The sequence below is a fragment of the Acomys minous genome (assembly GCF_964271855.1).
Source record: "Acomys minous genome assembly, chromosome: 18".
In the NCBI taxonomy this organism is placed as follows: Eukaryota; Metazoa; Chordata; class Mammalia; order Rodentia; family Muridae; genus Acomys; species Acomys minous.
The window spans coordinates 3446964-3518316 of NC_140501.1; the positions used below are offsets into that span (position 1 = coordinate 3446964).

General features: G+C 47.6%; 1 protein-coding gene across 3 annotated transcripts; it reads right to left on the reverse strand.

Moving 5' to 3' along the window:
* Positions 1–7354: 7354 nt before the first annotated feature.
* Positions 7355–56799, reverse strand: IPO5 (importin 5). 3 transcript variants are annotated; one of them, XM_084766959.1, is made up of 28 exons: positions 56726–56799; positions 56278–56357; positions 47257–47362; positions 45099–45192; positions 38433–38513; positions 35751–35943; positions 33605–33707; positions 32813–32909; positions 32343–32447; positions 29391–29513; positions 29188–29308; positions 26934–27021; positions 24998–25104; positions 21184–21308; positions 21010–21099; positions 20759–20932; positions 18998–19216; positions 18007–18090; positions 15885–16017; positions 15682–15803; positions 15058–15154; positions 13741–13913; positions 12801–12968; positions 12024–12146; positions 10701–10920; positions 9924–10152; positions 8440–8581; positions 7355–8037 (listed from the first exon to the last, which is right to left on the reverse strand). In XM_084766959.1, exons 4-28 carry the CDS (start codon positions 45186–45188, stop codon positions 7951–7953), a joined length of 3294 nt encoding a protein of 1097 aa, XP_084623085.1. In that variant the 5' UTR covers positions 45189–45192; positions 47257–47362; positions 56278–56357; positions 56726–56799; the 3' UTR covers positions 7355–7950. The 3 variants fall into 3 exon arrangements, with proteins under 3 accessions (XP_084623085.1, XP_084623086.1, XP_084623087.1); XM_084766960.1 differs by having other exon boundaries at positions 47257–47359; positions 56726–56793; XM_084766961.1 differs by lacking the exons at positions 47257–47362; positions 56278–56357; positions 56726–56799 and having other exon boundaries at positions 45099–45313.
* Positions 56800–71353: the final 14554 nt, after the last annotated feature.

Here is a 71353-nt window from a genome sequence, read left to right on the forward strand (position 1 = left end):
AGCTGGAGTTACAGGCAGCCGTGAGCTACCTGACACAGGTGCTGGGAACTGAACTGAGTGCAACGTTAGCTCCTAACTGCTGCGCTATCTCTGCAGCCCTTCGTGTGGGCCTGTTTGTTCCCAAACCAGTTAAAGCAGTGATGCTCCACTACTGCCCTCTCAAGGTTTTCAACGCTCTTTTCCACCAATACAAATTGAAAAAACCAGCCGGGTGTTGGTGGCACACACCTTTAATCCCAGCCCTTGGGAGGCAGAAGCAAGCAGATCTCTACAAAGTGAGTCCAGGACAGCCAAGGCTACACAGAGAAACCCTGTCTCAGAAAAACAAAACAAAACAAAACAAAACCAAAACCAAAAATCCCAACCCCCCTCCACCCCCCAAAAAAAAAGAAGGAAAAAGAAAAAAACTCAAACAGCATCTTAAAAACACACCTAGGCAGCTCCTAGTGTAGGCAATTGTTTTAACTTCAGCAACATTACCTTCTGTGTGCTTGCCGTACGGGTGGTTGCTTCCATCACAGAAGACCACTGGGAGTGGGGCTGGAGAGATGGCTCTGTGGTTAAGAATGCTTGCTGTTTCTCGGAGAACCTGAGTTCCCAGTATCCACATTTCCATGCAAGGCAGCTCCACACCTGACGCCCTCTTCTGGCCTCTGTAAGCACTACACTCACATGTACAAACCCCTATACATAACTGGGGAAAAAAACAACCCAAACAAACTGAGGACTTTTGAATCCTTAGTTAAAAACATTTTGCGGAAAAGAACAAAAATCTTTCCTGAGGCATAATTCTCTTGCCTCATATGCACCACCATGCCCAGTTTATATTGGCAAGTTAAAAAAAATATTTATTATGTATACAGTGCTCTGCCTGCATGTGTGCTTGCAGGTCTTATTATAGATGGCTGTGAGCCACCATATGGTTGTTGGGAATTGAACTCAGGACCTCTGGAAGAGCAGCCAGTGCTCTTAACCTCTGAGCCATCTCTCCAGCTCCTCATATGTGAACTGTAAAAGTCTTCTTCTGTTGGCTGTGGCTGGTCATGTATCAGCTTCGATTCTAAAGTACTTCAGAAAGAGAAATTATACATTAGGAACGTCACTACTCTTGCAAAGGACCTGGATCCATCCTCGGCACTCACACTGGGCAGTTCATAGTGGCTTCCAGCTCCAGGGGCTCTGATGACCTCTGTGGGTCTTGAATTTGCGTACACACACATACTCCCTGGCCCATCCATACACATAATTAAAAAATAAAAATATACTCACAATCAAGAAAAAGAAAGAAAGAAAAAAAAGAGTATGCCAGGTGGTGGTGGTGAACGCCTGTAATCCCAGCACTCGGGAAGCAGAGGCAGGTGGATTGCTGTGAGTTCGAGGCCAACCTGGTCTGCAAAGTGAGTCCAGGACAGTACAGAGAAACCCATGCCTCAAAAAACCAAAAAGAAAAAAAAGAGTAACAATATAAATGAAAAGTCCCATTATTTGCTCTTGTGGACTGTAGTTTACCCTTGCTCATTCAAATGCTGATTTTTCTACCCCACTATCTGGTTTCAATCCGGACATTACACGGTCATGTTTATCCTAAGTATCTCCTGTCTCAAGTTGGTATAAACATTCCACCAAGTGTTCTCTGTGTTGCCAATAAAAGCTAAGTAGCCAGTGCTGAGCATGGGACATCCTGGTCCATCGAGGGGAGGAGAAAGAGAGGAAGCAGAAGATGGAGCCACAGGGATACCAGGAAACACCAGGAGAAATGAACCAGACCTAGGACATGAGTAAAAACAAAGTGTAATGTGGGAAATCTGCATGGGAAGAAGCTATACTAGCGTGGAGGTTTAGGATGGAGTCATTACTGCCCAGCACTGTGCTCTAGGCTAACTAAATAGATGCCGGTCTCTCTGTGTGCTTATTTAGGTAAATAGCTGGTTAGGGAGTAACCGCTGCTTTACTAAAAATATAAATCAATATTAAATGCTAGTAATCATTCTATGATTATCTTACTATACTTACCACCAATCTCTCTACTAAATCTGTTGGGATGTAACTGACTAGATACTGTATATTTTTCAGACAAAGACTCCTTCCTGTTTGCTCCCTGGAAAAGGGGTGAAACATTTTGCCTGCAAGGTTGCTGTGAGAACTCAAGTGAGGTGAGGAGTGTGGAACGCCGGGGAACCAGCCATGCCTGTCATCCCAGCACTGGGGACTTGAGGCAGGAGGGCCAGCCTCGGCTACATAGTGACTTTGATGCCAGCCTCGGCTACATGATACTGTTTCAAGACTTGAGCAAATGATCCAAGTGTAAAAAGGCAGCCTGGGGGATGAGTGAGGCTGCCCTGAGCTCCCCGATGCTGTGGTTCTGGGGGACTGAACTCGGGGTCCCTGTGTGCTGAGGAAGGGAACATCCTAAACCCTTCTTTCTTCTCTGACCCTTTACCTCCCCACTAGCCGGGCTGGCAGTTTGTTAGCTTTGTCCATCTGTACAGTGCTTGCTTTACCCCTAGAACTGTACATGTTTTAAAAAGTCAACCCAGGTATTTACTTCGTGTTTACGTTTAAGCTACAGTGTAACTGCAATCCTTTTTGGAGCAGTGCGGTGCTGATACAGGTACACACTATGGTGACCTAATCTGGGCAGCTAGTTTTCCATCATGCCTTGCATGCTTTGTATTAGTTACTGTGGAAGGAGGCTGTGGTGGTTTGGATGAGGATTAGTCACCAGGGGTGGAGCTGATGAGAATAATTAAACCATTAGGAGGTGCGGCCCTGTTGAAGGTGGGCTCTGGTGAGGTTTCAGAAGCCCACACCAGTGCCTGAGGATCAGGGCGTGAAGCTCTCAGCTGCGGCCCCAGCACCATGCCTGCCTGCCTCCATGCTCCCCGCCAGGATGACAACGGCAAAGGCCTCTGAAGCTGTAAACCCTCAAAGTCAAAGGCTTCCCTTTATAAAGGCCGCCTTGCTCATGTGTCTCTTCATGGCAATAAAACTTTATTGATAGAGGCTCATGGTGTTTGCTGTCAAACCTGACAACCTGGGTTTGCTTCCGTGCTCCCAGTGGGTGGAGGGCCCCACAAGCTGTCCTCTGATATCTACAGCCACACCACTGCGTATGCGCTCAGATTTGAGCATACACAATATATGTGATAGAAAATGGGTGAGCTGATACGTGGGCTCAGCCCAGAGCCCACACACTCCTCTTCCTTATGGTGATGTCTGTAAGACAGGTATGTTGGACTATTACAAGCTTCCTGCAAGGACACCTCAGAGGCCCACAGTGGGCCAATCCAGGCTGGGTTAAGTACAGGGGTGCCTGCAGCTCACAGCGGGTCCCTGCCTGAGTCCTCAATGTCTGGATGGATACCTATCAAGAAAGCCAATTTCATTCCAAGGAGTTGCAAATGTGTCTGTTTGGATCAAATCTGAATGGTTTTCCAGAAACATAATCTGAGGAAATAAGCTGGAAATGAGTGAACTTTTCAGTCCATGTCCACCAATTCTCCAGTGTAGATGGAACACATGGCCTCCCACCGTGCTATATTCCAGTCCATTGTGTAGCTCAGGATGTGGATGGCATCTGGAGATGATTCATGGGGAGCTGCCCCCTAGGACATAGGTGTTATCTGCCCCAACATAGGCACACAGGCTGGATAATCCAATTATCACCAACACTCTGCCACACACGTCAGAAAACTTTTGGAGGCCTTAGAGGAGGCAACTATGCACTGCCATCGTTCCGGCCCCACAGAAGGCAGTATGGATGCGGTGTGTGCTGCTAAAGCAAGCAGGTCCAGGCAGTCTTGGGGAGAGCAGAGCACCCCTGGGTGTGGAGTTCCTCCATCTCAGTCTGAGGTATGGACTTTGGTTGAGACAGCCAGGACCCATCTGTCACCTCTTGCTTTGTACTCCCTTCAGCAGGGACTTCTGTGCAAAGACAGCTGGGCACTTCCCACGGACTGGACGGACACACTGTCTCCCCGGCTTCTGGAGTCTACGTCCCCCGTGATGCAGAAGGCAGGGAGCAGATACCGTCTGTCTGTCATACATGTCCAGGGCCCCCCACTACTGTGGTCCGGGCAAGCCACTGCTCCCTACAGAGCACCTCCCCGTGGTGCTCTCCACTTTCTGGCTAGTTCATCTTCACTGACTTCTTCAAACATCCACAGCAATGCAGGCTCCTGGCTTTTGCAATATTGTCCTATGAGAAACGGTGCGTGGGCGCTATGCTGACGGCCTGTAATTTTAAAGATAGAACCCTTTCCCTCCAATGAACACAGGACCTCATGTGTAGTGCAAGTTTAAACAGGCTTTTATTTTAGTCCCAGGTATATGGGGCTGCTTTAGTCTGTCCACACTATTAACTATAACTGTTGCATGCTCTGGCAGGAGTGATATTGGGCAGCTGCAGTTTAATTCCGAGGACTCTTTGAGAGAGTATAAATCCTAGAGCTGGGGGTGGGGCTCTGAGAAAGGAGGCTGCTGCTCCTGGTTGCTGCTGATGCAGTTTAAGCTGCAGATATGGAGCTGGAGAGAGAGAGATGGCTCAGCAGTTAAGAGTACTGGTTGCTCTTCCAGGTCTTGAGTTCAATTCCCAGCAACCACACGGTGGCTCACAACCATCTATAATATGATCTGATGCCCTCTTCTGGCCTGCAGGTGTACATGCAGATAAAGCACTCATCTCATAAAAACAGCAACAAAAAGACACCCTCCCCCCAAAAACCAAACCAAACCAAACAAACAAAAAACAAAACAAAAAAACCAAAAACCAAAAACACAACCCAGGAGATATCCTGAAACAAAGATTGGACTTGCCCCAAATAACCCAGCGAGCCTAACCGGTACCTTCTTTCTCCTCCCCAGTGTTGGGGGCTGGAAGGTATTGGGATCGGTAAGGGTTGCAAGGGAGGTAGGGCATAAGGAAGCAGGATATTAAAGTGTGCCTACACACTTGTGTGCCTGCCAGGCAGGCACCTTACACTGAGCTGGGCAGCAGGAGTCACAACTGAAACTTTCACTTGTGCCATGTGCTGCTTGGAAACTGCCTTCTTCCCTTCACTGAAGACTGGACTTGGCGCCTCACACTTGCTAGATCACTGTAGCACCAGTCTTAACTTTTCTTCCTGAGACAGGGTTTCTCTACGGAGCCCTGGATGGCCTCAAACTCAGAGATCAGCCTGCCTCTGCCTCCTGAGTGCCAGGATTAAGGACGTGCGCCATTGCACACAGCTAGTCTTCCATCTTTTCTGAGAGGATCTCTCATAGCCTGGGGACTGCAGCATGCCAGACAAGCACTGAACCAGCTGAGCCACTGCTCTTGCTGTAGTTTTAGGGGCTGGCAAGATGGCTCAGTGGGTAAAGGCGCTTGCTACCAAGTCTGACAGCCTGAGCTTGACTCCCTCCTGGGACTAACAATGCAAGGAGAGAACAACTCTATCAAATTGTCCTCTGACCTCAAAACAGCACTACAAAGAGTGCACATTAATAATGTACTAAAGTAATAACTAAAAAACAAAACAACATTCTAGTAGTGGCTTGAGGGACAGCTCAGTGGTTAATAGCATGTACTGGAGTTCAGTTCCAAGCACCCACACGGTAGCTCAGAACATCCACAACTGCAGGTCTGGGAGCTCTGATGCCCTCTTCTGGCCACCTCAGGCAGTGCACACAGGTGGCATCCAGACATACACTGAGGCTAACTGTCATGTCCACAACAAGCAAACAAATCCCCTGAAGATGAAGAGGAAATTGATACAGCAATAATCTAGGCAGATGGGGAAGGGCTAATTGAGGGCCCTAATTGAGTAGCCACATTTAGTTGGCTACTTACCCTTTTGAATTGCCTATTTGTACTTTTAAACGGGAAACCTTTGAAGACAAGGAAATAATGACAAAATGCTTAGAGCTGGGAACCCAGTCGCACCAAGAGTATTTATTTACTTATGGGTACTTAGTATTAAAAAATACTCAGGGGAAAAAAATTAAAAGAGAAAACAAAAAAAAACTAAACCAAAAACCACCTCAGAACTGAGTTAGGCAGTGTGAACTATTATAAAAATACCAGGAAAGATGGAGCCAAATAGCTTTCTTTCTCCAGAAACTTCAAATTCATAAAGTATGCCCCTCACTATAGCACAAAAGGGAAAAGTGCTCATTTTCATCTTGCACAGACAGAATGAGGTATTCCAAGTGTCTCCTGCGACCTTTAGCTGGCTGTGTCTCAGGTTGTGAGCAGACAGAGTGGCCTCTGGCAGCACCCGCCTTTCCCCACCAACTCAACGCCAATTCCTCTGCTCACCAGCACACTGCTCCAGATCCCACTAGTGACCCACGGGAGGCCCTTGTCCTCAGCAGAGCATGCACAGTTCTGCACAAACCCCAGCATCTAGCCACACGACACTTCAGCTTGGCAGGGCCATGTTTGTCACGCTTCTTTTCTGCCCATCGCTCCATGAACTGAGCAGCAGCCACAACCTGCTCAGCCTGGAGCAGAGGGTCATTGGTGCCAGCTCTTCCTCTCCAGGAACAGACTGCCAAGCTTGTCCAAACATCAGTACACCCCTTTTCTAAGAGGCCCAAGGCATCTGCTCAAAGCACTGACCACTGCTCAAGTGACTCAGCATATTTTGTCAGACCCTGAAGCATCCAGCCTAAGCATGTGGTGGCTAGAGGCTCAGCGCATATCCAAGGACATACGCTAACCAGTGAGCCATCTACATAGAATCTTGTTTAACCTCTAGCTCATTCCAATTTTTATTTAATGAAGTAATGCAAATCATTTAAAGAAAGAAATGTTTAATTTTAAATTCTGATTTATGCATAAAACTCATTTTTGTATCACAGTTAAATTTAGTACAAACTATGAAAACATTAACACTGAGGTTCCAACAAAAATCCATTAAGATCTCATAGAAAATTACTTAGGGAAACAACAGCTAGTCAGTTACTGCTCTGGGGTTAATACACAGAGGGAAAAAATGCACATATTTTACTGAAATTTTCAGTAATTAATTTTAGCCATAATACTTCTAAAATTAAAAAAAATTCAAACAATGTGTGTGGCTCTAAATGTGATTACAATGTGCAATGAATTAAAAAAAAAAACTAACCAGAACAATCTGATTTTTCAAAAGCTGGTTGAATTTGCAAACCTTAAGAATGCCAGTTGTGAACAGAATGGTTGTGTCATAGATGAGCTTAAATTAACTCCAAGATGGCAAATGCACACTTCCACGGCTGCACTGCAGAAGAAAACATTCTTAGCCAGAATGATCACCTTAAAAACAGCAGCTCCCTCTTACTCGGAAGCAGGGAAGGAACCAGACAGACGGCACTGAAGCTTTACACAGCCTCCTTGTTTTCAATGCTGTTTATTGAGGAGTGACCGAGACTACTGCCAGACATGCCAAGGACACTTCACATTCAAGGGCCGGAAGAGGAAGAGCCTCCACACGGAGCCACTGCATATGCCTTTTGGGGAAAAACCAAAGTGACACCAAGTGACAGCCTCATGTTTCTTGTTTGTCCTAAGTTGTTCGCAGCTGGTTGGCTGGGTAAAGGCGTCTTTCTACCCCACAGCCTCTCACTCCCATATACAGAAGGAACACTAGGTAGTCTCCCAGTCTGCTTAGCACGCATCTACGCGGATGAACTCATCTGAAAGCCGCTCTGCTGTGTTTCTGGAGGGCAACTGAGGAGAGCTTGCTCCTCCTTTCCCCTCACGTGGATGGCACAGCAATAGAAAAACACTCTGCAGTGCCACCATGGGGCGTATGGGACTTCCTCGCAGGTGTGGCGAGATCCACGCAGTCCACTCTCCACACAGCTCCAGGAAAATGGGCCTACACACAACACTACAGCTCTCTCTTGCTCAAAAACAAAACAAAGAAACCTAAACAAAAGGGTAAACGTTTATTTGGAGTTAGTTTTCTGGCAGGCGGTGCTAAGGCTTCAGGCTGAGTTCAGGAGCTCCTGTATGGCCGCCTGCTGCTCCGGACTGAGCTGTGCTATGCACTCAGCCCACAATCCTCCAGAAGTCTGTGGAATGGACACATGTAGACTCAGTGATGGCTTCATGCACTTGGTAAGCAGCACACACACTAACAGACGGGCACAATGCACACAGAAACTCCAAGGCTTAATGAGAATTATTTCTTCAAAGGTATTTCATTCATAGACAACTACCAGAAGTCCACTAAGATGTCTGTAGTGTTTCTGTTCTGACAACTAATCATTAAACTGCATCTTTCTCGTTTATCTATTTGGAAAATAATCATGTATATGCCGAGGAGCAACAGGAGGACTTAACTTGCTCAACGGGAAGATTATATTAACGACCCATTTTGACGCTTGCTAATGTAGACTAAGGGTATCAGAGGCCCACCACCAAACATCTGGAAAATTCACCTTTGCTTTTCTAGCTCGGCCAGACCAGCTTACCTGTACTTGGCGAACCACGTTGGCCAGGCGTTTGGCACAGGGGTCTTCATGTTTGATGGCCTCGTGCATCTCTCCTTCCGCAATTATAATGAATATTTTGGGTAGATTGGTATTGTTTGGGCCAAGAACAATTGGATGGTTACTGAAAAAAGGAAAACAAGAAACCACCTTTGTAAGTGAAATCTGAGAGGAATCCCCCACGGCCACACTTCCCGGTGTTGTACAAGGCAATCACGTGCTCTTAAAGACCAAATGTCCTTTTGGCTCAGTAAGAAGAAAGCCGGCTGGTTTTTCTCAGTAGGTCTGCAGCTTCTTCCTGTGTAACTCAGGAAAAACGCACTTGGCTCAGTGCTCACAATTTTTTTTTTAGGACTAAATAAGTAAGTGCTTTGTATCAAACAATCTACATCTTGTCAAAACCAACCAACCAACCAACAAAACAAGTCCCAAGAGAGTCTTGTCTTAAATCTGTAAACCCAGCAAACAGGAGGCTGGACGAGGAGGGCCAAGTTTAAGGCCAGCTTGGGAACTTAGTGAGACCCTGTCTCTAAAAAAAACAATGAGGGTTCAGGTATACAGGACTTGCCCAACATACTGAGACCCTCGTTCTCTGGTCATTAGTCCAACGTAACAACCCACAACATTACCACGAATCATGTTTGGTACAGCAAACAGTTCCCAAGGGTAGTGTGTGTGTTTCAAGAGTCAAGTAGGGATAAACTTTCGGCAGGCTTAACGGGAAGAAACAGAATAGGGATGAGTGGAAGGCACTTCCAGGGGGAGCTCAGGTAGCCTGAGGACGCCTGCGTCAGATGTGCGCAAGGACAGTGTAGTCTGAGGTGGCTGTCACATCCCTCACAGCCCAGTGGGTCATGAACACACACATTACTTATGAACAAGAACCAAACAGGCACGAAGAAATATGCTAAAAAACAACACAACACAACAAAAAACCAGAACAAAACCCACGAGTTCTGCTGGACATGAACAAATACACACAGCAATTAACAGCTGAAGAGCCAAGACAGCATCATAGCTAAATGGCTGTGTGTTGGGGAAGAAAGCCACCAGAGCACTGCTTTGATCCTGAAGTTTCTAAAGCCACCATGTTGCTATAGCTCAAATACCCACAGCAAAAGACTGACGACAGCACAGCACAGGGCCAGACCCCAACTGCTGAGGGTGCACCCTTCGTGCTGGTGTTAGCCCTCTTCCCTTCACACAGGGCCTTGCTATGCTGGCAAGGATGTTCTTGGACTTCGCCTTGGCCTCCCTTCCCCAGTGCTGAGGTTCTATGTGGCTTCCCCAGACTTGACGGGCAGGAAATGTGGTGGGCAGCAGGGCAGGGGACGATGACTTCCTTCAGACAGTACTTTGGTCTCTAAGCAAGGGCTGAGCATGACCTCCTCCCCCTGGTCAGGGCTGGGTTCACCCTCACAGCTTTTCCGTTGCAGAGGGGGAGGCGGCTGCCTGTGCGCCCGTACCTTTCGATCAGGTCGCACAGATAGCTGAAGGTCTGCACAGCCTCCTCTTTGTCCTCATGGAGCGGGAGCCAGGACAGCCAGTGCGGCAGGACTTCTTCAACGTTTACACAGTCGGGCTTGAACTTCATAATCTTCCCCACTGCTGAGATGCAGTTCTCAGTGGCGTTGACATTTTCTTTGGTCTTAGAATCTGCAGACTGAATAACTCTTACAAGCAGTGGGAGGGCTTCTAAAATACACAAGCACAAATGGGGCAGCTAAGCTTCAGGCTGATGCAGATCGTCAAGGCTTCCATCTTTAGTGGCGCAGTTACTAATGGCTGACGTGTAGGGAGGGCTGCACCCTCGGCCTCACTGTGGGAATCAGGCGCAGCTGAGAGCCCCCCTCCTATACTTGAGGGCATCATGCTTTAGCACCTGCCCATTGCCCCCCAGCTGTTCTTGGGTTTTGTTTGTTTTTGGAGACAGGGTTTCTCTGTGCAGCCCTGGCTGTCCTGGACTCGCTCTGTAGACCAGGCTAAGCTGAAACTCAAGAGATCCACCTGCCTCTGCCTCCCGAGGGCTGGGATTAAAGGCGAGCGCCACCACGCCCGGCTTTCCTCACTCCACTTCCGCTCCCACAATACAGTCTGTGCAATAGATGGGGAAGGGAGAGTAAGATTAAGAAGGAATTACAGAAACAAGAAGGGCGGGGTGGGTGGAGAATGAAGCAGAAACGGGAACAGCACGCTCACTGGAGCCTGGAGGAAGGTGCCCAGAGCACAACAAGCACGTGTACCTGTACAGAAAGGGCGGTAACTCTCTCCACCATACTGTGCCATGACGCCGAGCCCATATGCCGCAGCTTGCCTGACTTCCGGGCTGTTGTCACACACATACTGGAGCATGGGCCTTAAGAAATATTCTGCATACTTAAATGACGCTGGACTACAGTGTTCTATGACATCATCGAAGATACACAATCCCCACTGTCTGTCTGGCCATGGTCTATGTGGACACTGTAAAAATAGAGCCTTTTTAAGTATTGAGTACTGGTACAAAAAGTATCAACAACTCATTATGGAGCATCTGCTTGTAGCATGTACCCGACACAGGAAACTGAAACATAGCAACAGCAACACTGGAAGGAATACATACACTTCAGTAACTTCACAATAAAAGAACTGTGTGATTTGTTACAGAATCCCGTGCAGTGTGCTGGCAAGGCAGCAATGTCCATGCATTTGCTTTCTAAGGGGAAAAAAAAGGGTAGAAGATGTAGCCAAGTGCACAGTGCTGTGCCTGCGATGCCAGCTACCCAGGAGGTTAAGACAAGATCCACTAAGTCCAGGAGCTTAGCAGCACCTGGCCCTGGTGGGCAAACACCACCGAGCACAAACGGTGCGGTGCGCCTCAGGTTATCAGGTGACCTATAATACCACAACCCCCAAAGACCAGCTCATTTCAAAAGACGTATGCTACAGATGTCAAGTTCTCCTCCAAGACGAGGGGCTGTGTCCTGACAGGGCGCGTGCACTAGAACCGAAGCACGGACAAGCCCCTCAGATGCGGGCTGGGACTGGTGGTAAGGCCCGCCTTAGGGTGAGGCAAAACGGTTCCAGTTCCACAGCAGCTTGGGCTGCTCAGCAAGACTGCATCTTGAAAGGAAGAAGAGAGTGGTGTGGTTTGCGGTGGGTAGCAAAAGAAAGAAAAGAGGGGCTGGTGACAGCTCCATAGCAGCGCTTGCCTAATACTTGCAGAGCCCCATATTCTGTGCAACTGTAGTTGTTAATGCACAAAAAAGCTGTGCGTGTGTGGGAGCACACATGATAAATCTACTTGTGTTTACACTGTTAACCTCTAACTGTTCCATATATAATGTTTTTAAGGTCTTTAAAAACCAAGTAGATAGGCTTATTAGCTGAAGACCACAACTGCAGGCTGTACTCAGCAATGACCACTGCTTCTACTTATTGAGGGCATAGAAAACATACAGGGCTATGCACTAAGCTGCATAGTTTAAAACGCACGGTGAAAATTCCAACACTGAGGCCCATCTTAAACCACAAGTGTACGACACTATTTGCAGCAATGAGAAAGCTTGTAGGTGGTTAACACTTACGATCAGGTTGACAATTAGTGGAAGCAGCTGTTCAAACCACGGCAACACCTTTTCTTTGTAGCTACTGAATATCGAGTGTAAAATATCTGACACTTTAGTCAGTATATAAACATCATTATCATCCTAAAACAGAAGCACAACACACACCCACATGGGTTAAAGACTATCCTCTTGAGTATTCGCAGTAACATGTAGGAGACTACTAAAAACTGGGAGGCTGGAGCAAATCTGAGGTCTGACAGTTGACCTCGGCCATGGAGGAGGGGCGATGGCAAGAGCTGACTGAAGCTGCCTGGAAACTACTTTCAGCAGGATGCTTCTTTACACTAGAGTGGGGCGGGGGGACATGGAGAGCGTGGTCATGCAGGCCTAAACACAGGAGACGTACGGACTCACTAGAGAGGCCACATAGCGTGCACAGATGCTGGCTCTGCCTGTAGTTTGAACCTGTGCCCCAAGGCACTTGGAAGGCTGAGTAAAGAGCATCCTAAGTTCAAGTCCAGTCTAGACAACACACTGAAAAACTGTAAAGTAAAAACCTTTCCAAATAAAGAGGGCTAGAGGTATCAGGGCAAGGACAGAAGCCCCAGGACAGAATGCTTGTCTGCGAGGCCCCAGGCCTTAGGGTTGACAGTTACTCTAAACAAGCACTGGATGTGGGCAAACACCACTGAGCACTAATGGTGCGGTGGGCATCGGGCTATCAGGTGACCTGTAGTACCACAACCCCCTCAGATGCAAACGCCATGTAAGCGACTCCTGAAGGCGGTGAGCTACCTCGTCCTGCAGCGACTCCTCCACCTGCTCATCATAGTCTTCGTCCTGTCTTTTAACCTGCCGCAGCTCCTGGTTCTTGAAGTGCTCCTCCAGCTTGGCTTTCAGGGTCCCCCCAAGCTCCTCGAAGTGCTCGTTGTTGAGGCAGCCGTCCCCCATCACCTCAGTGCACTGAGGGAACAGACGCGCCAGGTTTGAGGAACGTGAACACAGCTCACAAGTGTGCACTTTTAGTTTACATTTGAGGGATTTCACCAAGGCGATGTCTCTCAGGCTTATTTTACGTATGCCTCAGGTGGAGAATTCAAAGCCAGAACTGCCACTGACCACCCCCTACCATATCCGTCTATTTCCGATAGCAAATAAGAGGTGTAAACTGTGAGTGGGGGACTTAGGAAACAACAGGAGAGGAGTAGACATAAATGGTGCAATATCTGCAGTTAAGATTACTAGTTCCAGCCAAGCGTGGTGGCGCACACCTGTAATCCCAGCACTCGGGAGGCAGAGGCAGGTGGATCTCTATGAGTTCGAGGACAGCCTGGTCTACAAAGCGAGTCCAGGACAGCCAGGACTACCTAGGGTAAGCCTGTCTCGGGCAAAGAAAGGATTACTAGTTCTACAAAAGGCGCCTAGAGGCTTTCTGCTGTGACCCTAGGAATGCACACTAAGTGCCTCACGCAGTTGAAGGCCCAGCTTTGCCACCGAGACTGAGGACCCTATAACCACCCACATGAAGCAGTCCCTCCAGTATAATCTATTTCTCAAACGCTGACTTCTCAACCAACAAAGATGATGATTCAGAACAATTATTCCAACATTCTCCGTGAAAAATGGCTACACAACATCAGCAAACCCTACAACTCCGCATCCTAATTCATTCAGCAGAGAACTGAACAAACATGTCTTACAAAGCAGGAGGGAACTCCTCAGAGAAAACATTCACCTTTGCAAAGGAGTGCATGATCTCCGAGAGGACGTCGGAATCAGGCTCCGTGCCAATAGCCTTGATGAGAGCATCACACATGAAGTGCCACATCTGTGTGAGGTACTCGGGACCCCGGACTCTCGCACACTCCAGCAGAAGAGGCATGGACTCTGCGGCCGCCACTCGGACCCGTTTTGTCGTTAAGGAAATGCACCCAGGAAGCTATGGTGAAGCCCAGCATTATGCTTACATGCCAAGCAACAGTGCTGGCAGGAGAGCGGGGCAGCCCTGCTCCTCTAAGATTCGTGCTTGTGTTAAATGTAAGGTGGGCACAACCCAGCAAGGGCTTCCTGTCACAGCAGCCTGTCAGGTGACAGAGTGAAGGGCCTCTCACTGCACCAGACTCTGTGGGACTTGCTGGTTTCCAATGCGAACTAGTGGGCTCTTCCCTGTCTACTATCACTTATAAAGTAACTTCCTTTAAATAGTAATTTCAGAAGTGAGGGGCTGGAGAGGGCTCACCTTTTAAAAGAGTAATTGTTGCTTTTGCAGAGGACCAGGATTCAGTTCCCCTAAATCCACATGGTTTGTAATTACCCTTAACTCCCGTTCCAGGGGGTGTGACGTTCCCCTCTGAGCTCCATGGCACCAGCAGACATGTACACATGCATTACTCAGGCAAAGCATTCATATGCATAAAGTAAAACTTCAAATGTAAAAAAATAAGTCAAATGGGAGTTCTGGGGGCTGGCTCAGTGGTTTGATTTCCAGCACTCACATGGTGGGGCTCAACCCCCTGTAACTCCAGCTCCAAGGGACCGCGTGCCTTGTGGTGTCCTCTAGGTAATGCACACACGTACTGCACAGATGCAGAACTGGGCAAGGCATCCATACACATAAGAGGGTAATTCTAGCTCCTCCTCTGGCATCACCAAGGCACGCTGCTGGAGAACTAACTGCCTGCTGTCTGAGGAACACCACTGAGCTTTCAGGCTGGTCTTCTTTAACCGACTTTATCAAACTAAATGTGTGAAGAGTCAAACGCCCACAGGCAGTGACCACACCTATCGGGCTTGAGGATTAAGTGTGCACTGAGATTTACCAAGCTGTCCCCAGAGGCGTGGCCACTTTAGGAGCCGTGAGGAATGGCAGGTGCCAGCGGCACGAGCAAGCACTGTCCATGTGAGGGCAGAGAGCTGACGACCCGTGGTATCAGTCTCCTTCCCACGCCTGTGGTATAAGGTAAAGCAATGAAGGCACACGCAGCCAGCACACAGCCAAGCTAGAGCAAACGAACAGCAACAGTGAGGTGCAATTGAGGTTGTTGAAGGATATCGTCATGGAAATAAAACTTCAGCAGAGGGACCATCAGTTTGACAACCTGCTCAGTGTACTCCACAAAACCTTCCTTTAATTCCTTAGCATAGCAAACCTGAAAGAGAAGAAATCGAGGTCCATGTTATAGGGTTTCAGAAAGACTAAGTGACTCTGTGACCCTATCTGTTCTACACCCTGAATCAGAGTAGTTAGCATACTTTTGTTCATGTCTCAAAAGACAGTCTTAGCCATCTACTATAGGTTTGTCCGGAACAGACAAATCCACAAAAACCCTTCACCCTTGAGCCCCATACTCCAAACCCTCTGTAAAGTGTATATAACAGCGACTGGTACAGATGGCTCTGGGTGAAGAAGCACTTGCTGTGCAAGGCTAACCACCTAAGGCCCAGCGCGGACCACGGCAGGAGGAGATGACCCATCTCTAAGGCTGTCCTCTGACCTTCAGTTGTGCACCAGGACCTTGTGAGCGCCTGCACTCTCACACACAGAATAAGCAAAGGAGAAAATCTACAGGTGCAAAGGTCTAGAGTAATTTTTATAAGATTATTAAAAAGACTTATGAACAATTAAGTAACTCTCACTAGAGGATCTATACAGACATAGTGAGATGCAGCACCATACCAACATCTGGCAAGCAGTTGACTTTTCTTCCAGTCCAGCAGTTTTAATACCAAAACTTTGCTGATCTCCGAGGTTCACAAACTCCCAGCCATCATCGTCACTCATATTCTCCATGTCCTGGGCTAGTCACAGGAAAGAGGACAAAGGTGTAAGAAAGCTAAGCTGAGAGCCGCCGCCCGCAGTGTCCCAGTGAAGACACTTACTGTCTAGCAGGGCTACTTCAGGCTTAATTGAGGCAGTCTTCATCAGTGGCCCCATAACCACCGGGAGGTACTGCTGGAATTCCTTCCCAAGGATCTTACACATTCTAGCCCACGCAGAGATCATGTAAGAAATCTGGGGAAGAGATCGAAAACAGCTGTAAGGCAACGGGGAACTAAGAGATACAGAGCCAACAGATTCATGGACAAGGTAGTGAATTTCCCAACGTCACACACTCCAAGTGTTCCTGGTCATCCTCAGGCTCCTGGTACAACACCCACAAATACTACTGAGCCCTCCCTCCCATCTCAGCACCGACACACAAGGCAGTGTGTTTCCTTGTCGCTTCTCCGTGCTTCTTTCTGGCTGGCCCCTCCCTTCTTGAGGCCAGCTGCCTGTACCATCTACTATCAGTGTACCATTTCCATTTGTCATGCCATTTTTCTGCAAAATTCCATTTCTCACAGCCAAGTAAACTCTGGTTTTGCACATGTACTGTGCCTTCCCTATGAAGGTGTGTGTCGCTGGACGGCTGGGCGGGTCCGGTTTTCTTGCTATTGTGAGTAGCAGCGTGGTAAACATGGCCGTATGAATTACCTGTGGTGGGATGTGGGGTCCTACGAGCAGCACAGCAATACAGCAGCACCATGTTTATTTTTATTTTTTATTTTTTGAGACAGTTCTCACTGTAGAGCCTTGGCTGACTTGCAACCCTTTATGTAAACGAGCCTGGCCTCTGCTTCCAAAAAGCTGGGATTAAAGTTGTCTGGCATGATAGACTGTAGTTTTAGGTTGTTTTTTTTTTTTTTTGAGACAGGGTTTCTGTGCAGCCTTGGCTGTCATGGCCTCATTTTGTAGAGCAGGTTGGCCTTGAACTCAGTGATCCACCTGCCTCTGCCTCCCTGAGGGCTGGGATTAAAGGCATGCACCACCACGCCTGGCTTCAGATTTTTAGAACCCTCCTCATGGGCTACAGCATTTAACACCCCCCAAAGCACAGAGAATGAGGGCTCTTCATTGCTAACACCCTCCCCTCTAAGTCAATGTACTCTAGCATGCAGTCACATGTCTGCTTGATAATAGCCATTCTGCTGGGGCGGGGGGCGCAGCGCACAGGGAAGGACACAAAATGAAATATCAAAGTAGTTTTAATTTGTATAGAAAACCCATTCGTCCTATAATTGCTCGGTGGCTGGCTTCTATGTGCCAAGCACTGTGTATCTGCGAACATGAAGGCAGCCTGTGGTGCTTTACACCGCCCTTCAGTGAATAGCCAGCTTCCCGACTCGCAGCTGTTTGTGTTCAAGCCTTTTGCTGTCTACACAAAAATAAGTGGGTATTTATTTACACACTTCCACATTGTGAAGAAAGGAAAATAACAAGAAACAAACAAACAAACCAACCCGAGGATATTCTGCCTTTGGACAATGGTGCTTTCCTATTTAAGCCTGAGAAAGAGTCACAGGAGGCATGTGTAAGGTTGGAAGTTCGTCCAGTAATTATTCAGTGCCTAGTGAGGTGTTAGCATTGCAAACCCCACTGAGAAACACATCCAGACAGGCATGTGAGCACACAGATGTTCCTTCTGAGGCTCATGGAAGGGGCTGCGGGGAGAGTGTCCGCACATGCACCGGGACCTCTGAGCCTGCTGGGTTCCTGTGCTTCTTCTAACAAGGGGGGCAACGTCACGGCAAAGGGCTAAGAGCCACTCAACTGATATACTACCTTTGAGAAAGACCTGAGCCCTGCATACTCAGAAAAGGCCTACAGCACAACTTTGAACAGCTCTGCTCCAGAAACCAAGCAGAGCTCACAAAAGTAACAAACCCGAGACCAGAGGAAGCAGGAACAACCAACAGTGCACTGACTGAGAAAGCACAGTTGACAGCCCATGTCATGTCTTTGGAACCAGGGGTTAAATTAAAAGCATCTCCTGAAAGCTGTGACTCATGAAAACTAACATCTAGGCTGGCTCATGGGTTAGGAGCATTTGCTGTTCATGGTGGCTCACAACCATTTATAGACACACACAAGGCGCACACAAATCCACGCAGGCAAACACATAAAGCAAAATAAGCAAAGCCTCAATAAGCACTGCATAGGCTCGTGCTGCATGCTGCTCACCTGAGGGTCATCATCTTCCATGTCGTTGAAGTCTGTCTGGGTCTTCAACAACAGCTGCATCACATCTGATGCATCCTGCATGAACTACAACATGCAGGAAAGACGTCTCATTAATGCATAGAGAAGCACGTGCTCTTGCTACCCAGCTTTGCTTCTTCTCAATAATAAAACACTGCAAAACAAGACCCATCACCCCCCAAAACCCAAGCCACTGAACTAATCTTGTATCCAGGCCCAGCAAGATGGATCAGCAGGTAAAGGAGTTTGATGGAAAGAGAACTGACTCCTGAAAGTTGTTATCTGACCTTAACATGCATGCTGATGTGTGGCACTCCTCACCCTCCCAATAAATAAAAACACAACAACAACCATATCTTCCTTTTTTGAGTCACAGTCACATAGACAGAATTCAGAAATCTTGTCTGCATTGTATAACTAGCACAATGCTCTAAGAAAACACGCTTCCAGCTGAAGGTAAAAAGAAACAAGACATTTCTAATAGTGTAAAATTTAGTTTACAGCTAATGTACTTCAAGAAGTAAAATTTAATTGGAATATAAAGAAAATTTTAGATTGCTTCATAGAAGTCACTACATAAAGATTTTGTGGTCAGTCTCCATGGTAATCAACCAGGCAGTGTCTCAAAGCTGGGTCAAAGCTAGACATGAAGTCTCTCTCTCTCTCTGTCACTGCCGCCCCTCCCCCCCTTTGGTTAGGCTCAGGGTCCTTAGAAAACAATCCATAAGGTAACAACAATATTTTAGCCTGGCAAATTGGGAGGCAGAGGCAGGACCTCTGCGTTCAAGGCCAGACTGTCTACAGAGTGAGTTCCAGGACAACCAGGGCTACATAGAGACCCCGTCTTGAAAAATCAAAAACCAAACTAACAAAAACCAAATGCTCCCCAGCATTAGAGAGCCAGTTACCAGACCGAAAGCCTCCCCCAGCAGCCCATGGGCCTGTCGGCAGGGAGGCGGCTGCAGCCTCTGACCTTGTCCTTGCCGACGGCCAGGCCAATGAGGCTGATGCACTCGATGGTCTTCCCCCGCAGCAGCCTCAGCTCCTTCTGCACTGCGTTCTCGACAATGTGCTTCAGCGACGGCATGAACAAATCATAGTAGGGGACAAATTTTTCTTCTGCAGTATCTGCAACTGATGCAATGGATGTCACAACTTGTTCCAAAACTAACTTGGTGCCTTTCTGAATCAGCTGGAAGACATGAAAGAAACCATCTCAACAACCACTGGAAGTTCTCGCCCCTCCTTCCCTTACAGTTCCTACCACTTGTTTCTGAAACAGCAGGTGTAGCTGCCCTTCCAGCCGTCAGAAGCTCACAGCTCTGCTGTCTCAGAGCACAGCCGCTGGTAGAATGCCAGTCTGGACTCCCTCGTGAGTGGTTTTTTGTATGTAAGAGTTTATCTTTTGCTTCCTGGCCTACGTCAAACTTATTTTATGCTGTCCCATTGTGTCCCTGAGAAACATCCCTGCTATGACTCCTCACACACTTGGAGCCAGCAGCTTGGATCATGCCCTAAGCTGCTATACGTAGCCAAGGCTGACTTGAAACTCTGCATCCCCCTTCCTTGTGCTGCCATTACAGATGTGAGCCACCCTGCCTGGCTCATTTCTTTATTTTTCTCATTCAACTCTCCCTGGATGATTCCTCTAGGCAACTCTGCTTTCCTCTTCCACATCTGTTTCTCTTTCTTGGGAGAAAAACAGTGCTCCTTTGCCTGCATTGGAGAGCTCACTGTCGGCTGGCAATGCTCGGCAGCACTGTTCACTCACAGCCCCAGTACGGAATCCTTTCCCTTACAACGGCAACAACTCTCCCACCAGCCTTCCTCTTAGGCTATGCCAACACCTCTCAACACCACCCTCTTCCCAGTAACCAACCAGCTCCCCAGGAGCCATCAGACAGCCCCCACATGGCCCTCTGGGGCCTGACGAGGCAGAATCTCCTCGAGCTCAGGCTCTCTGTCCACACCCCCTTGCAAAGCCAGGCTGGATCAATGTGCTCCAGGCGTTAGCAGCTTGTTCGCCCCTGAAAGTCAGTGTTATAACCCGACACTGAGTGCGTGGCCTGCTTTAAGCCCCTTTTGCTATGCTGTCTGAGACACTGACATCACGTACACCTTGCTCTCTGACCAGCCACCAGTGTCACGTGGGGTCCAGTATAAACTTGTGTGGGGATCTGACAGTGAGTTCTGTTGGCTGAGTCCAATAAAGAACAGGAGCCTTATTTTCTGTGCGTAGCACTCATTCTTTCTTTGAGACAGGGTCAAGTTGGCCTCGAACCCGGGATGTTCTTGCTCATCCATTCTCACCGTCTTGCCGCACATCTTCCACAGTGACAGGGTGCTCGGCTGTCTCCAAACTCCATGAGCTGAGTCCACAGCTGAGACTGCAGCTATCAGCACATATGGCCACTGTGGCGGCCAAGTCCTGTAATCCCAGGGACTGGAAGGTGAGCACGGGAGACCAGAAACTGGCTACAGAGGCAAACCTGAGACCATCCTGGACTAATAACTCACTGACTCAAAACCAAACAAAAGCATAAGAAAAGCAGGCATGGTGTCCACATTTTCCGTTTCTGTCATAACATTGCCCACTCCTTCCAAGTCAATGTGCACACTGACTTCTTACTTGGGCTGCCCTTCCTGACTTAGTAACCACTGTCAATGTCCTCCTCTCAGCTCCTGTCCCCGTGGTCTTACTGAGGGCCTCCGTCTCCGGGCTCTTGGGGCTTACCTCCTGGAGCTTGAGGACCATAATTGAGTGCAGATGCTTCACCAGGTTGTCCAAGTATGGAATAAGCAAGGACTTGGGGCAGTCCTCAGTGAAGTTAATGAGGGCGGCTGCGGCGTGGGCCTGCACCCTTTGGTTGCCTTGGTCTTCCATGGTCTGAAGCAAAGCTGCAATCACCTGGAAAATCAAACAGTGTTTTGAGACGTGCAGCCACACTTTTAAAGTGTGCAGGCGACTGAGGAATTCTTACACACCTTCTCGTGAAATTTCTTTTGAAAACCAGGCGCAAAATCTGTAGCCATCTGACCCACGGCGTTGCAGGCGGCGTAGCGGACTCTTGGGTGCTAGAACATGTTTCCTTGTGTTAGTAATGGCAACAGACTCCACATGAGGTAGACAGTAGTTATAAGGTGTTTATGGGTACTCACCGGGTCCTGGAGGAAGAGCAGGACAAAGTTGACGATCTCATTTAGAATGCCTTCCATCTGCTGGTGGCACCCTTCACCAATGGCAGACAACGCCATCAGTCCTGCGTGCCGGTACTTCCAGTCAGCTGTGAAGAGCAACAGTGGTTAGACCTTCTTTCATACTAACTCTGGTAGAAATGGAATAGTTGTTCAAGTTTTCTCTACATCCACACCATCCTGGCCTCGTCCAGCCCGAGATTAAGCAGGGTGGGGCTCATTAGCGGGTGGCTAGAAGAATAAACTTCCCTCGAGCATTTTAGAAAAATGGACCTTGACCTAACTGGGCTGGTTTTCTTTCCTCCTGTCAAACAGACATGGCCTTGCTAGATGTCCAGCCTAGGCTGAGCTTGCCTCCACCTGCCTCACTTGCTATGACCAGCGTGTTACCAAACCCACGTTACTGCCTGACTTTCAGGAGTACCAGTGTGTTACCAAATCCACGTTACTGCCTGACTCTCAGGAGTACTTGCGTGTTACCAAACCCACGTTACTGCCTGACTCTCAGGAGTACCTGCGTGTTACCAAACCCACGTTACTGCCTGACTTTCAGGAGTACCTGCGTGTTACCAAACCCACGTTACTGCCTGACTCTCAGGAGTACCTGCGTGTTACCAAACCCACGTTACTGCCTGACTTTCAGGAGTACCTCAATCATTCCGGGCTGGGCTATGGCTGCTAACCCATCTTACACAAGGCTCTGAGTTCCATCTCAGGGACCAAAATAAACAGGAATGCAAAACAAAACCAAGTTTTCCTACTAGAAGATTCACTGTCGGCTACAAGTTCCAGGGCTTCTTGCGTCACAAACTGCCATGTTTACTGGCTACAGACAACTCACTGATACTTTTAAAAAGAAGCCAAGGGCAAAGATTCTCTTTTTCCAAAAAATTTTATTTGATTAAACTTACTTGTATTCTAGTACTAATAATGGCCAGTTGCACTAGCCACAGTAGGACATGCCTGTAACCCCAGCCCTCAGGAAGGTGGGAGGCAGGTTTGAAGCCAACCTGGTCTACAAAACTACGTAAGACAGCCAAAGCTACACAGAGAAATTCCGTCTCAAAAAACAAAACAACAAAATGTCAGCTGCTTTTTGGCTAACAGAACATGAATTCATCACTGCTTATTTAGTGGACCCCATATACTTGTTTATCTGGTTTATTAAATAGGAAATACAGCTGGGCATTATACTGCATGACTTCAATCCTGGAACATTCCAGAGGCAGAGGCAGGAGGATCAGGACTTTTACTAGCCAGCCTTAGCTACAATGACCTACGTTTGGGCCCTTGGTGGAAGAAGAATGTCCCACCAAGTTGTCCTCTGTGCCTTCATGTGTGCTGAGGAACACATCACCTCAACAAATTATGACTAACACTTAACTAATTTAAGTGTAATTTAAAGAAAAAACAAAACAAAACTAGAGGCTCACAGCCTGCCATTTTTCTGGGTCAGGAAGGGCTGTGCTCTCCCATGTGCGGTGGTGGGGACTCCCAGGGTTCTGGGCATGCTAAGCTAAGCAAGTGCTCTCAACCCTGAGTTACATCCTGATCCATCTCTAAACAGGACAGCAACACAGGGTGTGTACGCTCAGATTCTATGGAGGGCAAAGTAAGCCACACATAAGCACATCCATCTATACTAAAGTAATGGTGATGATGGTTCAAGGTCCTTTCTCAAGGGGTTTTACTACATCAAAATTATCTCCATACTATTCTTTCATGGTCTTTGAAGAACAAGATACAACATTCCAGAGTTTATGATGTGTGGAGCATGAGAACTCACCTAAAGCATTTAGAAATGTCCCCACAGATGCAGGAACGCTCGCACCTCTCCTTTGCTTTGGATAATAGTTATTTTTCACAACAGTGGTGTTCCTAAGCAGGCCTGGTGGTGCACCCTCCAATCCCAGCACCCAAGAGGCAGAGGCAGGTGGACTGCTTTAAACTGAAGGTCAGCTAAGCTGGTCTACTAGACCCTCCCAGGAGAGCCAAGGGCACACAGCAAGGCCTTAACTCCAACACACGGTTAGTTCTGTGAACATGATGAGTGGACCGTCTCGTCCAGCTTGCTCTAATGTCTCTGGGCTTCACTTTTTCACAATAAAATCTCAAAAGTTAAAATTTATTCATCCTAGCAACCCCTTTAAGTTATATATATGGCGACAGTGTTTAAGTCTAGGGTCAGGTGTGGAGGCACACTCCTTTTATCCCAGCTTTCAGGAAGCAGAGGTAGGCAGCTCTGAGCTCCAGGCCAACCAGAACTACATAGTAAAACTCTATCTCAAAACAAACAAAACAGTCTAGGGTTGGAACCAGCAAGATGGCTGAGTGGGTAAACGGTGCTAGGCCTGATAACCTGAGCTTCTGAACCTAGGACCCACATGGCGGCGGAGTGTCCGCATACACGAGCAAGTACACACGTGTACATGCAGAAGCACAGGGCGGGAGGAGGGCGGGAGACTCCTGTCATTAAGCAGATGACCAGTGGAAAAGGCTTGATTCAATGACTTGTATTTGCCTCTCTTTAAGACCCCCAGGTCACTAGGGACAACTTAGGGACAGAGTATGCTTAGCACACGGAGACATGGCTCAACCCGGCACCCTAAGACAAAAGCAAAGGGTGACTGTGCACCAAGGGCCCAGGCTGCCCTCACAGTTCCTGTGGTCCACCCCTCAGATGCATACAGAGAGATTTACGTAAGCTGCACCGCGGTCTCTGCGGCAGCTCGTCAGGAGCATGGCAGTACTCCATGGGGATCATCTGTGTTATGCAGTGGCAGGAGGGAGCAAGCGTGTTATGTTGATTCGCTCAGTGAACAAAGGCTGAGGCCGTGTGCCTGCACAGCAGCAACAAAACTACATGTACACTGGGCTGAGAAACCTGTCAGTCAACTTTTAACAGCAAACTTCTTTGTATAAAAAACTTGGAATTTACACACATTTGTGTTTTAAGTTCTAAAAATGATCGTGCATATCAACCTTTTAATTAAAAGGCAAATTAAAACTAAGCACAAGTAACAATAGTATGAGACTGATATAAACTGTGGAACACAGGCTGACCAATGAACAAATACTTGTTAACATAAATGGCTTTGTATTCAATTACATCCAATGAAATGTTTCCTCTTTTATTTTCAATCTTCAAACCAAGCTAGGCTATCTATCTACCTGCCTACCTATGTATCATCTGTCTGTCTGTCTGTCTATATCTACTTACCTACCATTTTATGGACAGGGTTTCCTGAAGCTCTCATCTTTGTCCGCCTCTTCTCCCCAGTGCTAGCCCTGGTGCTGCCAGCTGTGTGCTCTGTGCCTCAGTGTTCCAGGCCCCCCACTACCCCCAAAGCTGAGCCAGCCAACCCACTAACAACCCACAATCAAGAAAAACATTCTTTTTAACGAATTTTTCATTTTTCCACCTATGTACTAATTTTAGAGAAATAAGATCAACCTCTTCAGCATTGAGACAGGGTCTTGCTAAATAGTTTTGCTTGGCCTTGATCTTATGACCCCCAAGAGGTTCCCAGTGCTGGGACTATAGGGATTTGTCAGCATGCCTGGCTTGGGCTGAACAGAAGAATTTCATTAAGAACTAGGCTACGCACTCTAGACGCACACAGATTAGCTGCCCGCAGCCTGGCCATTGAGGGCTCGGGCGCTAGGAGGCTAACTGAGGAGAGGGCGCTGGGTGCTAGGAGGCTAACTGAGCTGGGTGCTAGGAGGCTGAGGAGAGGGCGCTCAGTGCTAGGAGGCTAACTGAGGAGAGGGCGCTTACGGTTCTGAAGCATCTGCATAATGTGCTCCTTGATCATCGGCAGAACGAGCTTTCCACCCAGTCCACAGGCCATCCGGTCTAACGCACTCTCACCAGCAACTGCATTGCTAAACACACAACAAAACTAGAATAAGCGAAAAAAAAAAAAAAGAAAGAAAGAAAAGAAAAGAAAAAAAAGAAAGAAAAAAACAATGAAAAGAAAGGAAAAAAGGGGGGGCAGGGGAGAAAAAAAAAAGCATATAGAGCCAATATTTCTAAACATGTTATTTGACCAGAACTGAGAAGAATTCAGTCTTTTTATGTAAAATTCTGAGTTAAAAACCCTTCAGTTAGAGAAAACGAAACAGAGGCAAATAAAAACTCCCTATGCTAACTTGGGGACAGGTGCTGGAGTCCTGTGCACAAGAGGCAAGCACTCCAGTGTGTCTCTGCCTCTAGTGTGGCACACAAATACTTCAATCAGTTACCAGGGTTTTGTTTTGTCCTGTTGTCTGGATCCTAATTTTCAAGAATTAAGTAAAAGCAACTGTTAAGGAAGGTATCTGTCTTCCTAGAAACACATTCAATTCACCTGTGACAGAAAAAGGCCCCTGAAACAAGCTGATAGCCACCAGCATCCCCACCACTGTGAGCTCAACTGCTTCTAAGATCAGGTCTCTGAGGATATCTCCAGGCTGCACGTCAGTTACCAGGCCAAAGAGACGCCTCTCCTCAACCTGCTAAGACCGGAACACCACACATTCGAGTGTGTACCTGTACACACACACACATACATACAGGAAAAATCTTATCACTCCCAGAAAAAAAGTCTCTTTTCAAGATAGACAGACAGACAGACAAGTGTGGTAGTACACTCAAAGGTAGGCAAAACTCTGAGGCCAGCCTGGTCTACAGATCAAGTCCAGCAGCTTGTCTGGATAAACAAAAACAAAACAAAAAGTAAAGAATTTAATCAAAACATTTTGTTTGTTTTTTGAAAAAGCAGTTTCTTGAATCAACTAAATTTAAGTACTGCGCACAGGGCAGGTAGAAACAAGTCAAAGAAACTGAGTTAGGCAAAGAAATTCGGCCAAATCCATCTCTGCTTTCCAGGCATGTTCAGTAACAGAACAGAGCATGTGATCTGTATTCTTGGTGGCCTAACCCAAAAAAAGTCAGGGCAACTGTGTTCATTTGGCGTACAAATCTGGTCACCCTTGCATCACTATGAAACCAATCACCTTATAATGGGAAATGTGGTGCTTCCTGGGGAATTTTGTTCAAATTATTCTAAGAGAACCCTAATTTTATTAACACACACATTCCACACATGCAAACATACAAAGAGTTAATTCTTTAAGAAAATCCCAGACTAATAGAAGCATTTTTGTTGTTGTCAGGGGTATTTTTCCTGATTCAAATGTTGTTTTAAGAACATTCATTTAAGCCGGGCGGTGGTGGTGCAAACTTGTAATCCCAGCACTCGGGAGGCAAAGGCAGGTGGACTTCTTTGAGTTTGAGGCCAGCCTAGTCTACACAGTGAGCCCAGTACAGCCAGTGCTACACAGAGAAATCATCTCAAAATAAAAAACATGCATTAAAAATGCAAATTTTATTAACACACATTATGAAAAATAAAATATTGCCTATGTCATACAAAAATGCATATAACAGGCAATTTAGTTGTTTTCCTTCTCTTGACAGGTTTTTCTGTGTAATAGCCCTGGCTGTCCTGGAACTCTTTGTAGACTAGGCTGGCTGTGAACTCAGAGATCTGCCTGCTTCTGCTTCCCAAGTACTGAGATCAAAGGTGTGCGGCATCACGCCTGGCCCCAGAAAGGCAAATTCTAACCTCAGTTTACAGATACAACAATGGTGAGCAAACAGCAGGGCTCCAGAGCCCCCAGAGCCCCCTGCCCCAGCACTCCTAGGCTCTCTGGCCCTGTGGTGAGATTACCTATCGAAGTCATCATCCTCCAGCTCGTCAGCATTCGCCCAGTCCTCGTCGTCCTCCAGATCCACCATCATCGCCAGCATCTGAGGAACTAAAGCCAACAATTTATACCTCACAAGACTGAATTTATTCTGTCAACAGGGTGTTTTCTTTAAATACACACACACACACACACACACACACACACACACACACACACACACACGCATGCACACACATACATGCACGAACGATTGATTTTTTTTCCTCACAAGAACACTTTTCCAGTCAGCCCTCTCCAGCACAGGCTCTACACCCTTGTGTTTAAGGAAGCTCAGTTCAGAATACTTATGATGGGCTGGCAAAATCTCTCAGTGAGCCGGGTGTGGTGGCGCACACCTTTAATCCCAGCACTCCGGAGGCAGAGGCAGGTGGATGGCTGTGAGTTCGAGGCCAACCTGGTCTACAAAGCAAGTCCAGGACAGCCAAGGATACACAGAGAAACCCTGTCTCAAAAAAAGGAGGGAAAAAAAAGATGGCTCAGTGAGGAAAGGTGCTTGACACGGAGGCCTGGCAACCTGAGTTTTATCCTGGGACCTACATAAGGTAGAGGGGGGACGTGACTCCAACTTGTCCAGGTAGGCCTTATGTAAGAGAGCTTGAAATGGTCTACACAAAATACCAGCTGTTCCACAGAGGGACCCGAGAGCCTTTGGACATTGGGAGGTTTATTGTGTTCTGTAAATCACACCCCAAATACCGAAATCTGCTCCCACTCCCCCAGTTTTAACTTGTAGCAGAACTTTCCAGAAGGGCTGTAAGAATAACTCTCAACCCCTCTCCTAACTTCCCAGGTAGCACAGCTACAGAAGCTCAAGAGGCCCGTGCTGTCCTAGCTCTTCCTTACCATCACCACCTGGTGCCACCAAACCTTGCAGCAGTACACACTTAGCAGCCATCCTCGTGTTTAGTGAGGCTTAGCAATGCTAAGTCAGAATTCTGTCTTACAAATTTCCTTTCTAGGCGGGGCGTGGTGGCGCACAACCTTTAATCTCAGCACCCAAGAGGCAGAGGCAGGCAGATCCATGTGAGTTTGAGGCCACCCTGGTCTACAAAGGGAGTCCAGGACAGCCAAGGCTACACAGAGAAACCGTCTGGAAAAAAACCCAAAAACCAAAACAAACAAAAAATCCCAAATTTCCTTTCTAGATAACAAAGCTACACACATATAAAAATTATCCTTTTTCTTAAGCTCATGGTTTCACTGTTGTTGAGACAGGGTTTCGTGTAGCCTAGGTTGGCCTGGATTATACTCTGCTAGTTTGAACGTTATCTTTTGACAGATGGTTCTTTTATTATTTACAAATATAGCCATGTCTTACTCTCTGGCAAAATATTTTTCTATTAAACTTCTACTTATAAAACCTATGTATATTTATTTGGATCTTTCATCAACCCTAAACTATTATTTTTAGCATATCTGGGTTGGAATTTTTGCTCTACAGTTGTCCCAGTCCCTCTGATGAAGTACCTCCCAGGTCGTGTTTGTTTCCGGTGCGCCCTGTGTTCTGCCCCTCCCTATCCTGCAGCACCTTTACCTGCAGCAACCAATGCTGCCCTGGCAGCTGTGAGGACCATTCTGGCTCTTCAGGACAGTGTTCTTAGGTCTGGCCCACTACAACCAGCTGGTACAGTTCGGACTGAAGTGGCAGTGGGTTCACCCTGTCAGTCCCTCAACAGTCTCTGACTGGGTCCCATCTGCTCGTGTAGTGTTCCTCACGGCCTGAGTGTTCTTGCTGCGCTAACAAACAAGTGATCCACGAGCAGTGCTGCCTTTGCCTCTACCCTCAGTCTGCTACTGCAGACAGGAAGGGGATAGCGGAGACCCTTGCTCCTTCCTGCCTAGCTCAGATGCCTACCAGCTCCTGAAGAGCTAGGCTGGCCCAGCAGCACAGCAGTCCGTGGCCTGCCTTCACAGCAGAGAACCACGGCCACGCTCTGCGCCTCAGTTTGTTGTCAGATGCCTATCTTTTCTGCATTAGTTTCTACTCTATGAATGATGCAGATGATTGAAGAATGTAATTTTAGGTCCAAATCCAGCAATCTGCAAAGTCCTAAAAGCGGGTCTGGGTTCATACAAACATGGACAATCTCCCCATTGTTTAACTTACTTTCAACACACTCATATTCTGAATAAAGCTGAAACATGACACAAATCCTAGCAAATTTACCCAACAACTGTACCACATCACAGGAGTATTTGTAGAGTCTGACTTACTAGTCTGTGCAATAATATTGGTATGCTTTCTCAGCATTGCAGCCGCAGTCTCAGACAGGGTCACAATCACTTCGAGAGCAAGCTGGCGCTGCATATTATTGAGGTTAGTGTCTCCACACAGCTACAAAGACAAAAGTGTACACAGTGAGCAGTTAGACTACTGGAGCGCAGCGGCAGCACACAGACCGTGGGACCCAGCTTGCCTTTAGACTTAGCTGTAGAGTTGCTTCTAAGTGAGGCCGCAAATACTTCGGAACAGTATCGGCAATCTCGACGAGGGATTTCAGGACGGAATCATCATTCTGGTAGCACGAGTCATTGACAGCCTACAGGAATAAAACAGAAAACAAATGTGGGCTCAAGACTCACCTTGTGGGGTGATGCCTTGTTGGCCAAAACACTCTGGAGCAGCTCAGTATGTGGCCTATGCAATTAGGCAAATGTGAACGTTCTACGCAAAATCAAGAAATTATCTTCCTTTTGAGGAATGTCACACACACAACAAACAACAGCAACAACAAAGAAGCAGAACAAAAGAGACTTAAGCCTGAGTCCTGGGAAAGGCAAACCCACACCATGATGAAGCAACACGTGTGTGAGCACGGTGTGACAACAACACAGCACGCCAGGACCTGGAGAATGGGGATCTCTCGCCACGACGAAAACTCCTCAAATAGAAGGCCATCTCCCGGGAGATCCAGTTCTTGCTAACCAACAACGGTCCAGAGGAGCCAGGGCCAGGTGCCTCTGGCCTACCAGGGAGTCATAAGATTCTCTCATCATGGACCCCTCCATGATCACAAAGCAAACTAGTTCTAAAAGTGGGGAATCATATGATCTGAGCCTACAACCTAACAACTTACTTTAAATAGTGTTAGTTGTATCCACAGATTGAACCAATTATGAGAAAAAAGAGGAGGAAAACTGTATACAGTGAATATGCACACACTTTTGTTAATTCTGGTTGGTCTGAGCTCACTATGGTCAGCCCCAAAAATCAAGAGATCCAGCCGCCTTTGCCTCCCAGGCGTGGAGAGCAGTGGCGGCCCCCACCTCCAGCCGTTTTATCATCACTACCTCCTAAAGCAGCAGCTACAGCACCTGCCTCCTGTAGCTCGAGGCAACAAAGGATTTCAAGTACACACAGTCATATGCAAAATTAACACTTTAATGTGAAGGACTCTGGTATCTGCATAGTGTCTGCACACTCTCACATGTGTGGAGGCCAGGTCAACATCAGGATGTGCTCCTCTTCGCCTGCCACCTTACATTTAACACAGCATTTCTCACTGAACCTAAAGGCTGGCTCTGGGCTAGACTGGCTATCCAGTGACCCTCTGGACACACCTGGTCTCTGGCACTATTGGTGCCAGGGATCCAAACTCAAGCCCCATACTCACACTGCAGCATTCTATACAGGATGAGCTGTCTCCCCAGGCCCCATGTCAGGAAATCTTACCAACAGAAAAGCAAAGCGGTGCTTGATTTATCAACACTTTTATCTGTCCAGTTTTAGCTTTGTGCACAAAGCAGACCATTTTGTCTGACGGTCTTCTAGGGTAGCTGTGCCTCAGCATTTGCTTGCGGAAAAGTGGGTCGTTTACTGCATTGCATTTTATTTCTTCTTACTTGGCAATGGGCATAGATACTGGCATTTTAAAAATGTACGTGCACAATTGAGTTGTGCTACCTGTATGATTTCATTTTAGGATAAGACATAATTGCCAAAAAACTAACCCCAAACCAATGAGCCAACCAACCCCAGATGTTGGACAAAACTGACAATCAATACAGTACCCAAACCAATCTTTGGTTTGTAACTAAGCAGGAAGTGACCTTAGCCTCTTGTCTTTGGGAGCTAATACCGCAAACTATAAATATTTTGTTTGTTTTGGTTTTTTGAGACAGGGTTCTCTGTGTACCCCTGGCTACCCTGGAACTGTTTGTAGTCCAGGCTGGCCTTGAACTCAGAGAGCTCTGCCTGCCTCTTCCTACCAAGTGCTGGGATTAAAGGTGCGTGCCACCACGCCCAGCTACAAACTATAAACGTAAAGCTGCAGACTGTGACAAGCCTGATGGGGGAGCAAGCCAGCGCCCTTGTTAGCTCTCTCACTTCCTAGACTGTGTGCTCTTGTGCAAGGATGGTCTTTCCTCCTTGGCTTCTCCCTGTACAAAAGGATTTAAATCTCATAGACTAGCTGGAAATTTAAATTTAATAATTACTTATACTACCTATAAACCATGAAGATCTTTAGCGCTGTGAGTTTGAGGCCAACTTAGTCTACAAAGCAAGTCTAGGACAGCCCAGACTACACAAAGAAACCCTGTCTTGAAAAACCAATAAATAGGTAAATCAATAAATAAAATAAAACATGAAGATCTTGTAACTGTGCTACCTTAAGGACCAAAGAAGTCTTTTAGGGTTGCAGACGCCACTCGACTGCAGTGTTTGCTGCATGGTGTGCAGGAAGTCCTGTACTTCGTTTTTAGTGCCTCATAAACTTAAATGTAAATTCCAGGACTTGGGAGGCAGAGTCAGGGTGAAAAGTCCAAAGCCATCTTTGGCTACTTAGCAAGTTAGGGGCAAACACAGGCTACCTTCCATCTTCCCTCAAAAGAAAACTACAGAAAATCCCAAAGAGCAATCAAAACAAAAATTTCAACAAAAACACTCTGTCAGACTTTCAACAGCACTCAAACTTGATTTTGAGGGAGCTAGGCTGTAAGATCCTGTCTCAGCGTCTGGGACAGGCCTTTAATCCTAGCGCTCAGGAGGCAGGGGTAGGGGGAATCTCCAAGTTCCAGGACAGCCTGAGCTACCCAGAGAAATCTTATCTGAAAAGGAACCTGCTTGAAAAAAACTAAACACACCTACGTCAAAACCACCGTTGTGAGGCAGAGAAGTGGCTCAGGAGGTAAAGACCCGCAGCCAAGACTGGCAATCTGAATTTAATGCCTGGGCCTCTGGATGATGTCCACAGGCCAGAAGCCCTCTCAAGGACAGCAAATGCGGGTGGAGGGCACACGTGCTCACTGCTGTGCGGCTAATACTAGCACTTAACAAGCACTAAACACTGACTGGACAAGTGAGTGAGGGAAATGTGGTCTGGAAACCCGCCCCCAACAGCACTGTGTGCACTGAGATGCTTTCTCACCTGTAAGAACCCGGGTAGCAAGTCTGCGAAGTGTTTGAACAGAGCAGTGTTGTGCTCATTGGCGAGTATAAAGGCAGCCGTAGCTCTGGCGGACAGCGTCCTGATCTGAAGGGAGGCAGGAGGAGGCCATTTGTGAGAATGTTTTGGCAGATTCAAGCTGAACCTTCAGTGAATCCAGTATTTATATTTGGTATAAAAGTAAAAATGGGGGGCTGGCAAGATGGCTAAGAGGGTAACAGTGCTTGCAGCAGAAGTCTGATCCTCAGCCCCCACAAAAGAGGTAGGAGAGAAGAGACTCCTGAAAGTTGCCCCTTCTTGCTGGCATGGACATGTCAACATTCACACCCACAGGAATAAATAAATAAAATGAAAAAAAAAAGATATAAAAGTAAAAATAGCCCTTTATGCCATGAACTCAGCTCACAGGTGAGACCTGCGGCGTCGGTAACTAGTGGAGTGGCATTCTTTACCGAAGGATGTTCTTGGTCTTGCATACACTGAACTAACATCCGTTTGATGACATCCAAATAGTGCTGTTGTTGGTTCCCAAAAATTCCAGGAAAGTTCCTAAGAAACGATTCAAAACAAGTCTTTAAAAGCTGTATCGTGTCTTTGCACAGTGTGGCTTAGCCAGACTTAACAGTGCCCGCCAGTCCTTAGAAGAGCGCCTGCCACCTGCCCTGGGTGAGTGAACAAGGCATGCAGCTCTCTCCTATCCTCAGTCTGTGTCTGCTGGGAGACTCCCTAGTGCGCATGGAGGGACAGCGAAATGGACCTGGAGCCCCACACCTCCACCTCAGCTTGCTGACCCAGGGCACTCAAGTTGTTGTACTGAGCTACAGCAGTGATGTGGAGTCTGCAGACTGTTCTATACTGCTTACAACTTGCGAAGTTATAACTCTAGTGTTGCTGATATTTTAAAAGTAGACCACCATGTAACAATCACCAAATGCTAAGCTCCAATCACTGCCTGAACAGAGAAGCTTGTTAAAACATTATAAAACACACCACAAATGACCTGTAGTGTTCTCATGTTCAAAACATCATCACCAAAGTGGTTTTCTAAAGTTACACTTGGTCCTGTGTGAGAACACTCCAGAACTGTCAAAGGCATATATATACAAATTTGCCACGTGTGGACAGAGCAGCTGCTCCTGTTTCTTTCATACTTGTTTCCAACACGAATACAAAACTAAAGAAATTGTTATAACTCTTGAAACTGCTACGCTAAAACAATCAGGTAAAATGTACAGATTATATACCAGAATATGTGAAGGGCAGCTTCCCGGAGTCCCATGTTCTGTGAGCTCACCGAATCAAAGAGGAACTTCAAACCTTCAGGCCACTGGTTGTTGCCATCCTCATCTACAAACAGAGTTCAGACATGAGGTCTGCAGCTCAGACTTTAAAATACGTGTGGACCAAAATACATACTAGTGCAAAGGCCACCTGTGCGATTACAAATCCCATCAAACCAGCCTTCTAAGCCTGACAACAGCACTGTAAGTTTAAGAAGACAACTGTACATAAAAGTTTATGTTGGCAGACAGCAGCCCTGCTTACCGGGACTGTAGTGGGCAGTCCTTTCCTCTGTGTGTTTGGTAGTAACCCCCTGCACACTCCCCCCTCCACTGCTGAGGCACAGCCAGACTTGAATTCAAAGTAATTATTACTTTCGTTTTGGTTTTGTTTTGTTTTTCGAGACAGGGTTTCTCTGTGTAGCCTTGGTTGTCCTGGACTTGCTTTGAAGACCAGGCTGGCCTCGAACTCATAGCAGTTCACCTGCCTCTGCCTCCCGAGTGCTGAGATTACAGACAGGGCCTCACCATAGTCCCAGACAGGCCTCGTTCTGTTAGACATGTGGCCAGCACACACTGCGGAGTGCATAGAAGTGTATGTAAGTGCTACAGGCTGCTATCAGTGTTTATTTTACAAGACAGAAAAACAGAGACTTAAAGCCAGACCCAGTGGTACAGCCATAAAATCCCACGATTGAGGCAGAAAACAAAACAAACCACCACAGGTTCAAGGCCAGCCTGGGAAGGTGGTGAAGCCTCTTTGCCTGGCATGTGGGAAGCATCCCATTTCACTCTCAGTACTGCAAAGGAAAAGAGCACCGCAAGGAATGGACCCAAGCCTATCCACAGCCCAGCACGCGGGACGCAGAGGACAACTGCCCTAAGTTTACCGCTAGCCTGGACACGTGAAGAGCAAACATACAAGGCACTGTGTCCCTTTGGGACTGCTGTTCACAGTGCCATAGCTAACTGTTTATGAGCACGGGGCCAGCCCAGGTCCCAGTGGGTTGTTTGTCTTCTCTTTCCCTTTCCATTCCCCCATTATCTTCTTTTTAAAAAGCCAGATCGCCCCACCCCCCAAAATAGACAGAACCAAACTCCTGCTTCTAAGTTCATTTGTGGCTCAGGCACTAAATCCCAAGCCTAGAGCATACTAGCCAAGAACTCTACCACTGAGCTGCACTCCTATCAACAAAATACCCTTACTTTGTTCCAATTTAAGGATAATTACAGGGGGATTAAGATAGGCCTAAAAATCTACCCACTAACCAACTCCCCTCCCCAAACCCTTACACCATTTACAAGTTTTCCTAGGGGCTTTAGAGACTGCCGCTCAATGGTAGAATTGTCTGGCATTTGGAAGGTTATATTCCAAACTCAAGAAAGGAAGGAAAACGTTCCTTGAACTACTGGTGTGTTAACAGGTGCCTGTAACCCCAGCACCTGGGATATGGAGGCAGTTAGCAAGTTCAGAACAGGCTGGTGCTACACGAGACCCAGAGTCAAAAGACAAAAAGGGACAACAAGGACACACAGCTGTGTGGAATACACAGCTCTGTAAATATTCTAAAAAAGAACCATGAGTCCTGGGCATGGTGGCTCTTACCTGCTGCCTACCACATGGGAAGCTGGGGCAGACTGTACAGAGCCTGTCTCAAAGCATGAAAGGAAAGAAGAAAAAAAGGGCAGCGCAGTAGTATAAGACTGTCACCCCAACACGAGGGGGCCAGGGCAGCGCAGTAGTATAAGACTGTCACCCCAACACGAGGGGGCCAGGGCAGCGCAGTAGTATAAGACTGTCACCCCAACACGAGGGGGCCAGGGCAGCGCAGTAGTATAAGACTGTCACCCCAACACGAGGGGGCCAGGGCAGCGCAGTAGTATAAGACTGTCATCCCAACACGAGGGGGCCAGGGCAGCGCAGTAGTATAAGACTGTCACCCCAACACGAGGGGGCCAGGGCAGCGCAGTTGCCAGTCCCAGGCAACTGTGAGCTACAGAGAATTCTGGGACAACTTAAGACTAATCAAAGCCTTATCTCAAAAAGCCCCAAATAACAAACCCAACAGCTAACACGCCCTTCCCGTCCTGCATTACACTGTGCACATACCTATTAAATTCCTGGCCAACTCTGCAGCAATGTCACAAATTTTCTTCCTCATGCTAGATTGTGTTTCCATCTGAATAACCATTAGCAGCTCGCTCTTGATGGCGGTCTGGACATCTGATGGAAGAGCTGGGTAGACTTCATCAAATGCAGAGGACAAAAGACGTCTGAGGAGAACAGCGGCCATTTGTCTAGCCTAGTAGTAGATAAACATTGTTATCAACCTCACATGCCTTACTAGGGAAATATTTCCAATCCTATGGCATTGATGGGTCTCGGTGTCCTTTTTTTAGTAATTCATTTTTAAAGCACCTTTTATTTTTAAAAGTTTCTTTTTTGTTGTCAATGTTGTTTTTGTTTTTGAAGACAGGGTTTCTCTGTGTAATAGCCCTGGCTATTCTAGAACGCTCTTTGTAGACCAGGCTGGCCTCGAACTCACAGAGATCCACCCACCTCTGTCTCTGCGCTGGGATTAAAGGCGTGCACCACCACACTTGGGGACAAAAAAACCAAACAAACAAAAAAACTAAAAAAAAAAAAAAAAAAAAAAAAAAAAAAAACAAAACACCCCACAACCACAACAACAACAAAAACTCCAACTCTTTCTAATCACAAGCACCACAAGCATTTGTAGAAGTTGACTGCCAGCCAAGAGAGCATCTATGACCTCTCTACACATGCAAGGCTTGTAGGCAGGATTTTCTAGACACCTTTCTCAAAGTAAGATACAGTTAATAGCCAGGCAGTGGTGGTGCACGCCTTTAATCCCAGCACTTGGGCAGATCTCTGTAGTTCGAGGCCAGCCTGGTCTACAGAGTGAGTTCCAGGACAACTAGAGCTGTTACACAGAGGAACCCTGTCTTGAAAAACAAAAACAAAAATTAAACAACAACCAAAAAAAGATACAGTTAATACTGTAAGGATATTACATTATAGTAGGAAGCAATAGAATTTAGGCACTAAGCACACATAACAAACTAAAAAAGCCCAGTATGCCGGGCGTGGTGGCGCACGCCTTTAATCCCAGCACTTGGGAGGCAGAGGCTGGTGGATCGCTGTGAGTTCAAGGCCAGCCTGGTCTACAAAGTGAGTCCAGGACAGCCAAGGCTACACAGAGAAACCCTGTCTTGAAAAACCAAAAAAGCCCAGTAAGTAGTTCTATTTTACCACAGGGGAAATGCATTAAAATTCCAGGATATTGGCCATGCCTGTAATCCCAGTGCTCAGGAGGCAGAGGCAGGCGGACTGATATGAGTTCGAGGCCAGCCTAGTCTATAAAGAGAGTTCCAAGATAGCCTTACACAGAGAAGCCTTGTCTCAAAAAACAAAACAAAACAAAGCCAGGAAATCTAAATCTCTGCACAATAGATAATTTACTAAAAATTCCAACTCCCTGCAAGGCAGACTCAGAAGACTGTCACGATGAAGGTAGCCTGGGCTACAATGTGAGACCTTGGTCCCTTCCCTCTCCCCTCTTTAAAAGAAGGTGACTAGGGAGAGAGATGGCTCCGTTGGCAAAGTGCCTGTAAAAAAACAGGTATGGTAGCATAAGTTTATAGTCCCAGGTCTGGGAGACCAGAACCAGGAAGAATCCTGGGGCTTGCTCACTAGTCAGCCTAGCCAAATCAGCGAGTTCCAGGTTCAGTAAGAGATCATCTCAAAATGTAAAGTGGAGTGCAACTGTTGAAGAGACCTGACCAATCTCTGGCCTCTAAATACATGTGTGTACATGTGGGGGCACATACACATTTTAGAAAGAAGCTTCTGAGGTGTATCTTTCTTTTTGGGCACCTTTCCTTTTCTGCTTCAATCTTCATTAAAAAGTTCATCCTAATATATATATATGAACAGCTGGATGTGAGGCTGGAGAGATGGCTCAAAGGTTAAGAGCACTGGCTGTTCTTCCAAAGGTCCTGAGTTCAATTCCCAGCAACCACATGGTGGCTCACAACCATCTGTAATGTGATCTAATGCCCTCTTCTGGTCTGCAGGCACACACACAGGTAGAGCACTGTATAAATAACAAATAAATAAATAAAAAACAGCAGCTGGGTATGGAAGCACACACCTTTAATCCCAGCACTGCTGAGGCAGAGGCAGGTGGATCTCTGTGAGTAGGAGGCTAGTCTGGTTTATAGAATGAGCTCCAGTACAGCCAAGGCTACAACGAGAAACCTTAAAATTGGTCAATACCCAAGCTTCTCTTCAGCACACATGCCTTATCTAGAGATGGCTATATGCATGCATTAAAATTTTTTATTTTCAAAATATTTCATTAACATTAATATGCTGTGTGAAAGGCTGGAGATGGCTCAGCAGTTGCCATTCTTGAAAAAGACCTGGTTTTGTTTGTTCCCAGCACCCACATATTGATTCACAACAATCCATAGGCACGTATGTGTGTACATATATTCACGTACACAAAGCATTCATGCACACAAAATAAGTAAATCTAATTTTCCCCTAAAAGCTCTGTGAATAGACCTCCTTTCTTTCTTTAGAATGAGAATTAATGTAAAAAAACTATTTTATAGCTAGAAATGATTTGCTGTGTGTGTAATGTGTGTAATGCACTGATGAGCTGGAAACCCTCCTCCTTCGCCACTAGAACCCTCCCCAGCACTGACCGCCCCAGCACCACAGCTTATCTCGTGCATGACAAGCGTGTCGCCGTGGAAACATCACCTCCTCGGCAGCTGTGGTGTTTCTGATGGCTTGTAAGAGGAACGTGATCTTGGACTGGCCTGGGATATTCTCGTAGGTTTCCTAGAGGAGACAGTGGAGGGTTGGAACACACCGTTAAGCCGGTCCAGGCTGCTGTTCGCAGGGTCTTTTGTGAAGCGAGCTGTTGTGTTTCAGACAGTTGAGAACAAGGTCTCTACTTACCGCCTCATGTCTGCATATTTTCAAAACTCATGTCTTCTGGTTAACATGAATTTATGTCCCACAATCAAAAGAAAAAAAAAAAAGTCAAGCGTGGGGCTGGGAAGCTGGCTGAGTAGTAAGAGCACAGGCCCCGCGGCTTGCGGCGGTCTCTTAGGAGCACCGACGCTCTCTTCTAGTCCCCGTGGGCACCAGGCACCCATACAAATAATTTTTTTAAAATGGTTAAATAAGTCAGGCAGTGGTGGTACACTGCACACCTTTACTCCCAGCACTCTAGAGGCAGAGGCAAGTGGATCTCCGAGAGTTCGAGGCCAGCCTGGTCCACAGAGCAAATTCCAGGACAGCCAGGACTACACAGAGAAACCCTGTCTTGAAAACAACAACCACCTGTCAACTATAATCTAACATAATATAACACTGCAAAATAAGCGATATTCTTGGGGCCAGGCGTGGTGGCGCACACCTTTAATCCCAGCACTTGGGAGGCTGAGGCAGGCGGATCAATGTGAGTTCGAGGCCAGCCTGGTCTACGAAGTGAGTCCAGGACAGCCAAGGACATACACAGAGAGACCGTGTCTCGGAAAAAAAAAAAAGCGATATTCTGAGAAACGACTTTATTTTGTCAACACTTTTTTTTAAGGTAGGGTTTCTTTGCATGGCTTTGGCTGGCCTGTAACCCACAGAGATCGGCCTGCCTTAGATTAAAGGCAAAGGTGTGCACCACCATCGCCTATAGAGAGTGGGTTCAAATCACACTTGCCCACAAACATCAAATACATGCCTTAGATAAAGCAATAGAGAAAGGGAAAGTATCCTAATTCTTTTTGTTTTTTTGTTTCTTTGGTTTTTTAAAACAGGGCTTCTCTGTATAACCTGGGCTGCCATGGACTCATTTGTAGACCAGGCTGGCCTTGATCTGACTGCCTCCTAAGTGCTTGGATTACAGGCAAGCACCACCACTCCCAGCCACAATATCCAAATTCTTTATGCTGCATTTTCCAGGAAGGGTTATTCTAACATCTTAGTATATAATTAAAAAACAAGCTGGCCTTTAAGATCAACCTGGTCTACAAAGTGAGTCCAGGATATCCAGGGCTACACAGAGAAACCCTGTCTTGAAAAACAAAACAAAACACCAAATGATTGTAGTCCAGAGAAGTTTAGCCAAAAAAGGGGAAACAAACCACCCAAAAGTAGATGACATTAGTCCAAAGCAAATTGTGTGTTCCCCATGAAGAGCACATCAATTGGTTGTTCAGAGCCAAATAGTCAGCCCTGAAAACATACAAGTAACATACAGACGTGGCAGGTTATAATTAGGTATATGCACATGCATATATGCATGCGGTAACGATTACTTCTTTTTAAAGCCCAAATTTGAAGGAGAGCAGGGCAGAGTGTATGGGAGGGTTTAGAGGGAAGAAATGCAATTATATTAAAATCTCAAACAAACAAAAAAAACCCCTCAAGTTGTTAGAAGAGATCTCAAACTAATCTCCACGACGTGGAAAAGAATGCATGGGTAAGAAGCCTAACAGCAAACCCTTTTCCCTGGAACACAAGGCCAATTTAAGCCCATCTGCAGTAGTTTACTGGAAACGCTTTCAGTGAACGGTCTCTTTGCACCTATCTAAAGTAGATATTAACTTCTCAGCAGTCTAAGTTTGAAGACCTTGCCTGCCATCACTAGATTTTCAAAATAAGCACAGGAGGAAAATAAAGGCCACTCAGAGCCAGTCCCAGGCATCTCCTTTACAGCATCTCCGTGCGTCATAGCATCTGAGATACTGGCAGACTAGGTGACCGAGTTTTATACCTTGACTGACTGAAGATGAGAGAGAACAGTGGCAGAGCCTGGTTTCCCAAGGCAACCGTCCTTCCAATCCCTTTGGTACCCAGAGCTCTGGGCTTCATTCCTGGGGCTAGCTAACTTGGAAGTTCTTGTAAACTCCTTAAACATCTTACTCTGAGGAAAAACAGGGTACGTGAACCTAAGACCCACAGTCCCACTATACAACGTTGAAAAACTGTGCCCACAGGTTATGTACAGCTGAGATGCTGGGCTGAGTTTATACAAAAATGAGCTAATTTATATAAAAGATATTCACAAGCTGATTATAAAAACGGATCTGTGTCTTGAAAATTTTCACCAAAGCAACTTAAAAAAACAAACAAACAAAAACAACACAAAAAAAACAAAAAAAAATCAACAAAGCTGTCATTAAAAATAAAAAAGTCAGCTGGGTGGTAGATCGTTGTGAGTTCGAGGCCAGCCAGGTCTACAAAGTGAGTCCAGGACAGCTAAGGTTACAGAGAGAAACCCTGTGTCGAAAAATAAAAATAAACAAACAAAAACCAAACCAAACCAACCAAACAAAAACCCCAAGTCTCCTAGAGCTGGTCGTGGTGGCTCGTGCCTGTGATTACAGCACATGGGAAGCCAAAGAGAGGATGAGGCTCACACACCTAGAGTTCCAGGCCAACCTGGGCTACAGGGTGACACTCTTGTCTAAAAAACAAAAATACAAGCAGGCCGAGGAAGCACAGGCCTATAGTCTCAGCACTCAGGGAGGCAGAGGCAGGCAGGTCTCTGAGTTCGAGGCCAGCCTGGTCTACTGAGCAAATCCAGGACAGCACAGGGTACACAGAGAAACTCTGTCTCAAAAACAAAAAAGAAACTCAAAAATACAAATAACCAGCAAGTCACAAACTACTGCAAATAAAAAACCCCAAAGGCAAGTCTTATAGAACAGTAACAGTGTAATAAATCTCTTAATTTCTTGCACCCAGCACAATGTAAGATCCACTGTGAGATGCTATAAACCATTAACATGTTATTGAAAAAAACTTCTCCCCTGGGCAATCATTGAAAAACCCAGCACAGGGCTGGAGCGATGGCTGGAGGTCGTATGTTCAAGCATCTGTAATGTGATCTGACGCCCTCTTCTGGCACGCAGGTGTACGTGCAGGCAGACAGGGGATTGCAGTCCGCACCCAGGTGGGCCCACTTCTTACACAGTGAGCATAAAGTAAGCAAACATTCCTCACAGTCCAAGGATGAGGTGTAAGTCCACCATGGGAAACTTCAGTATGAACAGCACTGCACTCCTAGAATAGGGTCTTGGCATCCGCATGGTGGATGGCAGGAAACACTCTAGCACACCCACTTCAGAAGAGTAGGCAAGGGTGATGGCGTGGAGGAGGAGCTCGCCTCTAAGTCCAGCCTATCTTAGCCTAGGCCGACTAAGTTCCACAAATGCGGAGACTGCATCTTCCCGCCTCCGTACACCCGAGGGTTCCCAGCACTGGTCCAGTGTGTCCAGGGTGCTCTACATTTCAAGCCTGAGTCTGCTACACAACCACAACCTGCCAAGGCCTTCGCCCCACTTTCCCTGCGCACAAGGAGGAATGCTAAGTGCTCAGCTCACTCCATAAATATGCAGAGGAGGAACCAGGAGCTCTGCTTTATGAATATCTTGGTTCCCTGATGCAGCGTATTTCCAATGTTACCTTCAACACAAACATTACAACTGAGGAAATACGCCATGTCAGGTGAGAGTGCCCAGTAACGCCTCTGAATTGCTTGTCAACTCCTTACTTGCTTATCCACGTTAACTATTGTATTCTGAGACAAACGGACATTCAGAACCATTTCTTTATTTCTGTTTTGAAGTAGGGTCTCTCTGTAGCCCTGGTTGGTGAGCCTGGAAATTATTAGACCCTGAAGGCCTTGACCTCAAGAGCTCCTCCTGCCTCTGCTCCCGGTGCTGGGACTTCCTCAAATATGAGAAACATTTTCTGTAAAGCTGGAGAGTCCTTGGAGACTTGAGGGATGTCTACTAAATAGCCTGTACAAATGGAGAGACCTCTTTGAAGACAAAGTCTTTCAATCACTTTTAACAAAATATAACAACATGACCGTCATTGTACCTGACTTAACATAAGAGCAAAAGTAACCTTAGTCAAGAGTTTGGTATTTAGCAGGGTGGTGGTGGGGGCCAACTTTAAACCCAGCACTTGGGAGGCTGAGGCAGGTGGATCTCTAGAGGCCAGCCTGGGCTACAGAGTCCAGGACAGCCAAGGCTACACAGAAAAACCCTGTCTCAAAAAACCAAAAAAACTCAGCCTGGTCTACAAAGTGAGTCCAGGACAGCTAAGGCTATCACAGAGAAACCCTGTCTGGAAAAACCAACCAACCAACCAAACAAACAAACAAACAAAAAACCAAAAAAACTTTGCTATCTATGTGTCAATTAAGTATTTTTATTTTGACTGAATAAATTACAAATATATTCTCAGAGCCCATGCCAGTTTTTCAGCTCCAGTAACATCTCTATATTTATTTTTAATCAGACTTTGTATTGTTTTGTTCACCTTTTTTATAGATTTCCCATGCAAAAGGGGGGGCATTGAGAGCTTTTGTGTAGCCATTTTCCCCTCAAATATTTGTTTTCCTAGTAAGTTTCTCTCACCACTTAGTATTATACTATATGGTCCCAAGGAACCTCCTCAAGGTTACTCTTTTGCCAAACTGAGAAACTTCTGCACCCCAGCACAGGCTTTGACTTAAGTGTGCTCTCAGTGTCTGAATGTTTTCGCTGGGAAGAGTCCCAGAGTACTAACCGTGCTTATTTCCCATTGTTCTTTCTGAGAAAATGTGCTGAATGCTACTAACTATCCCTGAAGTGATGTAAGAGATAAAAGATTTACAACAGGCACCAAATTGGAATTCCAGCTGAACCAGACACTGGTATTTAGTTCAATAGAACAGAGATTCCCCACCAGGCTTGACAATAGACTTAAGCAGCTGGAGGGAAGGGGGAGAGTCAAACTAGCTTACTAATTACAATGCAGCTCCGCTCCGCAGCGCACGGAAATCTCTATTATAGGGTGGGATTAGGAACTTGCTTTGGTTTAAAAAAATTACCTCGACTTTGCAGAACGTATCAAAATGTTTGGGCGTCATCATATCCCACGTGCAAAACTGTTGCAAGCAATACATGCATACTACTTCTAAATACACAATAAACCTTGCAAAGTGCCCACAGGCAAGTGCACACGCACTTCTGTGTGCAGTGCTCTTTGAAGACACTGGAAGCATCAGTTACCCATTCACTGGGATATGCTGATATAAAGAATGCACCTTATCTATATAGTGGGCGATCTTCTAAGTGACAGTGTGAAAGGAGGTGAGTGGAAAACCCAAATGCCAGAATAACATGTACTGTAAACCCACTCAGAGAGCACTGATGCACACCTGAATGCGTCTGAGACACATTTATTAGGACGACTCATGAGATTCTTAAAACGCGGAGAATCGTTAAGAACGGTACACTGTGTATTACAGGAATAAGGCAGACATGGGAATTCGTGCCTGCAATCCCAGTACCCAGCCAGCTCAGGCTGAGGGGCTGCGACAGATCTGACGGCCTGTGTGAATCAGCACCCTTCCCCGCGAAGTTAATTTTAAAAATAAGTTTTAAATATATATATATATAAAGCGTCATTTCTTACAGAAGCTTCCGTCTTAGTTATGAAGTGTGACCAGAATATCCTTTCTACTCAAAGCATAATTAGCAACTGTGTGTGCGACAGTCTAACTTTAGGTCGCAAAATACAAGACACGTCCACTTCACTGGCAATATGTAAAATACACCTGTGCTGGGTAAAGGCATCCAATCTCTTCAGCGAGTCTCCTAAAAAAAACACAACACTCAGACACATGGTCGCAAGGAACTCAAAGTATCGTTAACTTTCCTAGAAGTTACCTCACGGAAACCCGGGTCTCAACACTAACAATGTACCCTCCCTCTTCTAGTCAATCAGTAGTCTCACTATTAGTTTGCACACCGGCTTACAGCTGCATCTGAAATGGAACTCTCTCGAACCAAGACCGAGGACGATCTGGGTTACAGGAAAAGATGTGGCACTGGCCCAGTTAGACAATCGCGGGCCCCGGTACATCCCATTTATTAAACCAAACCTCTGGAGCCCAACCAAGACTCGAAGGAGGACGAGCAGAGCGGGGTGGCTGGCTAGCAGGAGTCCCTGAAAGGCGACCTGGCATGAGCTCCAAGGGATCGGCGTGTGCACTTCGTTCTAGAAACCGGAGAGGGGCTCGCGGGGGGAGATGACGCCGCCGCCGCCAAGGCAGCGACAGGCACGGCTGGGTAGAGAAAGCGAGCCGCAGGGGTGGGGGAGGCGGGAGCCGTGCGGGGCCCGCGGGCGGGCGGGGCGGCACGTGTGCGCGGCTCGGCGGCGAGGCAGGCAACCGGCGCCGCCGCCACCGCCGCACGGGCCGGAAAGGCCGGGGCGGGAGGCCGGGAGGCGCGCACGTGGGCTGCGGGGCCGCCGTCCGCCAAGCCGGGCCCGACCTGCGCCGCTCGGCCGCCGGGGCCAACCGGGCCGGGGAGGGGGAAAGGAAGGATCGGCGCGCCGGGCGGCCGGGGCCGCCGATTCGCTCACCTCCGCCTGTTTCCGGACCACATTGTCGGGGCTGAGCAGGTTTCCCAGGAGCAGGTAGAACTGTTGCTGCTCCGCCGCGGCCGCCGCCATTGCGCTAGGCGTGAGAGAGAGAAGGAGGGAGCTGTGAGGCGCGCTGGCGGGCCGGCGGGAGGGTTGGGGGCGGGCCCAGCGCGGCGACCGGCACCAGCAGCGGCGGCGCGGGGATGAGGGGCCGGGCGGGAAGGGCGGGGCCGACGGGGGCCCGGAGGGGCACGGGGCGGGGCCTCGCGACCTCTCACCCCGCCGCGGCCGCCGGCGCCGGCGTCTCATTGGCTCGCGGCTGGCGGGGGGGCGGGCGTGCCCGAGGCCGCCTCCTCGAGGGCCACGCCGATTGGCTACGCCGCCCGCGGTGTCGTCACTCGAGCGCGCGCCGGGGGGCGGGGCTGCCGGGCGTGTGCGGCCGGCGAAGCGGGTGGCCGGCCGGCTGCGCGCCTGGGCTTGGGGTTGGGTGAGCGGCGGGTCGCGGGTCGGGGAGGAGCCGACCGGGGCCTGGCCGCCGCGAGGGGCACGAGGCCGGGCCTGGGAGGAGGGGCCAGCCCCTGAGCGCGGGAGATTTCGGCGCCGCCGGCTGGCTCGCGTCCCTGTCCTGCCTCCCTACGCCTGGCCGCGCCCTCGGGCTTTGGGGGAGCCCCTGCAGCGGACGCCTCCCGCCTCCAGCTGTCTGTCTCTAGCCCCGCGGTGCCCCCTCCTCCCCCCGCCGCCCCGGGCCGTGACTCAGGCCGCCCCTTCCCGCCGCTGTCCTGTGACTCATGTCCTGGGGCTGCCCCGGAAGAGGGATTGCTCATCCCGGGACTCTCCCGCCGCACCCCTTCGCCTGCGGTCCAAGCACAGGTTCCCACTCGGGACTGCGACCCGACCGGGTGTTTGGGGCTTCTTCTTTGCCTCTCTAAGATTGGGAGAAGTCAGGATCCACGCCCTAGCGTGGTTTTGTGGGGCTGATCTTAGTGATAGTTGGTGGCAGCCAGCACGGAGGGCCCCACCCCCACCCCTTTCTCTCTCTGAGCTCCCATGCTTAGACAGCAGCGCTGGTCTGTCTTTCTAAGCCTAGGAGAGCGGGGCTCAAATCAAAAATCATGACTACCATTCACACATACAAACGTTCATATCAAAGAAAAAAATTGACTCATATTAATGTGTGAAATGCTCAGCCATTAAAGACAACAATGCGTCCCAAAATGAAAGAGTATCTACAAAACAGTTCTACAGAATAGATGCGCTGGCCTGTAAAGAGAGAGCCCAATGAGGGTCGTAGCTAAAACTAGAGAGGGAACCTTTCTCCACAAATCAGATTCTGTTGTAAAATTCTTGGCTGGCTCTCAACTCCCAAGTTTAACCCGGTGCCTTTTCCTAGACTCTGTTGGCAGCCTGCTGTGTATCCCAAGCATTACCTAGGCTGAAGGTGACAGCGGGTGAATTCACCTTGTGTCAGAAGAATAACAGTACCCCCTAAATAACAGGTTTCCGTAGCGTGTGGCGTGCAGATAGGATCTACAGCTCAGCAAATCATGGCATTTAACTTGAAGTCTTTCATTTTGTTGGCGGTTCTGCTTTATTGAACACTTTGTTTCTCTGTGTAGCCTTGGCTGTCCTGGACTCACTTTGTAGACCAGGCTGGCCTTGAACTCACAGCGATTGATCCATCCCCCTGCCTCTGCCTCCCCAGTGCTAGGATTAAAGGCGTGTGCCACCACACCCAGTTTATCCAGTGAGTCTTAAACAATAGACACCTGGACATAAGTGTGTGTGTCGAGAGGCCTATGTTATTTACTTTGACTTGGTTGGATTTACTGGGAGGCAGGGCTCACTGTTCCTCTGTTCACATGGGATTTTAAAGGCAATAGGACATTAGTTACATTTCATACATACAAATAGTATATTGGGTGAAAGTTTTAATGAAATTTACTAACTATATCATATATACATATATCGTTTCAGCTGTTTACTTAAGTATGGCTACTTAGAAACTTGAAAATAACATGTAGTTTGCATTTTTGGCTCATATTTTACTTCTATTAGTGCTTTGATAAAGAATAAAGTAGGTGGCTAAACACAGTTGCCCTATACACGCGGTCATTTACATTAAGTGACTTAAAGGAAATAAATCGGTTACTGTACGTACAGTGTTTTCCGTTGCTCCCAGTGTTTGGACTTGGTTCTCAGGGGTTTGGAGGCATGGCACAGCACTTGCTGAGCTCTGGTCCTTGCTTGGGAAATTCCTTTCCCTGCTGGGTTGACAGAATTGAAGACTGTTAGCAGACAACCAGCTCAGGTCAAATCTGATCTTGCAGAATGAAAACTCATGGCTGATTCTGGTGGCCGGTGGCCCATACTTTTAGACTCGGGACCCAAGGTGACCTGACTTTGATCCCTGGGACACCACACACACACACACACACACACACACACACACACACACACACAGACACAGCTTTTTTAAAATGTTAATTAAATCAAGCCAGGTGTGGTGGCGCACACCTTTAATCCCAGCACTCAGGAGGCAGAGGCAGGCGGATCCCTGAGAGTTCCAGGCCAGCCTGGTCTACAAAGTGAGTCCAGGACAGCCAAGGCTACACAGAGAAACCCTGTCTCGTAAAACCGGGGGAAAAAAAAGTTGAATCAAGTATTGGTCAAATATAATTTTCTGGATGATGGCTGTTATTTAAATGTGGCAATTGGATTTAAATATTGTCCTTTTTACTGCATTTTAAACATGAAATAAAAACAGACTTAGCAGAAGGATCGTATTTTTAAAGAGTATTGTTTTTACTTAGAACACAAATATGTTGAATGTAGAAGAATGGAAAAAAATGCATCATATAAACAGTTTCTGTGGAGAGCCACCGAGCCCTTTGTGGACCCCCGCCTCCACATGGTGCCTGGCACCGCCTCGATTTAAACAAACAACCCCTTATTTGAAAAAGGCCTGCTGCTCGCGAGCCTATCAGCGCGTGAGACGTGGCTTAGTGTGATTGGCTGTTTGGGTGGTATAAATGAGCGTGAGGGGAGTGGCTTGGGGGATTCTCTGAGAAAGAAGAAAGAAGAAGGAAGGCCTGAATAAAGCTGCTTAGGAGAAGAACCGGTGGTCACGTCTTTCTTGCCGGTGGAGCGAGGTGCGACAAGTTTCTAAAAGAGCTGACAGGACTGCACTCCTCTCTCCCAAAGGAGGCTCCAGGACAAGTGTCTTCAGACCTGGGCCAGTGGGCAGCTGAGGCCAACAGACCTTGAGGCCAGCCTGGTCTACAAAGCAAGTCCAGGACACCCAAGGCTAATACAGAGAGACCCTGTCTCGAAAAACCAAAACAAACAAACAAACAAAAAAAACCCCAAAATGTTATATTATAAAAAGGGTCAAGCAATCAGAGAGATACAGGTAAAAGATTTTTTAGTATCTTAATTTTTATGTATGAAAAATAAATACAATCCATACATATCTATGTGGAGTGGATAAGAGTTTGTATGTGTGCCATGTGCTGTGTGAAGTCAGGAGACAGGGGCTTGGCTCTCTGCTTCTACCATGTGGGTCTCGGGCATCAAACTCAGAGTATCTGACTTGGTGGCTAGCACCTTTCCTGGCTGATCTCTTTTGCCAGCCCAGACACAGAAGTGTCCTATCAACACAAACCTATCAACAACGCCCCAAATAAAGCAAAGCCTGAGCCATGGAGGCTGATGGATAACTGGCTTATAGACAGACAAAAGCATGGAAATAAGATGTGCTGTAACCCCAGCGCCCCACTTGGTTTGCACAGGACACCACCCACTAATGGCCTCCAGTACACATTTTCCCCAGTGCACATACAGCACGATGCAGGACGGATCCTATTTTAAAAGGTCGAAGTCATAAAACACTAGCCTCTGACCATATAGATGGAGATAAGATATCAAGAGTATAAGAAGTCTGAGAACTTGGCACGCACTCACGCGCGCGCGTGTGTGCGCTCGTGTGTGTGTGTGTGTGTGTGTGTGTGTGTGTGTGTGTGTGTGTGTAGATTAAACAGGACAGCCTTCAATGGCAGCTATACTAACAGAACCCAAAGGAGAAAGAAAGATAAAGCTGTCAGGCAGCAATGCTCGCACAGTGCCATGACAGCACGCTCGCAGGGAGGGCAGGGCTGTAAGCCCCTGCATGAGAAAAGACACTGGGCAGCATGGTTTCTCCCCGTCCCCCGAGCTTGGGAGGCCAGCCTCTTGATTCTCCTGCTGCTATCTTCCCATCCTGGAATTACAGGTCTGTGCCATCATGCCGAGCTCCTGGGTTTTCTGTTTGTTTTGTTTTGTTTTGTTTTTCAAGACAGTTTGTCTGGGTAGCCTTGGCTGTCCGGGACTCTCTTTGATAGACCAGGCTGGCCTTGAACTCACAGGGATCCACCTGCCTCTGCCTACCAAGTGCTGGAATTGAAGGCGTGCGCCACCACTGCCCAGCTTCTGTACTGTAAATATTTTGTACTCTGCATGGGGACACACGCCTGGAGGTAGGGTGGGTAGATCACTGAGTTCAAGGCGAGTCTGGTAGCCTTGTAATAGTAATGCTCAAAGCCAACCTGCAGTTACCAAGTGGCCCAGACTGGCCTTGAACTCACCTTGCAGCTTGAGGGTGCTCTTAAACTTCTGAATTTTTTTGTCTCTGCCTCCTAAATTCTGGGATTCCAGGCATTCAAATGTAAAGCATTCAACCAACAGAGGGACCACCCCAGTCTCTCCCTGCTCCTTAACACCATACAGAAAGTGAAAAGACAACCACAGCGCGGGAGCAAATGTATGCAAGCCATGTGTGTATCTCTTGGGGAGTCGTGTTCAGAGCACACATCTAAAGAACTCAGCTAAACACCCAATGAAGATGTGAGCAAAGCATTTGAGCGGACATTTCTGCAAGGGGAACGTACAAGTGGCTCATAAGCACAGAGCATGCGCTACAGCTTTCACCATTGCAGAAGTGCAAAGCAAACCCTGAAGTCTGGAGTCATTGCTTTAATTAAAAAGGCGATAATAAATGTTAATGAGAATGCGGAGAACTCAGGCCCTCATCCTGGGACCCCCAGACTCGGGTTCCTCTTCCTCCCGCTTTGCTGCTGAGGCACACGGGGCGATTGAGCTGTTTAAGGTGGTGGTAGAGGGGAAATGCGAAGACGGTCAAGTGGGGAGCCGGGAAGCCCGGTGTGGAGTAACTACACAGCAAGGCAGAACTTGCAATGAAAAGAAGAGTACAGATCTGTGCGACATAACGAGGACAGACCTTTAAGATCATTATACAGAGTGATGTCAGACACAAATACTCAAATATTCCACGAAATGTCCAGAATGAGAAAAATCCACTTAAGTAAAGGAGTGGTTGTCCCTTGCCTGGGGGCGGGACTAGAGGGGAGGAGGGAGGAAGTAGAAGGTGACTGGTAGCTATGTAGCTTTTCTTAGGTGGGAAGCATAGTTTCGGTTGTCTACAACACAACTCATGGTCACCAGTTAAAGCAGAGCCTCAACCAAGGAGCTACTTGGGTCTGGCTGACCTGTGGGCAAATGTGTAGGTTGCTTTCTTGACTGTTGATTGGTGTGGGAGAGCACAGCCCTCGGTGGGAGGGTTGCATACGAACTTTAGCTGAGGGTTAAGAGCACTGACTGCTCTTCCAGAGGTCCTGAGTTCAAGTCCCAGCAACCACATGGTGGCTCACAACCATTTATAATGTGATCTGATGCCCTCAGATGTACACACAGGCAAAGCACTGTATACATAATAAATAAATAAATTAAAAAAAAATCTAGCTGAGCAAGCCAGTACGCAGCCGCTTCCCACGGGTTTCTGCTTCAAGGTCCTGCCTTGCCCTCACCCTCTAAAAGGACTCCAGTTTGTGAAGAACGGTGGACTCTCTCCTCTGAAGCTGCTCTTGGGCCAAGCAGCAGAAAGCAAACTGTGGGGGGTAATGAGGAGGATCATCCATGTAGCAGTGGCGATGATGCAGTGCTAAACACGCCAACAGTTGCAGACTTTAAAAGCCTGACCATGAAATGCTTGCCTGAAAGCCTAATAACCCGAGTTCCGTCCCCCTGTGACCGATGTGGTTGAAGGAGAGAGCGGACCTCTGAAAACTGTCCTCTGTCACCCACAGAAACGGAGGCTCCTGAGCAGGGACACACACAGGCAAACCCACACATAAGCAGTAAGTAACTAAATGCAGCCAGATGGAGTGGTGCACTTGGGGGGCAGAAGCATACAGGTCTCTGAGTTAGAAGCAGCCTGGGCTAACAGAGTGAGTTTCCTTACAGCCAGGGCTGTTACACAGAGAAACCCTGTCTTAAAAAACCAAACAAGAGCTGGGTAGTGGTGGCGCATGCCTTTAATCCCAGCACTCCGGAGGCAGGTGGATCGCTGTGAGTTCAAGGTCAGCCTGGTCTACAAAGCAAGTCCAGGAAAATCAAGGCAATGCAGAGAAACCCTGTCTTGAAAAACCAGAAAAAAAAAAAAAACAAAACCAAAAACCAAAAAAAAGAAAGAAAGAAAACAACAAAAACTAAACAAAAAACCAAACCAACTAACCAATCAACAATCCTAAATGTCATTAAAAAAAATGTTGAACCAGGACTGGTGATACACACAATTAGTCCCAGCACTCAGGAGGTAGAGACAAGCTGGTCTCTTCGGAGTTTGTGACCAGTCAGGTCTACATAGCAAGCTGCAGGCTAATCAAGGCCCACAGTGAAACCTTATCTCAAAAAAGCAAAAAACAAAGCAAACACCTCCCCATGAAAAACCAAACCAAAACTGAAAGAGTTCATCTTTATGATACATGGATTACATTCCAGTAGTTATTTAAAAGATTTCACAAACCTGAAGGCAATTGATCTTGACCTCATTGCTGACTCTTTGCCTATCTTTTAGTAGTATTTAACAGCATCCATAACCCTTACATCTCTCAGCACTCTCATGCCAGCATTTGAGGGGGGAACAGGACAGGGCAACTCCAGCAAGATTCAGCTGACGAGTCTCTCTCCCCCCCTGCCCCCCCCAGCCCCATCCCTTCTTTGCTATTCACACCTTACAGCTGGATATCTGCCTATCTTTGCCTCCAGCCTTGAGAAGGCACAGCCAGGGAGCAGTAACTGTGTGACATCATATCCCAAGCTCAGCTACTGGCAGGGTAGACTCTAAGCAGCCTGAAAGGGCTTTCTGTGCCTTTTCCTCACTTCTGTCCACCCTGCGCACTACATTACTGTTTGACGAACGTCTTGGTCATCTGTCTATTTAGTGGGTCTGGCGTGGACTCCTTCACTCTGGTGTGGCTAAGCTGGAAGGTTCTATGGTAAGCTTGAAGGCAGAGGTCCATCACTTTCTCCTTCTTGCTGAGGAGGTCTTACTATATAGATCAGGTTGACCACAAAATCACAATTCTCCTGCCTCCGCCTCCTTAACAGTAGGACCACAGGCATGTGCTACCACAGGCTCTTGCTTAGAGTCTTCTGAAGGGGATGAGATACGGAACAAGCTGAGAAGATGATTTCCTATGATGACAAGTGAGAGGAAGAATAGGGGCATCAAGAGTGACGGAGGTGCTACTCTAAGGTCATAGTCTTTTGAGGGATTTTATGCTGAAAAACAAGAAAAAAAATGAGAAGAAATGGAGGAGTGGAGAAAGCAGCACAGAAGCTCTGTCGTGAGAAAGGATCTTATATAGGCAGAGGAAAAGCAGCCTCGCTGGGGCAGGCGCAGAGCGTGGGGAGGGCCAGGAGGGACGCTCAGGCACTGCCTCGGCTTAGCTGTGTGACTCTAAGGGAAGGGAAAACACTGGACGGTTAGTGGATAATGTTTTAAAAGGGAAGTTTGAAGGGCTGGGGTGTGTTGCTTTTGGTAGAGCGCCTGCCTGGCATGTTCTCGGCTCTGCGTTGTCCCCAGCACATGTGAGTCACATATGGTGGCTGACACTTGTAATCTCAGGACTTGGAGGTAGGTAGTGAGAGGCTCAGAGTTTCTAGAACATCTTCAGCCACACACTGGCTTAGGCCAGGCTGGGATACCTGGGATCCTCCCTTAAGAGGATCGCCCTAGGACAGCTCTAGAGACACACTGTAGAAATAGAAGGACAGAAGGCGACGGGGCTTCAGGGCCATCGCCATACTGCACTGAAAGTAATGCTCAGCCCTAGGGTGGCAGCAACAGTGGTGTCCAACGTGGCCAACTTTAGCTAGTTTTTTGGTTTTTGTTTTGGTTTCTCTGTGTAGCCTTGGCTGTCCTAGATTTCCTTTGTAGACCAGGCTGGCCTGGAACTCACAGTGACCTGCCTGCCTCTGCAGTGCTGGGATTAAAGGTGTGTGCCACTGTTTTGTTTTTTTTAAATCTCAGCTGAGCGTGGTGGCACATACCTTTGATCTCTACACTCAGGAGGCAGACAGAGGCAGGTGGAGCTCTGTGAGTTTCCGATTGGCCTTGTGTGGTCTACATAGGAAGTTCAGGAGTACAGATAAAGAAAAAACTCAATTTTCATTTTAGATGTGTTAAATATTGTCATCGTAAATAGCCAGGCGTGGTGGCGCATGCCTGTAATTCCATTACTTGGGAGGCAGAGGCAAGTGGATCACTGTGAGTTCGAGGTCACCCTGGTCTACAAAGTGAGTCAAGAACAGCCAAAGCTAACATAGAGAGATTCTATCTCGAAAAACCAAAACAAACAACAACAACACAACAAAAACAAACAAAAACCAAAAGCCAAAACCAAATTATCATGTATGCACATGAGCATGAAGTATGTGTTGGGTGCATGTGCCATGGCAATAATGAGGTCAGAGGTCAATGGAATGGATTCTCTCCTTCCTTGCTTAACATGGAGTCCAGGGCTGTCAGGCTTGAGCAGCAAGCACCTTTCCCTGCTGAGCCATCTCAGCGGCCCCAGTTTCCTTTAACCATGAACTCTCCTGAGCCCTGACCCACTTCCCCTCTGCCCTAGCCACATGGACCTAACGCCTCGCCTAAAGAATGAGATCAAAGCAGACTGAAAACACTCAGCTCACTGAGCGACCTCTAGCTAAGCATTTGCATACTTGGTCCGGGTCCTGCTTACATTTTTGTTTGATTACTCAGAGATAATGGTCCCCTGCCCCTTTGAACAATGTGTTGCACGGTGCAGGGAAAGTAAGGATGTGTCCTCAGGCCTGTGTGCCATGTAAAGTTAGGTAGAAACAGAACTGTGCGTTAGTAGTGCTGACCTGTTGGAGAAAATAGGAAGAAAGGGAAAATGTACCTTAAAAATTGGGTGGGTTAAAAAAAAAAAAAACAACAAACAACAAAAGCCGGGCGTGGTGGCGCACGCCTTTAATCCCAGCACTCGGGAGGCAGAGGCAGGTGGATCGCTGTGAGTTCGAGGCCAGCCTGGCCTACAAAGCGGGTCCAGGCCAGCCAAGGCTACACAGAGAAACCCTGTATCGAAAAACCAAAAAAAACCAACCAAACAAACAAACAAAAAAACAATTGGGTGGGTAAGCCGGGCGTGGTAGCGCATGCCTTTAATCCCAGCACTCGGGAGGCAGAGGCAGGCGGATCGCTGTGAGTTCGAGGCCAGCCTGGTCTACAAAGTGAGTCCAGGATGGCTAAGGCTACATAGAGAAACCCTGTCTCAAAAAAACAAAAAAACAAAAAACAACAACAACAAAATTGGGTGGGTGCTCAAAGAGAACTTTTTACAAATTAGTGTGTGTGTCTCTGTGTCCGCGCGCGTGTGTGCGTGTGTGTGTCTGTATGCGTGCGTGTGTGTGCATGTGTGTGTGTGTCTGTGTGCACTCACACACCTGCACATGCCACAGCACAGGTAAGGAGGGCAGAGGACAGCTTTGTGGAGTGGGTTCCGTCCTTCCACCCTTACGTGAATTCCAGAGGTGAAGCAAGCATGGCAAGCACATACTGAGCCATCCCCGCCCTTGATGGCTTTTGAAGACTCTTGCAGCAGAGAATTACGTTCTTTTCTGTGATGGGAGAGTGCAAGAATTGGGCCTCAGGGTCAGAACCCCCCAGCTCCTGCCCCACCATCACCACTAACCAGCAGTGATCCTGGCTCCCGTGGTGGCCAGCCCTTATCTGTGTTTTGGCAGGGTAGGACTGTTCCCTGGGGTGCCTTCCTGCCTCCTGCATTTGAGGATTGCCAAGTCAGCCATCCATTGTGTGGTAACAGAGTGTCCCCAGAGCAGCCAGCAGCTTAGGGTTGCTTGCCTTGGAGCTTAGATATTTGTGTCACTAACATCTTCCCTCGTTTTTAGAAGCAGTTTTTCTCTATCCTCTGCTGTCATTCGTGCTAACTGCTTTTAAAAAAAAATGGCAGCTGTTTTTACCTGTCAGCTACTTGTTATCTGATTTTCTGTGTGCTCTGACAGCAGGAAAGTCTCAGGAGTGGGTGGGGTGTGCACTGGACACAGTGAGGGGCAGGGCACGTTTCCCGAAGAACAGCACACTTAACAATTATCTGGCCACATACATGCTTTGTTCGTTATTTATCTATTTACATATTATTATTTTTGAGGCGTGGTTTCATGCATGTGGCCTCGAGCTCACATAGATCCGCCTGCCTCTGCCACCTGAGCCACCACACCCAGCTCCAGTTTAGGGTTTATAACCTGTCCCACTGCTCTCACCACTCTGGTACTGACACAGAGTTCCAATCTGAAGCTGTCTCTTTGACCAAGGCCACCCACCGTCCATACTCCTGAGGTGGCAGGTCTCCTCAGGGAGCTCCACAGATACAGACATTGGCCCATCTCTGACCATTTTCTTTACCAGGTGTTGATGCTCGGTTCTCTTGGCTGGGTAGGCCACTCATTAAGCAAGCCCTGTTTTGGTTACCGAATGGTTGAGCAGGTTCCCCCATAATGGAGGTGACTAGTCGTCTCTGAAAGCCGAGATGGAATATGCTAGCCACCACCGAAAGGGCAGGACTGTAACGCGAGGAATAAGGTCCAAAGTGGGGACTCCAGAGACTTTTAAGCGGAGTGTGGTGAGGTGCCTGAGAAACCAAAGCCACCAAGGCCACTGATTTCAAGGACTTCTTTTCTATTCAAATGGGGGAAGACCAGTGGGTCGGATTTAAATGACTTGAACAGGAGGTGAAGAAATCAAGAAATGACTATCAGAATTATAAAGAAAAAGGTCTTTTGGGATCTGGTAATAACTTACGTGGGTGCTGCAAAGATCCTGGTCAGGTAAAGTGGCTGTGCTCACACATGGGCCCTGGTAAGGTTTCTCCCCGGAACCACCTAGGTGAGATAGAAACCCATGTCTGACTGTTCTGGTAGCAGGCCCTGGGTCGTGAGGCCAGTACTGCTTTAAGCAGCTCTGATCAGTCCAGTTCAGTACAGCAGGCTTGAGGCGCCATGATTGTTCCTCTTTCACCCTTGTTTTCTGTCTGTCAGACTTCCAGAAGTGGCACCGGCCCCATTAGACAACCAGAGTTTCAGAATCACTTCCTCTCTGACCTGCCCTCCCCCAGGACCTTACACTCCCCTGCCCCCCTCCACACCCACACAGGGAACAGAGGCGCCCCCCTGGATTTCAGCCAGAAATGCCTTCCCATTCCTAAGCTCCTGGGTTTTCTCTGTCCTGAGGGAGCGTGAGGGTCACTTACAGTACTCAAGGCTGTTCTCAGCACTGTGCTTGCCTCGTCCGGGTCGCAGGATGGCACTAGCCCCACAGTTCTGACCTCAGAGCTCAGGGGTCACCATGGAGACACCAGATTGCAATTGTGATCTGCTTGTCAACAGTGGCCGCTGGTGGCTGGTTGAGTTTGCCCACCCCCCTCAACTGCAGGGACCTGAATTGTAATATGGGCTATTACAGGGCAAGTGTCCCTGAGCCCATAGAAGGGGGAGGAAGCTACCGGCCCGGAGTACAGAGCCGATGGGGTGAAGGGGTACTGGGATGGGGCACCAATGCACCGCCACCAACTTTATCTTTGAACCTCCCCCCCCCCCAGTGGTCTCCTTCCTGTGGATTTTAACACACTCATTACCCAGTACCAAACAAAACTAGTCACACAAATAAACACACAAATTTATGTGGAAGCAACAGGAAATTCCATATTAAACCAGGTCCTGACTTTTGGGTTTGTATTAAGTTCTTGCATGATATATACATGTCATTTGAGTCTTACGTTTTCCTCAGTACCTGTTTGGCGGCCATTGCTGCCTTATTACTCTCTGTATTAACTCAGAATTAAACATCTTGCCGGGTTTTAAATGTTTCAGGAGACCTGTCAGAATTGTTTCTGTGGGCTCCGTTTTTTCCTGGGGAAAGCTCTTCAGTACCCATCCCTGCCCCCTCGTCTTCCTTCCCATCCTGTGGAGCTCATCCTCATGTTTTGTTTGGAGGCAGGTGTCCTCAGGGCATTTTTCTCAGGGAGTAGTTTAAAACTGGGTTTTCTGTTTTTAGAGAGGTGGTCTCATGTGATGGAGGCTGGCCTTGAACTCTGTGGTGGAGATGGTTAACGCAGGCTGGCCTTGAACTCTGTGTAATGAAGATGATTTTGGACCAAGAAGCTTCCAGCATCTACCTCAAAAGTGCCACCTCAGCAGACCTCCTCCTCAGCAGGCACAGGAGTGGGAGGGGTGGGCCCAGGCCATGTTGTGGATAAAGGAAGCCTACACTATTGGCCTAGAGAAGACTGTGGTGGCTGTTTTGTACTGTGGCCTGTTGTGCCACTTTAATCACAAGCCATGAGTATATCATGCATATGTGTATGTTTGTGTGTATGCAGGTGTGTGCACATGTGGCCGGAAGTCAATATTAGATGCCTTCCTCTGTCACTCTCCATCTGACCTTTTGAGACAAAGCCAGTGTGGTGCTTTGATTAAGATGTGCCCCCTGAGCCGGGCGTGGAGGCACACGCCTTTAATCCCAGCAGAGGCAGGCGGATCTCAGTGAGTTTGAGGCCAGCCTGGTCCACAAAGCGAGTCTAGGACAGCCAAGGCTACACAGAGAAACCTTGTCTCAAAAAACAAAAACAAAAAACAAAACAAACAAAAAAAATTAAAAAAAAAGAAAGAAAAAAAAGTAGATAAGAGGGACTTTGAGAGAAGGGTATTTAAGACAGTGTGAAGAAGAAGAAGGGTTCTTTAACTCTTTGGCTTTCAACTCTTAGTTTTTTCCCCCTGGGCTGTCTGGTGAGCTAGCAGGCTCTTCAGTTTCTGGCTTTGACTTTTCCTTCTGGGATGTGAGCTGAGTAGGAAGGTCAGCTGGGTACTTTCTCTGCCTCTCTGAGCTAGCAAGTTTTTCACCACAGCATCTGGCTCCTGAGTCTTCAATGTTAAAATTGAATGATTTGGGGTTTTCTATTTTTATAACAACACCAGGCAGGCCTGGAACTCACAGAGATCCAGCTGCCTTGTCCCCCTAGTGCTGGCATTACAGGCGTGCAGCACGAGGTCCGGTCCCTTCTGTCTACATAACCCTTGTCATCTGGTTCTTGCTCTGCCTCTTGACCTAGGGTTAACTTTATTAAATCTTATGTACAGAAAGCTCTTGAGTTAAAGGCGTGTGTTTTGGCTGAACCACACCAAACAAGGAACAGGTTTCTACAGTTCGCAATCTTGGGGTTCACAATGGGATCAAATATCCTGCAACAGCCTGGTCTACAAAGTGAGTCCAGGACAGTCAAGGCTACACCCAGAAACCCTGTCTCAGGGAAAAAGAAAAACAAAAACCAAACCAAAACAGGAAGAAAGACTCCCATAGACTCATATACTTGAATGCTTGGTCCCCAGATGGTGGAACGGTTTGAGAAGGATTAGGAGGCGTGGCCTTGTTGGGAGAGGTGTGTCACTGGGGATGGGCTTTGACGTTTCAGAAGCTCATGCCAGGCCCTGTCTCATTCTCTTTGCTTGAAGAGATGTGAGCTCTCGCCTGCCTGCCTCCCCTGAGGTCCCCACCATGATGTTCATGGACTGAGCCTCTGAAACTGTAAGCAAGCTGCTAATTAATTAATTAATTTTATTTTATGTGCATTTTATGTCTGTGGGTATCAGATTTTAGAGTTACAGACAGTTGTGAGCTGCCATGTGGGTGCTGTAAATTTAACCCAGGTCCTTCCAGAATAACAGTGATCTCAACCACTGAGCCATCCATCTCTCCAGCCCGGAAGCCGCTACTTAAATGGTTTTCCTCTATAAGTTTTGTTGGTCATGGTGTCTCAATAAAACAGTGGCTAAGACACAAGCCTTCAACTACCTATGAAACAACCCTGTTGTTTCTCAGACTCCCAGAGGTCAGCATGGTGTCTACCACTCACAAGGCCTCACACCTGCTTCCCTCAGATACCCCCCCACCCCCAGACCTCGGCATGGCGTCTACCCACTCACAGGGCCTCACACCTGCTTCCCTCAGACCCCCCCAGACCTCAGCATGGCGTCTGCCCACTCACACCTGCTTCCCTCAGACCCCCCCCCCCCCCGCCCCAGACCTCAGCATGGCGTCTGCCCACTCACAGGGCCTCACACCTGCTTCCCTCAGACCCCCCCGCCCCCCAGACCTCAGCATGGCGTCTACCACTCACACCTGCTTCCCTCAGACACCCCCCTCCCCCACCTAGACCTCAGCATGGCGTCTACCACTCACACGGCCTCACACCTGCTTCCCTCAGACCCCCGCCCCCCAGACCTCAGCATGGCGTCTGCCACTCACAGGGCCTCACACTTTCATCCCTCCTACCATGCCTGGTTTTATTTTAGGGAATGTTGAGCCTGTGGATTTTAAAAAGTAACTCAAAAATTGTTCTGAAATGTTCACATTTAAATGAAGTACCATAGAGCTTCTGACAGAGCTGAGGGGAGAAGCCAGGAGCCATGTTCTTTCTCCAGGCCTGGCTGCACCCTCATGAGCATGCTGCTGTGAGAGCCAGGCAGCCTCTTTGGGCACATGGCTTCCTAGATGAAGCCATTCAGCTAGTGGTGAAGGTGGCCACCACCATACTTGTTTATTAAGTTTTAAGTCATATGTATCTGCTCTTTGAGACTCTCGTGCATATACACAATGCTCGTATTTGCCTTTGAGACATCGCCTTACGCAAGCTGACCTGAAACTCAGTATTTAATCATACTTAAGGCAATCCTCTTGCTTCAGTCTCTCAAGTGCTGGGATTGGAGGCCTGAGCTGCCACGCTCGGCTGGGACTTGTTTATTTATTTTCCAGCAGCAGCTGTAAATGACACCAGAAATTAAGCTTCCGTAAGTCCGTTGGCTTCTCCTTGCGGCTTGTGACGGGGAGGTGACGAGCTACTGTGCAGATCTCGGCCTCAGAGGGCTGCCCAAAGCAACTGCCATAGGGTTTCACAGGCCTTTGGCCCAAACAGGCATGTGCATGGGAATGGGGACATTTTGTAGCATCATATCCTTGGTTCTGCATGTGAAACTCAAACTTAGAGGGGGGCTGGGGACATGGTTCACTTGGTGCAGCGCTTGCCTTGCTAACATAGGACCTGAGTTCAATCCCTGCTACCTACATGAACAAAGAATAGTCCGGGTGTGGTGGTGACCTGTGCTTACACCCCCACGCCCAGGGCACCAAGGCAGGAGATCCTCAGGCTCTCTGGATGGGCTGCTTTGTCCAGTGGACTGGAATTTCAGTCCAGTGAGAGTGACTCTGACTCAAAACAAGGTGAGGAGCTCCTGAGGGAAACTGAGGGAAACTTGGGGTGTTCTCTGTCCTTCACATGCACACCCTCCCCACCCCCATGTATACACACCTACACACGATTGAACTCCTATCGGAGAGGCCCTTTTAAAGTGTTGGTTTCCCTTCCCTCCCCTTCCCTTTCTTCCTTCCTTCCATTCTGGATTTTACGAGACAGGGTTTTTTCTGTAGCCTTGCCTGTCCTAGACTCACTTTGTAGACGAGGCTGGCCTCGAACTCACAGAGATTCACCTGACTCTGCCTCCCAGAATGCTGGGATTACAGGCACACCACCATGCCAAGCAAGTGTTGATTTCTTGAGCCGGAAGAGACCAAGAGGTCTGGCTCATAGCATTAGTACTCATGGAACTCATTTACCGAAGGGCTAGATCTACAGCAACCCAGAGATTAAGGATTTCATTTGCAACCTAACCTTTCAAAAAAAGACTTTTGTGGGCTAAAGATCTGAACAGACAGTCCTCTGAAGAACACGCATGGTTAGCCAATAAGCGATGAGAGGTGTGAACCTTAGTCATCAGGGAAATGCAAATCAAAGCCGTAATGAGATGCCACTTCACACCCACCAAAGTGGCTAGAGTGAGGAAAACTGGAACCCACTTACATTGTTGGAGGGAGTGTAAAGTGCTGTGACGGGATGGAAACGGCTCCGTCCTTAGTCTTTAAGAAGTTAAGCAGAGGCATCAGGATGGTTTGATATATACAGTTTCACGCCGTAGCCTAGGGTGGCCTCGAACTCGCTGCGTGTCCAGGCCTAGTTCCAGGCTTGTCCAGATCATCTTGCCTCAGCCTTCCAGTGTTGGGTGACAGGGATGAGCCATGACTAGCTACAAAGTGACAATTTCTGATACCTGCTATAATGCTGGGTTAACTTTAGAAACAAGGTGTCAGGGGATAGAAGCAGCCACAGAAGAGGACGCAGAGTCTATTTATATGAAACAGGCAGAAAACAGGGAACTACAGAGAACAAGTAGATTTCAGACGTGTAGGGTAGGGAGGATGTGCACCGAGCGCTGGGATTAAAGGCGTGCACCACCACGCCCGGCAGGGGTTTTTTTTTTTTCTTTCCTCGAGACAGAGTTTCTCTGTATAGCCTTGACTGTCCTCCACTCATTTTGTAGCAGACTTGTTTTTTAAATAAATAGATGGGCATGTTATAGCATGATTACACAACTGTGAATATACTAAGAACCGTTCAATTGTACACTTTAAATGGATAAATGGTGTGATATGTGACTATGTCTCAAGAAGAAAAGAAAGAGTTGTGTGGGTATAGCTTAGTGGTGGAGTTGTCTTGAATGTATAAGATTAGATTCTAATTCCCAACATCACACACACACAGAGAGAGAGAGAGAGAGAGAGAGAGAGAGAGAGAGAGAGGGAGGGGGAGAGAGAGAGAGAGAGAGAGAGACAGAGACAGAGACAGAGAGACAGAGAGACAGAGACAGAGAGACAGAGAGACAGAGACAAAGATACAGAGAGACAGAGACATATACACAGAGTAATAAGGGGTCAGCTATAAGGAGAGCTGAAAAGTGGTTAGGGCTTGCCTCATTTTAAATATTTTATTTTTATAAATAAAAATTTGTGTGAGTAAGTGAGCATGTAGGGGTGCCTGTTGAGTCCACGAAAGGGCATCAGGACCCCCCAGAACTGGAGTTGTCAGTGTTTGTGAGTGCCCCACACAGGTGCTGGGAACTGAATAGGGTCCTCCGCAGCTTACATCAGTGAGCACAGCAACAGGCAGGTGTGGCAGTGGCCGAGCTAGGGAGATGTCAGAGCTCTGCTTTCACGACTCCCACTTTGGAGAAGCCACATGAGCCCTCCTGTACATTTCCCCTCATATAACCTGTTTATTTACCTCTCTCTAAGACATGTTTCTGTGAACTGATTAATTGGTTAAATATTTTTGTAATACAAAAATTAAATTATGGGAGGGGGGAGCAGAGACAGGTGGATTGCTGTGAGTTTGAGGCCAGCCTGGTCTACAAAGTGAGTGCAGGACAGCCAAGGCTACACAGAGAAACCCTGCTTCAAAACAAAACAAAAACAAAAACAGTTAAATTATGACAACATTACCTACATCATTCAGAACCAAGGTTATGAGCATGGATCTGTAATCCTAAGACTCGGGAATTTAAGGTAATCCTCAGCTACATAGTCAGTTTAAGGCTAGCCTGGGCTACATGAGACTGTGCCTTCAAAGAAGGAAAGAAAGAAAACAAGAACTAAAAACAAAATCCACTAAAAACATCCCTAAAAGTTATAATTTAATTTTTTCTATTTTTGAGTCATTTCTTTTTGTTTCAGTCATCCTTTCAAATTTAATGAATGAGACAATGATATTTAAACATGAAAAGTCTGAATGAAGTCATGATTAACGTGAATAACGCTGAGAACACTGTGACGGTTAACTGGCATTGTCACCTTGATATGTTGAGAATCACCTAGATGACCCAGCTCTGGGCACGTCTGTGAGGGATTGAACACAGGAGGAAATGCCCACTCTGACTGCAGGTGCCACAGTCACATGGGCTGGGCTCTGAGCAGCCATTTCTCCCCACCTTCTCACCACAAGTGCAATGCACCAGCCGCTTCTGCTCCTATTTCCTGCCGCCATGTTTTTCCCACCACGATGGACTGCGCGCCGTCAAACTGTGAGCCAAGACATGTCCTGCCTTCCATAGGTTGCTTTTGCTGAAATAATGAGAAAAGAAACTACTGAAAACATTCTAATAAAAATGTTTACCTTTCAAATTTGGCCTTCTAAAAACTGGAGAGTGGTTAAGAGAAGGTACTGTTCTTGCGGGAGTCCAGGATCCACTGAGGTGGCTCTCAACCATCTGAAACTCCAGCTCCTGAGACTCTGACACCCTCATCTGTCCTCCATGGTCACCAGGCATGCATTGGTGCACATACATACACTCAGGCAAACACGCATACACATTAAAATAAAAATAAATGTGATAAATAAAGCCCATTAAGCACATTTTAGTTGACCTTTCATTGCTTCTATATCAATTCCTCTGTTAAGTTGTTTTATTGTTCTGGTTGGAATTCAGAAACCAGAGGTCAAGGAAGCGTATTTAATCTGCCCCATACAGTGCCTCAGTGTCCGTACAATGCCATGAACCTGCTATTTACCCAGTAAATACTGAGGCTATTTGTTGCCTGGTAACAGAGGAGGTTAAACTGATAGATGGAAACAGGACAGTGGACTTTCTAAGGACAGTACATTTAACTTAAAGCATCTTGAGCAACGAGCGATGTCTACACTGTTGGAGAGATGAAGGCTATGATTGCGAGGCCCAGAGAAGCAAAGAGCAGCTGTGGAACTCTGGGACTCACACACATCTGCTGAGCAGTGAATGAAAAGGGGGCAACTGCCTGCTTTTTGCAGTGATGCCATCCTGGCTGAACATCGGATGGAAATTCTTCATTTGGGACTTTTGTCCAGAGACTGATGCCGTTCCTCAAGGGATCTGCCTTATCATGTACAGCGGATAGGGGTTTGTCCATTAAAAATTATTTTTCAAAAATTAATTTATTCAAGAAGAGACTTGATACCCTATGAGCATATACAGGGGGAGGAGGTCCCCCTCAGTCACAGACGTAAGGGAGGGGAGTAAGGGGAAAATGGGAGGGAAGGAGGAATGGGAGGATACAAGGGATGGGACAACAATTGAGATGTAATATGAATAAAGTAATAAAATATATTTTAAAAAATTAATTAATTTATTCACTTTACTTCCTGGTTGTAGCTCCATCCCTCCTCTCCTCCCAGTCCCCCTCCCTTCCTTCTCCCCCCCATCCTCCCTCTCCTATTCCTCAGAAGAGGGGAGCACCCCTTCCCACCCGCCTCAGCTCATCACGTCTCGCGGGGACTGAGTGTGTTCTCCTCCCCTGTGGCTTGGCAAGGCAGCTCTGCCAGGGGGAAGTGAGTCCGTGTCAGAGACAGTGTCCGCCCCCCTTACTAGGGGATCCACGTGAAGCCTGAGATGCCCATATGCTGCAGGCAGTGGTGGCGCACACCTTTAATCCCAGCACTCAGAAGGCAGAGGCAGGCGGATCGATGTGAGTTCGAAGCCAGCCTGGTGTATAGAGTGAGTTCCAGGACAGCCAGAGCTACACAGAGAACCCTATTTTGAAAAAAAAAAAATCTTTATATTACATTTTATTTTACTGTGTGTTTTGCTTTTTGTTTTTGCAAGACAGGATTTCTCAGTGTAGCCCTGGCTGTCCTGGACTCTAGTAGATCAGGCTGGCCTTGAACTCAGAGTGATCTGCCTGCCTCTGCCTCCTGAGTGCTGGGATTAAAGGCGTGCGCCACCACACCTGGCTCTGTGTGTGTGTGTGTGTGTGTGTGTGTGTGTCCATTCAAGACAGAGTTTCTCTGTGTAGCACTGGTTGTAGAACAGGCTGGTCTCAAACTGAGAGACTCACCTGCTTCTGCCTCTTGAGTGCTGGGACTAAAGGCATGTGCCACCATGTCTGGCTGAAGATGAAATACTTTTACTTTTTTATGTTAATTGTTTCAATGCACAGGTATTTCTATATTACTAAAAGTTTTTCCAGAAAAATGACTATACTGGTGGTTTTTTTTTGTTTTTTTGTTTTTTTGTTTTTGTAATACGCACATAAAATAAATTTGCCACCTTTCTTTTTTTGTTGTTGATTCTTTGTTTGTTTGTTATGAGACAGGGTTTCTCTGTGTAACCTTGGCTGCCCTGGACTTGCTTTGTAGACAGCTGACCTTGATTGTTGTTGATTCTTTTAAAATATTTTATTAATTCCTTGAGAATGTCCTTGCACTGATGCAGCGTCCTTTGATCATATGCACCCTTCTCCCCTCTTTTATGGAGCCTAGGGCCTTGTACGTGACGGGCTCTCCACCACTGAGCTACACTCTTTCCCTTTCCCCTTTGAGAAAGGTCTCATGCCTGCTTCTTGGCCTGTTGTCTAAGCATGAAGAAGACAGGTTTCCGGGCTGACCTAGAACTCCCTCCCTAGGTCAGGCTTTGAACTCACGACCCTCCTGTTTCACGTTCTGAGTACTGAGAGTCACAGGCCTGCACCACCAGCCCGGCAGAACTTACCACCTTAAGTATGGTTAAAGGGTACCGTTCAGTGGCATTGAGTCTGTGTGTCATCGCCTTGAGATTTGTTTTCCGGTGGAACCGGAAGCTCACTGTTCAGGGAGGCTGGCAGGCTAGTAAGGTGCTGAGGCCACAGGCACTCAGCCATGCCCAGCTTTTTTATGTGGGTGCTGGGATTTGAACTCAGATCCTCAGGCTTGCCCAGCAAGTGTTCTTACCCACGGAGCCATCTCCCCAACCCACTACCAATCTACCTTCTGCCTCTGTGGATCTGACTCTTTAAGGTGACAGGGTTTCTCCGTGTTGCTGTCCTGGAACTCGCTCTGAAGACCAGGCTGGCCTCAAATTCACAGAGATCCGCCTGCCTCTGCCTCCAGAGTCAGTGCTGGGATGAAAGGCGTGGGCCACTGCGCCCCGCCAAGCCCTCCTTTAAATTTTTTTAAAATGTATTTTTATTTTATGTGTATTGGTGTTTAGTCTGCATGTATGTGTGTGTGAGGGTGTCAGATCTTGGAGTTAAAAGACAATTGTGAGCTGCCATGTGGGTGCTGGGACTCGAACCTGGAACCTCCGGAAGAGCAATTAGTGCTCTTAGCCTCTGAGCCATCTCTCTAGCTCCTAAATTTTTTTTCTAACTATATTTGACTTCTTTCTCCTATGTGTTTTTCAAAAACTTCAAGGTAAACAATTCACTTCAATTCAGAAACAGGACTGTCCTTTTAGAACTCATTTTGAGTTCATCTCAAGAATGATCACCTTGAAAATGGAAGGCAAGCTCGCATACTGTGGACAGTATGGAGCAGGAGTTTTCCTTACATAGGTGGCGTGCATCCACGGCCCAGCCCTGCGGCTGGCCCTCACCCCCTCATCGGCAAGGCTTGTGCAGCCAGGCTGCAGGCAGCATCCCACAGGAGCTGGGTGTTTGTGCTGGTGACTTCCGTGTGCCAATTTAATAATCCATTATTAAGAACTTGTTCTCTTGGAATATTTTACAGATATCCTAGCCCTTGCTAAGTTGCCAGACTGTTAGCTGTCCTAACACGCCAGGAAGCCATCCTGCGCACTCTGCGCAGCGTCCTCAGCAGCCCTGGCTCTGTGCTGCCTTTCTCTGACTTCCGGCTGCTCACTGAAAGACAAAATGAAGAGACCCATAGCAGGTCCTGTCCGAGCTTGACATTCCTGAAGGAGTGGGCTCGCTGGCATGGGCTGGCTGCTGACGTAAGTGCACATGTGTCCCTCTGTCCCAGGGACAGGCTGGGCCTGCCTTGTAGGGCTGTCAGGCTCTGGGCTCCAGAGCAGATGGCTTTTCCTTTATTGCTGAGAGCCCCTCACTCATGGGATGCGGGCAGTCTCTCCTTCTCTCATAAGCCTAGATCCTGTTTTTACTTCTGTAATATTCTCACATATGGTCTTCTTTAATAATTTTCCAGATTTCAGGTAACACATGGGCCAGCGATGACTCTATACAAAATGAGGTGAAGGGTGACTCTGTACAAAACGTCTCACAGCAAAGCATGATGGGAGGAATCTGTGTTAGAGGAAGGCATTACACAATAGTAAAAACTCAACCATATCTGTATTGTACAAATATAATGAGATATCTGTGCTTAAGATGTCAATATGGGGCTGAAGATGGCTCAGTGGTTAAAAGCCCTGGCTGCTCTTCCGGAGGACTCAGGTTCAATTCCCCAGCACCCACGTGGCAGCTCACAGTAATCTGTGACTCCAGATAGCGCAATACTGACAGAGTCCTCTAGGCTCTCTGGGAACGGCTCTAGGCAGGAGTGGACAGGGAATGATCTCTGAGCTTGAGCAAACCGAGGGGCAGCTCCAGCGGAGAGCTGCAGTTTGCAGCTCGGTCAAGTTCAGCTCTGGGCTGGGGCCTCAGTGGAGGTTTGAGAGCAACCTCGCGTGGTCAGCGAAGCCAAACCAGCCGTTCCTGATTCACAACACAGGAGCACAGGAAACCACTGTGTTCTCAAGGAGCAGTTTGCCAGTGAGCAGGGGCTGGAGAGGGAATGCATTTTATGCATCACCAAAGTTACATATCTGAAGTGTGTGTGTGTGTGTGTGTGTGTGTGTGTGTGTGTGTGTGTGTGTGTACTGGGGGGGGGGTAAACACCATCACAGATAAAAAACAAACAACTAAAAGAGCCCAGAGTTTACTAACAGGAGGCACAGTTCTAAGGACTTAACGGTGAACCTGGCCCTCTGGAAATCTCCTGTAACGCTACAGTTCCGTAGTGTGCGAAGAACAGACCGGCTAGGGACAGTCCTCAGCGGCAGAGTGCCTGCTTGCCTCGCGTGTGTGAGACCCTAATTTCCGGTACCGGGAAGAAGGAGGAGGGAAGAAGAGAGACAGAGCGAGGAGAACAAGGAGACGGAGAGGTTTAACAACAAGCAGCCGCAAAATTAGTGATTTATAACTTCTTAGATGAGACACATAACAAGAAATAATCATTGTAAGTATATAAAGATAGCAGAAGGAAGAATGAGGAAGTGAGAAAAGGTAGATGAAAGAAAATCTCATCAGAAAAATGTTACCAGAATGCAGCATGGTGGTACCTGGCATCACTCAGGAGCCTGCGGCAGGAGAATCAATGAAGTTCAAGTTTCAGGCTAGCAAGATTCTGTTATTAAACAAACAAATGAAGATACCTCAGAGCAAATGACAAGTTGACTGTACTATCACAAACTATGACAGGACAGAGCAGAGGACCCAGTCAGTAAGGTGGCCGCCTGCCCTGTAAGCGTCGATCCCCAGCCCGTGTACAGAGCTGGGCGGCAGGAGCTTCAGCCTCAATACTAGAAAACCAGGAAGAGTGACGGACGCCTGAAGCTTCTTGGACAGTCGGTCGGCCCTTCCCAAGATGACAGACTGCAAGCCGAACACACCCTTTCCTCTCTACGTTGCTTTTGGCCAGTGTTTTATTTAGCAACGGAGAAGCAAGCTAGAAAGAGCTATCCCATTGTATGTGTGATGGCGTATCTGTCGGCTCCCACTGTATGGATATGCAACTGGTTCTTTCCTCACCTGTTGATGGGCACCAGAATATTTTCAAGTTTCGTAGAGTATTAAAGCGAGGGAGCGTAGCTCAGTGATACATAAGGCCCAAGGTCTATAGTCACTGTTTTGGTTGTTGCTTTGTTTTTTGAGACAGGGTTTCTCTGTGTAGCCTTGGCTGTCACGGACTCGCTTTGTAGACCAGGCTGGCCTCCAACTCACAGTGATCCACCTGCCTCTGCCTCCCAAGTGCTGGGATTACAGGTGTGCTCCACCACACCTGGCCCATGATCATTTATACATGTCTTTTTGTGGACATGTTTGAATTGGGAAAATTAATAGAAGCAGAAAATAATGAGAATTGTACTCATTTTGTAGTTCTAGACAGAAATTCTTAAATTCTGAACTGTCAGGGTAAGAAGTAAATGGTACTATTTACAGAGCACAGAAACTTCACTAGACCATGGTAGAACTGCAAATTTCCTTTTTTTTTTTTTTTAATGTTAAGATGGGCTGGTGTAATCCCAGCTATTCAGAAGTTTGAGGCAGAAGGATCATAAGTTCAAGGGCAGCCTAGGCTATAATTGAGGTCCAGGGCAGCCTTGGCAACTTAGTGAGACTTGTCTCAAAAGAAGTGAAAAGAGAACTGAAGATGTAGGTCAAAGCTAAAGCACTTTATGGCTCAGTCCCCAGCAAGGAACTCAAGGAACAGTAATGACAATATCAGAGTGTATTGTGGAGGAATATCTTGAATGGATATAACACCTGTCAATAAAGAGCTGTTTAGCCAATCAGCTGGGCAGAAGGACAGGAAGTGGAAGGCGGGATTTCCTGAAGAGGGAGGAGCCGGGAGTTGACAGTCGCAGGTTAACAGTTGATGGGGAGAGATGGAGGAGAGAATCTGCCAAGGATCAGATTGGCAAGTGCTTGGGGCACATGTAGGTTATGAGGATTACAGTAGTTTATTTTAGTTTGTTGTTAGATTTGTAACAGTTTAGATTCTGCCCAGTGTAGTGCTTGCAGCTTTGAATTACATTTCAGTCTCTTTGTGACAGTTATTGGCTTCCTAGGCCGAACAGATACAATTTATTGTAACAGTGTGTGACTAACAGGTACCTCCCACTGTAACAGTGTGACTAACAGGTACCTCACACAGATTCCTCCATATCTCAGTTTCATCATATGTAACATGAAGTTTAAAAATAACACCCACATCATGAGGTTTTCCGACGACAGAATGAAGTAATGCACACACAGTCCTTACCACTTTGCTTTACCATCATACAGGGGCTAAAAATATCAGCTGGTACAACGGCCATGATGCGTCATCAGACAACAGTCCAGCAGATGCAGTATCCATACCCCCTGTTCCAGGGCGGAAGCAGTTAGTCCCAACTCAAGAGCGGGATTCAAACTTAGGTCTGCCTTGGCACGAGAGTCAGCTCTAACTCAACGGTCCAGGAGATGGGTTGCTTTTGCCTTTCAGGGAGTATGCGCCTTAATCTTTACAGCAATGCCATTGGATGTTTTCTGGTGATATAACAAAAATAAGGAGGCAGTGAAGGAAAGCCAAATAACCAGCTAGAAAAGAAAGTGACACAAGTGAGGTCTCACGGGAACTTAGCTGCTGTTTTTGTACCATTTAATTGGCAGAGTCTCACTGTATAACTCTGGCTGACCTGAAACTTGGTGTGTAGACCGCACTGTCCGGGTCCGTCTGTCCATCTTCACCCCAGGCTACTGTGGTCACAGGCATGCACAGCCTGGCTTCTTAGCTGGGTTTTGGGGATTGGAGACCAGATGGTCATGCTTGCACAGTAAGCTTTGTACCCACAGAGCCATCTTCCTAGCCCTGTGCAGAAGGTAATGAAGAAATGTTCTTTGTGAAGTTGGTCTGTTTGGCTTTTTTTCATTTTCAGGGGTGTTGGGGGATAAAAGTCAGATGTAACAGAGAAGTGTCTGACCACTGAGCTACACCCTCAGCCTGGCACTTTGTGACAAGGCCTTCCTTACCTGTGCAGCCCACACTGGCCTCGGCGCACTGACCTTTCTGCTTTGCCACTGGGATGCTCACCACTCTAGCAACAAAACAGTTGTTTATAAGAGTGCAGGTAAGCTGGACATGGTGGTGCAGGCCTTTAATCCCAGCACTCAGGAGGCAGAGGCAGACAGATCTCTGTGAGTTCTAGGCCAGCCTGGTCTACAAAGCGAGTCCAGGACAGCCAAGGCTACACAGAGAGACCCTGTCTTGTGGTGGTGGGAGGAGTGCAGGTGGAGAGAAGGCATTGTGGGGGCTGGAAAAAAACAGGAGTGACCTTATATATAAAGCAGGCAGGTGTGTGTATGTGTGAAGTGTGTGTGTGTATGTGTGCGTTGTATGTGTGTATGTGTATGTGTGTGGTGTGTGGTATGTGTGTGTGTGGTGTGTATGTGTGTGGTGTGTGTGTGTATGTGTGTGGTGTGTGTGTGTGTG

Excerpts from the sequence above, each read along its gene's own strand:
- IPO5 (XM_084766959.1), bottom strand. The coding sequence starts at position 45,188 with ATGGCGGCGGCCGCGGCGGAGCAGCAACAGTTCTACCTGCTCCTGGGA. Across the intron at positions 35,944-38,432 it reads ACACCACAGCTGCCGAGGAG|GCTAGACAAATGGCCGCTGT; the intron begins GTGATGTTTCCA and ends ATCTACTACTAG. Across the intron at positions 29,309-29,390 it reads CTCTACAGCTAAGTCTAAAG|CTGTGTGGAGACACTAACCT; the intron begins GCAAGCTGGGTC and ends TTGTCTTTGTAG.